The sequence below is a fragment of the Chiloscyllium punctatum genome, chromosome 18, assembly GCF_047496795.1.
Source record: "Chiloscyllium punctatum isolate Juve2018m chromosome 18, sChiPun1.3, whole genome shotgun sequence".
In the NCBI taxonomy this organism is placed as follows: domain Eukaryota; kingdom Metazoa; phylum Chordata; class Chondrichthyes; order Orectolobiformes; family Hemiscylliidae; genus Chiloscyllium; species Chiloscyllium punctatum.
Genome location: NC_092756.1, coordinates 72,989,674 through 73,061,762, shown reverse-complemented (window position 1 = coordinate 73,061,762; position 72,089 = coordinate 72,989,674). Strand labels below are relative to the sequence as shown.

The 72,089-nt window shown below is 45.6% G+C and overlaps 6 non-coding genes across 6 annotated transcripts; all 6 read right to left on the bottom strand.

Annotated features, from left to right (window-relative positions):
• Positions 1-2,408: 2,408 nt before the first annotated feature.
• Positions 2,409-2,481, bottom strand: trnar-ucu (transfer RNA arginine (anticodon UCU)). The gene has a single exon. It is a non-coding gene; the product is annotated as a tRNA-Arg (tRNA).
• Positions 2,482-11,013: 8,532 nt separating this feature from the next.
• Positions 11,014-11,086, bottom strand: trnar-ccu (transfer RNA arginine (anticodon CCU)). The gene has a single exon. It is a non-coding gene; the product is annotated as a tRNA-Arg (tRNA).
• A 21,413-nt stretch (positions 11,087-32,499) lies between these two features.
• trnar-ccu (transfer RNA arginine (anticodon CCU)) lies at positions 32,500-32,572 on the bottom strand. The gene has a single exon. It is a non-coding gene; the product is annotated as a tRNA-Arg (tRNA).
• A 12,186-nt stretch (positions 32,573-44,758) lies between these two features.
• Positions 44,759-44,831, bottom strand: trnar-ccu (transfer RNA arginine (anticodon CCU)). The gene has a single exon. It is a non-coding gene; the product is annotated as a tRNA-Arg (tRNA).
• An 11,674-nt stretch (positions 44,832-56,505) lies between these two features.
• trnar-ucu (transfer RNA arginine (anticodon UCU)) lies at positions 56,506-56,578 on the bottom strand. The gene has a single exon. It is a non-coding gene; the product is annotated as a tRNA-Arg (tRNA).
• Positions 56,579-58,445: 1,867 nt separating this feature from the next.
• trnar-ccu (transfer RNA arginine (anticodon CCU)) lies at positions 58,446-58,518 on the bottom strand. Its single transcript has one exon. It is a non-coding gene; the product is annotated as a tRNA-Arg (tRNA).
• Between the last annotated feature and the right edge of the window lie 13,571 nt (positions 58,519-72,089).

Genomic DNA, 72,089 nt, shown 5'->3' with positions numbered 1-72,089 from the left:
TGCCTTTATTTTTCGTGACACAGAACTTTGAGAAATGTCAAAATTCCAGTGTTTTGTTGGTTCTTTTCTCTCTGCATAGACTGTCCACAACTGATTTAGAACCTTTGTCTGCATTTTTATTTGATTTTTTATGAATAAAGTATATTTTTTAAATAAACAAAAATCTGGAGAGAGAGAAGATCTGCCCGAACTTGCGAGACCAACCCGTTTATCGGGACAGGAAGGAGATTCCAATGGCCCAGCATGGATTGTTCCAGTTAATACCCTCGCCTCCTTGACCACAAAGTGGGGAGGGAAGTGGGAGTTGGCACGGGGCAGGGTGACACTCGGCACACGGACACACAAGATGGCCGCTGAGCCATAAGTTGGCCACTTGGCACACAAGATGGCCGCCGGACCACAATATGGAGAGATACAGCAGAGCAAATACAGACACTGCCTGGGGCCACCAGAATGCCAGCAAAATGCTCTCACAAATGAGTTGATTAGTTTAAGGCGGATGGGAGAGACAATACACATGAAGAACACACACTGCCCGCCAAAGGGTCTGGTCAGACAACACCTTTGATAGAAATGCTAACTGTTAGATACAGCCTCAATACAGAGTGATAATAACCAGGGCTGCAGTAATTGGCCTTCTCAGGAAGAGCGATTAGCGCACATTACTACAGCAACGGACTTCCGCGCAGACGCTGAAACTGACAACAACTGCACTGAAATTCACAAAGGCCACACTGGAACTGACAATAACTGCACTGAAACGATCAAGGATTCTGCAATGTTTACAATAAACAAGCCATGTTACAGAGACAATAACCTCATCACTGACCTATTATATCACAAAATGTATAACAGTATCTTGACCATGTGCTCCGGGTTGAGAGAAGAATCACAGCTGACCACTGTGCTGTTGGTGCTGCTCTCTCCCCGGAGCTCCGGGATTTCCTTGGACAATAAACTCTGTTGGTGAACCCCGACTCTGACTCAGAGCCTGGTGATTTTCAGCAGTTTCCTTCCCACAAATGTTTGTCCAATCTGTGGATGTGGCACTCCAAGTTCTCCAACGATGGCCTAACTACCTCACATCTCCATCATAGCCTCCTTGCAATTGTATTCAATACCTTGACTAAGAAAGGTAAGGGCCCAAATGCATAGCCACAGCCCCATCAGTTCCAACCTTGAACACCCAGATTTCAATCATTTCCATTGACATATTGGACCTTATCATAAATACCAAACATGCAGGTAATCTGGGGTTCAGCTGGTAATGTTGACAGAATATAGCTTAGACTGACACCAACACAACCAAAACAGAAGTTGCTTTGTCCATAGATTGGTAGCTCTATCTGTTGGAGCCCCAGTGACCTCATGGGTACAACACTAACTTCCTAAACCAGAGATTGTGGGCTCAAGTCTTATTTGGGGTTTTGATTTTGTTGAAAACTTCACTGTGCAGCTGATCTCAATCCTGTGTGGTCACGTGACCGTGGCAACAAAATCAGGCATTCTCAATTGATCCTCAGCTGGAGAAACTTGACCTGATAGAAAATTGTCCACACTAAATTAAACAGCAGCTATCAGCTCCAGACAATATTGCAACTAAGATCAAAGAGCGACAAAGATTCAAGAAGAACCAGTTCCAACCAGCCTGAGGGTTGTATATTTGAGAAGTGTCAGCCTGAGACAATCCACTTTATAGCTCCTGGCATGATAACAGTGAAGGGTATTGGTGTGACCCCATTGGATGATGTGAACCCAGCTCATGACCATATTGGCCAAAGCCACAGAAGATTCTGGAAGATCAGGGAAAAGTAGGGTAGGAACCACACCTGGATGCCAGTCCCTTCGCGAAGCCTTGACTGGGCCTTGCAGTGGAACTCTGACCATTTGGTCCAACCTTGTTCAGAGAAGCCCTAGAGTGGGGTGGGAGGAGGCCATTCAGTCCATCACATCCACACAGACCCTCTGAAGAGCATCCCATCCAGGCCCAACCACAATCCTCTCACCCTGCATTCCCCAGAGCCAATCCACCAAACCTGCACATCTTTGGGCTGTGGGAGGAAACCAAAGCACCCGGAGTACCCCATTGAGAAAATGTGCAAACTCGACACAAACAGACACCCAAGGGAGGAATCAAAGCCAGGTCCCTGATGCTGTGAGGCAGTCCAGCGACCCACTGAGCCACCATGCCATCCCCAGGAGGATCTCAGCAGGTTTTCAGTCATTGTGACTGTGCTGTCTCTTTCAGACGATTCACCCCTATATCCTGCATATCCTCAACATTCTGTATTTTTCTGACACAGGGTACCACCAACCCAACACAGACTTGGGGACTTTTCCAGAGGAGATGAGAAATTGACTTGACCTCGGATGAAGATCAGCCATGAAGACAAGCTTTAAAAGTCAGACACCCCAGATGGGACTTGAACCCACAATCCCTGGCATAGAAGGCCAGTGCCTTATCCATTAGGCCCCTGGGGCCACATGTGTGATGTTAAAATGGCAGCTTTTAAGTTTTGTTTTGCAAGAACACACTGACTGTGGCTCAGCCAGCACAGAGTCAGTGCCCTGGACTGAGGGGATTCTAAATCTCCTGGTTATATATGTTTTTCTCTTTACCCCCGCACTGCTGCCTAACTGTGGTAGTGCTTATATTTTCCCCAGCACCCATGTTGTGTGTGTGCAGCTGTGAGACACAGTGAAAGACAACAGATGTACAAATCTTTATTCAATTCCCACCACCAGGAAGAAAGGAAACACCCGAGTGGCCAGTGACAAGCATCAAAGGGCAATGCTGTGTGACCAAACAGTGAGGGGGAGGGCACTCTCTGAACAGCTCAAGGATGTTGGTAGACACTGCGTGCTCCTTCTCCAGGGACACCCGGGCTCGAACGTAACCATGGAAGAGGGTCAGGCAATCGGCCCTAACAACCAGTTTGGCCAGGCCCAGGAGCAGACCCACGAGGAGATCCTCTGACCAACCCTCCCCCCTCGGCACTGGGTGCCCAATGATGGGGAGTGTGGGGTTGAAGTCCAACCAGAAACGGAGGAGAAGGTTTCCCAGAAAGCGAAAAAGGGAGTGCAAGCGCCCTGTTCCATGGACTCCACAGCACCACAGAACAAGCAGTTGGGCTGGGAGTCCGTGAACCACCGCAATCTGCGGACTGTCGCGTGCAATACCCTCTGCCCCAGATCCCCGTGAGAAAGGGGGAGGACTCCCATGTAGAGAGCCCTTCACTGGGGATGGTCCCCACCGCCCGGTGGTAAATGGGCACGCCAGGGTGTGTCCGGGAGGTGGATGAGGGTGTGCAGCAGCAGTCTGTACAGGGCCCTCTGTGATACACCCCTGAAAGAGACAAAACTAAAACTCCAGAGACAGCTCAGGTTGTGGGGCACAGGCTCCCGCAGGAAGTACAGGACCCTGGGGCCAATGTGAAATTCCGTCCGGGCAGGAGTGAGTGCAGATTGGATCCCACCGCACACCTGAGCATCCTCCAACTGGGGCACTACGTGGGGTCTGAGCACCGTCGTTTTAAGGTGTCGGATGGTGGTGGCCACGTACCGGACGTCTACCGCTGCCCTGCTCGCTATATCCTGCGGCAGGGTCCAGCCCAGGCCCCCACCATCCAGCACGTCCCCGACCCTGGTCACCCTCGCAGTCACGGCCCTCCCCTCCGACAGTCACTCGAACCCACGAGTACGGAGGTGCGGATTCCTGAGCAACGTCTCCATGACGACAGCCGTTACTCCAGCCGGAGGGTAGGCGTGACGCGATTCGACCATGTTCCAGACCGTGAGCAGGTCCTGGTAAAAGACAGGCAGTGTCCTGAGAGTGACCTCCAAACCATCACGGTCGCTGAACTGGAACTGAGTGTCGTAGTTGAGGTTACGCACCTGGTGGAAAAAATACGTCGCCAGGGCACCCCGCCGAGGGGGAGGCTCAATGTAAAGGTATCGCTGCAAGGTCTGAAGGTGGAACGTCGCTACCTGGGTGTGAACGCACACCAGCGACTGACCGCCCTCCTCAATATGGAGACTCAGGATCTGCGCAGTGACCCAGTGCATCTTTTTGTCCCAGAAGAAGTGAACCAACATTCTCTGGATGTCAGCGACAAAACCAGGAGGAGGGACCAAAGTGACCAGCCGGTACCACAGCATGGCAGGCACCAGCTGGTTTATGACCAACACTCGACTCCTGTGAGACAGCACTCGGAGCAGTCCTGTCCAGAGGCCTGGGCGAGCCGAGACTTTGGCCTCCAGCTCCTGCCAGTTCCCCGGCCAGGATTCCACAGCTGGGCTAAGGTAGACCCCCAGGTCGAGGAGATGGGTGGTACTCCAGCTGAACCCCAGTAACTCCTCCGGCAGAGACTCCACCCGCCTCGGACTGACCGGTCGTCTGGAATATTGGGCCCAGTTGATCCTGGTGTAAGAGGCCGCTGAGTACAAGGCCTGGCACTCACACATCCTCCCAGGTCAGCAGGGTCGGTGAAAGGGAGGAGCACGTGGTCAGCGTAGGCCGAGATGACCAGCCCTTTGCCCGCACCGCGCAGAACCAGCCCTGACAACCTCCTCCATAAGAGGCACAGGAAAGGCTCCACGCACAGGGAATCCAGCTGGCCGGACAGGGGGCAGCCTTGGCGTACTCCTCTCCCAAAGTGAAGGGGCAGTGTCATGGAGCCGTTAACTTTAAAACTAATTGCAACTGCCTCCACTTGGTCCACATCCACAGAAGCATTTCCTGTCATGTACCTGTCCAAATGTCTTTCTCATAGAATCCATACAATGTGGAAACAGGCCATTTGGCCCAACAAGTCCACCCAGACTCACTCCCCGACATGTCCTCATGCCAAATGTACCCAACCTTCACATCCCTGAACAGTCTGGGCAATTTTGCATGGCTAATTTACTTGTGGGAGGAAACTGGAGCAAATGGAGGAAACCCACACAGACACTGGGAGAAAGTGCAAAATCCACACAAACTGTCACCAGAGGCTGAAATTGAACCTCAGTCCCTGGTGCTATGAGACAGCAGTGCTAACCACGGAGCCAACTTGGAAACTCTACACAAACAGTCACCCAAGGGAGGGATCAAAGCCAGGTCCCTGACACTGTGAGGCAGCAGTGTTACCCACTGAGCCACCATGTCATCCCCAGGAGAATCTCATCAGGTTTTCAGCCATTGTGACTGTGTTGTCTCTTTCAGACGATTCACCCCCCATCCTGCAGATCCCCGAAAATCTTGAGCAAGAACATATTGGGCACCACGTCACATCAGCTGAAAGCAGACAAGGGGGATTTCTCCAAAGTCAATTAGAAATAACATTGACAGTGAACAAGCCAGAAATATTCAGACACCCCAGATGGGACTTAAACCCAAAATCCCTGGGTTAGGAAGCCAGTGTCTTATCCAGTAGGCCACTGGGGCAACCTTTAAATACTGAACCCTGCCCTGTCATATTGTTTTTATCTGAGTTTTCTACTCTTACTGATTGTTTTTTACCCCTTCCATTTCATGCTAAATTGTCGGCTGCTTGATAAATTGACCTTGCCTCCCATTTGGCCCCAGACGGACATTTGAGAAATCACAGCCGGTCAGACAGCGTCCGAGGAGCAGGAGAGTCGACATTTCGAGCATAGGCCTGAAGAGCTTATACTTGAAACATCGACTCCCCTGCTCCTCAGATGCCACCTGACCAGCTGTACTTTTCCAGCACCAAGCAGTTTGACTCTGATCTCTCACATCTGCAGTGCTCACTTTCTCCCAGTCGAGAAATCAACTCAACTCCAACTTTGCAGACCCACAGTTTGAGGCAAATGGAGCAGACAGGAGAAGGAAAAGGGCTCAATGTTATTGTGTGCAGCACTTTCAAGATATTTGCAGTTAGTGGGGAAGGAGGAAGTGGAGATGTTGCAAAAAGCTGCATTGAGGACAAATCAACAGAATCTTAGCAGGAATTCAGCCCATTGCAGCTGTGCTGTCTCTTTCAGACAATTCACCCCAAGATCTCCCAAATCCCGGAATTACCTTGTGCAAGTTTCTATGTCACATCATTTGCCATAATCTCAACGTAGGCACAGTGATTTTTAACAGAGTACTGTCGATGAAAAATTCAGGATTAGTGGTACTGGAAGAGCACAGCAGTTCAGGCAGCATCCAAGGAGCTTCGAAATTGGCATTTCGGCAAAAGCCCTCCATCAGGAATAAAGGCAGTGAGCCTGAAGCGTAGAGAGATAAGCTAGAGGAGGGTGGGGGTGGGGAGAAAGTAGCATAGAGTACAATGGGTGAGTGGGGGAGGGGATGAAGGTGATGGGTCAGGGAGGAGAGGGTGGAGTGGATAGGTGGAAAACGGAGATAGGCAGGTAGGACAAGTCCGGACAAGTCATGGGGACAGTGCTGAGCTGGAAGTTTGGAACTAGGGTGAGGTGGGGGAAGGGGAAATGAGGAAACTGTTGAAGTCCACATTGATGCCCTGGGTTTGAAGTGTTCTGAGGCGGAAGATGAGGCGTTCTTCCTCCAGGCGTCTGGTGGTGAGGGAGTGGCGGTGAAGGAGGCCCAGGACCTCCATGTCCTCGGCAGAGTGGGAGGGGGAGTTGAAATGATTCCAATGGCCCAACATGGATTGTTCCAGTTAATATCCTTTCTCAGATGGATAGAGCTGGAGAGAGAGTAAAGATTGTGGGAATTTGGGAAATGCTGACAATCTGTTTTAATATTTTGTTAATAAAATCAATTTGAACCGCAAACCAATTATGACCCCCTTTGTCTGCATCACCAACAAGAATACTGAAGGAAAGTTGAGTTTAATTCCATTGTGTGACTAATGTTCATCTGGTCGATCAGTGGAAATTAAAAGCCATGTCACACAACAGGCAGAGTCAATCTTTAGCTGAGTAGAAGTTCAGCAGAGAGAAACAGACTTACTTTGTGATATAAAGGTAATTCCTGTCCCATTGATCTATTAACTGCAGGGAACTTTCAGATACGTGGTATCTTTAGAGCAATTAAATATCCTCCCAAGATATATGCTTTCACTCTCAACTGAAGATGTTATAACTTCAATGGCTAAGAGTACTAACCAATAAATCAATGCCAAGCCAGTTGAAGTATTACACTTGACACATCATCATCGCTGTAATTGCAGAATGCAGCATAACCTATTCCGTCTTCTAACTTACTGACAGCCTATTTTCAGAAGTCTCCTTACACGACTCTGAAAACAAATTAAAAGAAACCAATTAAACCAAAACGCACAAATTTAAATGTCCCAGTCATGTGTGACGTAGTTTCTCAGCTCCTGGTAAGTGGGTGGCACAGTGGTTAGCACTGCTGCCTCACAGCGCCGGAGACCCGGGTTCAACTCCCGCCTCAGGCGACTGACTGTGTGGAGTTTGCACGTTCTCCCCGTGTCTGCGTGGGTTTCCTCCGGGTGCTCCGGTTTCCTCCCACAGTCCAAAGATGTGCAGGTCAGGTGAATTGGCCATGCTAAATTGCCCGTAGTGTTAGGTAAGGGGTCGATGCAGATGTAGGGGTATGGGTGGGTATGCTTCGGCTGGGCAGTGTGGACTTGTTGGGCCGAAGGGCCTGTTTCCACACTGTAAGTAATCTAATCTAATCTAAATGTTGATCTAGCCAGCAATGTTCACACCCTGGAAATGAATAAAAACAATCCCACAATGGAATAAACCGCCAGGGGAAAAGTCATAGTGTAATGACTTGAAAACATCAAGCCCCAACTTTGGATGGTTTCTATTGTTATGTTTTACATTATCATCCAAAACGCACCAGTCATTGACATAAAGGTTATGATTTGGAGGAGCCGGTGTTAGACTGGGGCGGACAATGTTACAAATCACACAGCACCAGGTTATAGTCCAACAGGTTTATTGGGAAACACTAGCTTTCGAAGAGCTGCTTCTTCATCAGGTGGTTGTGGAGCAGGATCGTAAAACACTGAAGTTTTAACAACAGGATTGCAGTGTCATGGCATGTAATATTAAAGAAATTGAGCTGAAGTCTTTCATCTTTTAGAATGATCATGTTAGTTTCAGTTCCTTGTTATGTACATCCCAGACCTTTGTTAAAGTTACATTCTCAAGAGAGTTTTAACAATCGGTGCCATCTCAGCTCAGATAATGCATTGAAGATGTGAGGTTAAAATCTGTCTGTGTCCCAATGTTCGGTCAGACTGATTCTATTTCTAAAGTGGCATTTACAGAATCTGACATGGTTTTATGCAGTTTTTGAGTGAAACAAAACATAATTCTGAACGTACAAATTCACCCCACAAATGTATATGTGTGTGCGTGCAGGGGAGACCGAGTGATTGTGTGCATTTGGATGTGTGTGAGAGGGGGCGATGGTGTGAGTGTCTGTGAGAGTGTGTGTATGTGTATGTGTTTGAGTGTAATGGGGTATACATCTGTGAGAAGGTGTGTGTGTGTGTGTGAGTGTGGGAGTGTGTATGTGTATTGTGTGACAGGATGAGTGTGTGTGTGTGTGTGTGTGTGTGTGTGTGTGTGTTTAGTGCAGTGGGGTCAGCTGTAGTGTGACAAGAACCCAAGGTCCCAGTTGAGGCCATCCCCATGGGTACCAAACGTGGTTCTCAGCCTCTGCTCGGCCACTCTTCGTTGCTGCCTGTCCCAAAGTCCACCTTAGAGGATGGTTACCTGAAGGATCGAGGTTGAAAGTCCCTAATCATTGAAGTGATCTCCGACTGGGATGGGACACCTCTGTTTGGTGATTGTAACGCGGTGCCCATTCATCTGTTGCCGTAGCCTCTGCTCGGTCTCGCCAATGTACCATGCATTGGGCATCCTTCCCTGCAGCGTATGAGATGGACAACGTTGGACGAGTCACATGAGTACCTGCCGCGTACATGGTGGGAGATGTCCCCATGTGTCATGGCGGTATCCATGGTGACACTCTCACACGTTTTACAGTGTCTGCTGTGACAGGGTTGTTTGGTGTTGTCCTGAAGGCCGGGCAGTTTGCTGTGAACAATGGTCTGTTTAAGGTTTGGTGGCTGTTTAAAGGTGAGAAGTGGAGGGGTGGGGAAGGTCTTGGCGAGGTGCTCATCCTCATCGATAATGTGTTGCAGGCTGTGGAGAATGTGACGTAGTTTCTCAGCTCCTGGTAAGTACTGGACAATGAAGGGGACCCTGTTGGTTGCAGCTCGTGTCTGTCTCCTGAGGAGGTCATTGCAGTTTCTCCCTGGGGCATGTCAGAACTGGCGATTGATGAGTTAAGCATCGTATCACATTCTTATCAGGGCATCCTTGTGTACTTCCAAGTGCCCGTCACATTCCCCCTCACCTGAACAGATCCTGTGTAAGTGTACGGCTTGTACAGAGGGGACGGCTGTTTTAATATGTTGAGGGTGGGTTTGTGGTTGAGTGAGGTGCTGTGGTGTCCATCCTTGATGGAGATGCATGTGTCCAAGAATGAGACAGATACTAAACATTAGTCCATGGTGAGTTTGATGGTGGGATGAAACTCGTGAAATGTTGGTGAACATAAATGTTGGGAGAGTGCAGCATTGTTCTGACATGAACACAACCAAGGTTGAGGGGATCAATTCTCCTGACATGGCCCCAGAAGCACGTGTTGTCCCAGTGACCTAACAGCTCCATCTCTGATCTTCTAAGCTACTGCCTGTGGTTTACATCCCTTTTGGGGATACTTTCAATTTAAACATTCTCTCCAATTAAAACCCTCTCACTGCATTATCTCCATTCAAATTAAGTTAATCTCTGACCTAATGTCTTTAAAACTCTGCATGGCTGCTTTGTGATCATGGAATTAAAACATTTCCAAGTCAGTTTGATCCATGTGGCAACAAACGTTTGATGAACTGGAGCGAAAGGGAGTGGAATTAATTTCTCAGCTCTCCCAAAGAGACAGCATAGACATGATGGGCTTCAGTATATGCAGTCACATTCGAAGATTCATTGATCTGAAATTAAACAGTTAAATGTCTGTTTCCTCACAGTCGCCTCATCTGTTGTTCCTTTCCTCACTGATGCAGGAATTAGCATTGACCCATTTGTCCTTGTCTTTCTGGGACCATTCCTTCAATGTTGGCTGTACAAACATTGAGCTTGCTTGACTTCTATACTGTCCTGTTGGTATTTAACAGGAAAAAATGCAGGTGAAATAAAGTTATTCCACACTCAAGAATTTATATTTAAATTTGATGAGTTGGACCAAGAAAACAATAATCCTAAAGGTGCAAGATTCATTGAAAATATTTGGTTTGCAAGTAATGATAGACACAGTGAAAAGTTTTGTCTTGTGAGCAATATAGGCAGCTCCCAGAGTTAAGTAGCAAAGATAAATAAATAATAGGGAAACAGCAGCAGGAACAAAAACACAGGTACAGGCGAATATTAAGAGTCTGTGAGACCGTTCAGTATTCTAACAACAGTAGGGTAGAAACTGTTTCAAAACAGGTTGGTGCGTATGTTCAGGCTTCTGTACCTTCTCCCCGATGGTAGAGGTTGTAGAAAAACATTGCCAGGGTGGGATGGGTCTTTGAGAATGCTGGAGACCTTTCCTTGACAGTTGGCCTGGTAGATGGATTCTATAGATGGGAGGTTGGCCTTTGTGATTGTCTGGGCCGAGTTCACCACTCTCTGTAACCGTCTCCGATCTTGAATGGTACAGTTGCCAAACTAGGTCGTGATACATCCAGACAGAATGCTGTCGATGGTGCACCTATAAACGTTGGCAGGGGTATTCTCTGTCAGTAATATCCGATGTTCTGCAGGGATCAGTGTTGAAGAGTTGGTTTGTTGATGAGAGCTGGCTTCCAAAAACAACCTCTCCAACCGCACTCTCAGGAATCTCGTCCACATCGAGAAACAGCAGCCACTTGATGACCACCTTCAACATTCAATCCTGCAGATCCTCGAAAATCTTGTGCAAGATCATGTTGGATACCACTGACCATCACCTGAATGTCGAGATGGGGATTTTTCCAAATTACATTAGAAATAAAGGATAAGCGACAGAGACACCCCAGATGGGACTTGAACCCACTATCCCTGGCTTAGGAGGCCAGTGCCTTATCCATTAGGCCACTGGGGCCCCACATGTGGATTGCTGAACAGCATTTGTGATAATCTCAACACAGGCACAATGATTTTGAACAGAGTGACTAAACAAATCCAGTCAATTTGGATTGAGATGAAGTTGACATGGGATGAAAATCAGCCACTGCAAAGACCAGGCTTAAAAATGAAATCCCTGAAATCCCAGATTTCAGAGGCCAGTGCCATAGCCATTAGGCCATGAGGGTACTATATTGGCAGACCACTGGAAACAGTTGACCCCAAATGAGAGCGACAGCCAAGCACACTCCCAGATCTGTGACAACACACTGAGGGACGCACTAAAGGTTCAGGCAGCTGCTGCCAGGTGTAACAGGGAAACAACACAGTCTCAGGTCTTTCTGACAAATGATCACATCGTCCTTTCAGTTCTCAGACCTTCTTGGTGCCTGACAATGAACAGAGATCGTTTTCTGCCCAAGTACAAAATGCCTTTCTTTCCACAATGATACAGAAGGTTTGAGAAATGTCAATATTCCAACGGTTTGTTGGTTCTTTTCTCTCTGCATAGACTGTACACAACTGATTTAGAACCTTTGTATGCATTTCCAAATGATGTTACAAACTGTTTCAAAACTTTGTTAATAAAATCAAGTTGAAATGCAAATCAAATTTAGTCTCCCTTTGTCCCCATCACCAACAAGAATACTTGAGTAAAGTTGTGAGGAATTCATCAGACCAATGAGACTCCAGGAATTCTTCCAAGATGTCAGCAATGATCCCAATGAGCCAACCAACGAACGGGAACAGTCATCAGAGAGATCCATCGTGGAGCGACCAAAGAAGGAGTCGATTTGTATCCCTGCGGAGGGCCGCTGTCCTGACCTTGAGATGTGTGCTCAACCGTCAGGAGATGGGTGAATGACAGATTTAAAAATCACTCAACACCAGGTTAGAGTCGAACATGTGGAAGCACTAGGTTTCGGAGCACTGCTCCTTCATCAGGTGGTTGTGGAGAATAAGATTGCAGGACACAGAATTTATAGCAAATGTTTACAGTGTGATGCAACTGAAATTGTATCTTGAGAAAGACCTGGATTGTTTGTTAAGTCTCTCATCTTTTAGAATGGCCAGGTTGGTTTTCGTTCTTTCATATGTAAATTGCAAAACTTTTATCAAAAGTTACATTCTCAAGTGAACTTTAACAATTGGTGTCATGTCGGCCCAGATGATGTATTGAAGGTGTGAGCTTCCTTGTGTGAGGCTGTCTGTGCCACAATAGTCAGACTGATTCTAAGCTAATAAACAGATTTAAAGCATCTCACATGAATTCATACAGTTTTTCAGTAAAAAAAATGTAATTCTGTAAGTACAAATTCATCACACAAACTTATATGTGTGTGTATGTATGTGTGTGGGTATGTGTGTTTGTGCGTATGTGTGTGTATATGTGTGTGTGTATATATATGTGTGTGGGTGTGTATGTGTGTGTATATGTGTGTTGGTGTGTATGTGTGTGTATGTGTATGTGTGTGTGTATATGTGTGTGTGTGGGTGCGCGCGCGTGTGTGTGTATGTGTGTATGTGAGTGTATGTGCGTATGTGTGTATATATATGTGTGTGTGTGCGTGTGTATGTGTGTGTATGTGTGTGTGTGGGTGTGTATATATGTGTGTGTATGTGTGTGTATGTTTGTGTTTGTGTATGTTTGTGTTTGTGTGTATGTGTGTGTATATGTGCAGATGTGTGTGTATATGTGTGTGCGTGTATGTGTGTGTTTGTGTGTATGTGTGTGTAGTGTGTGTGTATATGTATGTGTGTGGGTGTGTATGTGTGTGTATGTATGTGTATGTGTGTGTATATGTATGTGTGTGTATGTGTATGTGTGTGTGTATGTGTGTGTATGTGCGTGTGTATGTGTGTGTGTGTGTGTGCATGTGTATGTGTGTATGTCCATGTGTGTGTTTATGTGTATGTGTGTTTGTGTGTGTGTATATGTGTATATGTGTGTGTATACATATGCGAGGTCTTGCACTTTGGCAAAAAGAATAAAAGCACGGACTACTTTCTAAATGGTGAGAAAATTCGTAAAGCCAAAGTACAACGGGATCTGGGAGTGCTAGTCGAGGATTCTCTAAAGGTCAACATGCAGGTTGAGTCTGTGATTAAGAAAGCGAATGCAATGTTGTCACTTATCTCAAAAGGGTTGGAATATAAAAACACCATTGTGCTACTGAGACTTTATAAAGCTCTGGTTAGGCCCCATTTGGAGTACTGTGTCCAGTTTTGGTCCTCACACCTCAGGAAGGACATACTGGCAGTGGAACGTGTCCAGCGGAGATTCACACGGATGATCCCAGGAATGGTAGGTCTAACATATGAGGAACGGCTGAGGATCCTGGGATTGTATTCATCGGAGTTTAGAAGATTAAGGGGAGACTTAATAGAGACGTACAAGATAATACATGGCTTGGAAAGGGTGGATGCGAGGAAATTGTTTCCGTTAGGTGAGGAGGCTCGGACCCATGGACACAGCCTTAGAATTAGAGGGGGTAAATTCAGAACAGAAATGCGGAGACATTTCTTCAGCCAGAGAGTGGTGGGCCTGTGGAATTCATTGCTGCAGAGTGCAGTGGAGGCCGGGACGCTAAACGTCTTCAAGGCAGAGATTGATAGATTCTTGTTGTCTCGAGGAATTAAGGGCTACGGGGAGAATGCGGGTAAGTGGAGTTGAAATGCCCATCAGCCATGATTGAATGGCAGAGTGGACTCGATGGGCCGAATGGCCTTACTACCACTCCTATGTCTTATGGTCTTATGGTATGTGTGTGTATATACGTGTGTGTATGTGCGTGTGCATGTGTGTGTTTGTGTGTGGGTGTGTATGTGTGTGTGCATATGTGTGTGTGGGTGTGTGTGTATATGTGTGTGTGTATGTGCATGGGTGTGTGTATGTGCGTGTGTATGTGTTTGTGTGTATGTGCGTATGTGTGTGTGTTTGTGTGTCTAATCGCGTGTGTATATGTGTGTGTATGTGCGAATATATGTGCGTATGTATGTGTGTATATGTGTGTGTGTGTGTGTGTGTGTGTGTGTTATGTGTATGTGTGTGTATGTGTGTGTGTATGCGAGGTCTTGCACTTTGGCAAAAAGAATAAAACCACAGACTACTTTCTAAATGGTGAGAAAATTCGTAAAGCCAAAGTACAAAGGGATCTGGGAGTGCTAGTCGAGGATTCTCTAAAGGTCAACATGCAGGTTGAGTCTGTGGTTAAGAAAGCGAATGCAATGTTGTCACTTATCTCAAAAGGGTTGGAGTATAAAAACACCATTGTGCTACTGAGACTTTATAAAGCTCTGGTTAGGCCCCATTTGGAGTACTGTGTCCAGTTTTGGTCCCCACACCTCAGGAAGGACATACTGGCAGTGGAACGTGTCCAGCGGAGATTCACACGGATGATCCCAGGAATGGTAGGTCTAACATATGAGGAACGGCTGAGGATCCTGGGATTGTATTCATCGGAGTTTAGAAGATTAAGGGGAGACTTAATAGAGACGTACAAGATAATACATGGCTTGGAAAGGGTGGATGCGAGGAAATTGTTTCCGTTAGGTGAGGAGGCTCGGACCCATGGACACAGCCTTAGAATTAGAGAGGGTAAATTCAGAACAGAAATGCGGAGACATTTCTTCAGCCAGAGAGTGGTGGGCCTGTGGAATTCATTGCCGCAGAGTGCAGTGGAGGCCGGGACGCTAAACGTCTTCAAGGCAGAGATTGATAGATTCTTGTTGTCTCGAGGAATTAAGGGCTACGGGGAGAATGCGGGTAAGTGGAGTTGAAGTGCTCAGCAGCCATGATTGAATGGCGGAGTGGACTCGATGGGCCGAATGGCCTTACTTCCACTCCTATGTCGTATGGTCTTATGGTACGTGTGTGTATATGCGAGTGTGTATGTGCGTGTGCATGTGTGTGTTTGTGTGTGGGTGTGTATGTGTGTGTGCATATGTGTGTGTAGGTGTGTGTGTATATGTGTGTGTGTATGTGTGTGTATGTGTGTGTGTATGTGCATGGGTGTGTGTATGTGCGTGTGTATGTGTGTGTGTTTGTGTGTATATGTGTGTATGTGTGTGTATATGTGTGTGCGTGTATGTGTGTGCGTGCGTGTATGTGTGTGTGTATGTGTGTGTTTGTGTGTATGTGTGTGTAGTGTGTGTGTATATGTATGTGTGTGGGTGTGTATGTCTGTGTATTTGTATGTGTGTGTATATGTATGTGTGTGTGTGTGTGTGTATGTGCGTGTGTATGTGTGTGTGTGTGCATGTGTATGTGTGTATGTGCATGTGTGTGTTTATGTGTATGTGTGTTTGTGTGTTTGTGTGTGTGTATATGTGTATATGTGTGTGTATACATATGCGAGGTCTTGCACTTTGGCAAAAAGAATAAAAGCACGGACTACTTTCTAAATGGTGAGAAAATTCGTAAAGCCAAAGTACAACGGGATCTGGGAGTGCTAGTCGAGGATTCTCTAAAGGTCAACATGCAGGTTGAGTCTGTGATTAAGAAAGCGAATGCAATGTTGTCACTTATCTCAAAAGGGTTGGAGTATAAAAACACCGTTGTGCTACTGAGACTTTATAAAGCTCTGGTTAGGCCCCATTTGGAGTACTGTGTCCAGTTTTGGTCCCCACACCTCAGGAAGGACATACTGGCAGTGGAACGTGTCCAGCGGAGATTCATACGGATGATCCCAGGAATGGTAGGTCTAACATATGAGGAACGGCTGAGGATCCTGGGATTGTATTCATCGGAGTTTAGAAGATTAAGGGGAGACTTAATAGAGACGTACAAGATAATACATGGCTTGGAAAGGGTGGATGCGAGGAAATTGTTTCCGTTAGGTGAGGAGACTAGGACCCGTGGACACAGCCTTAGAATTAGAGAGGGTAAATTCAGAACAGAAATGCGGAGACATTTCTTCAGCCAGAGAGTGGTGGGCCTGTGGAATTCATTGCCGCAGAGTGCAGTGGAGGCCGGGACGCTAAACGTCTTCAAGGCAGAGATTGATAGATTCTTGTTGTCTCGAGGAATTAAGGGCTACGGGGAGAATGCGGCTAAGTGCAGTTGAAATGCCCATCAGCCATGATTGAATGGCGGAGTGGACTCGATGGGCCGAATGGCCTTACTTCCACTCCTATTTCTTATGGTCTTATGGTCTTATGGTATTTGTATGTGTATGTGTGTGTATGTGTATGTATGTGTATGCGTGTGTATGTGTATGTATGTGTATGTGTGTTTATGTGCATGTGTGTATGTGTGTGTATGTGCGTGTGTGTGTATGTGTGTGTGTATATGTGAGTGTGTATGTGTGTGTTTGAGTGTGTGTATATGTGTGTGTTTGGGTGTGTGTGTATGTGTGTGTCTGTTTATGTGTGTGTGTGTGTGTGTGTGTGTGTGTGTGTGTGTAGGTGAATGGGGTCACCTGTAATGTCCCAGTTGAGTCCATCTCCATTGTTACCAAACTTGGTGATCAGCCTCTGCTCGGCCACTTTTCATTGTTGCCTGTCCCGAAGTCCCCCTTGGAGGAAGGTCCGAGGTCGAATGTCCCGAATTGCTGAAGTGTTCTCTGACTGGGAGGGAACACTCCTGTCTGTTGACACTCATAACAGCCCCAACCCCACCACCCCATATACACACACACACACACGCGCACACACACATGCACACACACACTCACACGTGCACACACATGCACATGCACACACACGCACACACACGCACATGCACACACGCACACACGAACACACAGACACGCGCACACACATACGCACGCGCACACACGCACACGCACACATACACACATACACACACACGCACACACACGCGCGCACACACACACACACGCACACACACACACACACACACACGCGCACACACACATGCACACACACACTCACATGCGCACACACACAAGCACTTATATGTGTGTGCATATGTGTGTGTGTATATGTGTGGGTGTGTACATGTGTTTGTGGGTGTGTATGTGTGTGTATATGTGTGTGTGTGTATGTGCATGTGTATATGTGTGTGTGTATGTGTGTGTATATGTGTGTGTGGGTGTGTATGTATGTGTATTTGTGTGTATGTGTGTTGTGTGTATATGTGTGTGTGTATGTGCGTGTGTGTATATGTGTTTGTGGGTGTGTTTGTGTGTGTATATGTGTGTGGGTGTGCATGTGTGTATGTATATGTGTGTGTGTATGTGTATGTGTGTGTATATGTGTGTGGGTGTGTACGTGTGTGTATATGTGTGGGTGGTCGTGTGTGTGTTTGTGTGTGTAAGTGTATGTATGTGTGTGTGTGTATGTGTGTGTATATGTGTGTGTGTTAATATGTTGATGAGTGTGTGTGGGTGTGGGTGTGTGGGTGTGTATGTGTGTGTATGTATGTGTGGGTGTGTGTGTATGTGTATATGTGTGTATGTATGTGTGTGTATGTGTGTGTATGTGGGTGTGTATGGGCATATGTGTATGTGTGTGTGTTTATGTATATGTGTGTATGTGTGTGTATGTCTATGGTGTGTTTCTGTGTGTGTATGTGTGTGTGTAAATGTGTGTGTATGTGTATATATATATGTGTATGTGTGTGTATGTATGTGTTTGTGTGTGTGTGTGTATGTGTGTGTATGTGTGTGTGTATATGTGTGTGTATGGGTGTGTGTATGTGTGTGTATGTGTACATGTTGTGCATGTGTATGTGTGTATGTGCAAGTGTGTGGGCGGCACGGTGGCACAGTAGTTAGCACTGCTGCCTCACAGCGCCTGAGACCCGGGTTCAATTCCCGCCTCAGGCGACTGACTGTGTGGAGTTTGCACGTTCTCCCCGTGTCTGCGTGGGTTTCCTCCCACAGTCCAAAATGTGCAGGCCAGATGAATTGGCCATGCTAAATTGCCCATAGTGTTAGGTAAGGGGTAAATGTAGATGTAGGGGTGTGGGTGGGTTACGCTTCAGCGGGGCGGTGTGGACTTGTTGGGCCAAAGGGCCTGTTTCCACACTGTAAGTAATCTAATCTAATCTAAGCATTTGAAACTACAGCAGAATGACTTTGATCGGGTTTACTTCACATCATTTAATACCAGAAGTAGGGGAGTGGCTGTATTGGTGAGGAGGAATCTCCCATTTAAGTTACAAGAGTGTGTTAAAGACACACACAGAGGAGGTTTGTAATTCTTATAGCCTTGATAAATGGGGAAGAATATGGTGTTTAAATGTTTATTGCCCTCCAGCTCAGCCCCTCAACTTTTTGCGAGATACGTTTTCTAAATTGATAAATCAGGAGTTCTGGCATATCATTATAGGGGGAGATTTTAACTGTCTCATGGACCCCACCGTACAGAGGTTGCCCAAAGCCCCCCCCCACCACCACGATCCCCTCTGTACAAACTAAACAATTAATGGATCTGTGTGTGGAGTGAGGGTTGGTGGACATCTGGAGGTGTCTCCACCCTACAGGCAGGGATTTTACGTTTTTTTCCAATCCACACAGATGTCAAACCAGGATTGATATTTTTCCAATCCCCGTGGCAACTCTGGACTTGGTGGCATCTTGTACGATCGGTAATATTACCATCTCTGATCACACTCCAGTGTCCCTGTTGGTTAAGATTAAGGACGTTACAGTGGGTCCAAGGCACCGGCAAATGGATCCCTTTATCCTCAGGGATAATACATTTGTGGAGCATTTGTCTCAGGAATTTTGGTCTTTCCTAGACATTAACTCACGCTCGGTTAGTAGCCAATCCTTCCTTTCGGAAATTGCAAAAGCCTATGCCAGTGGGTCAGTTATTTCCTACTCTGCCAGTAGGAGGCGGAAGAAGGGTGAGCAGCAATGTCTCCTCGAAACACAGTTGAATGCAGCTGAGAAGGCCTACTTTGACAGGCCCTCGTTGGTCAAGTTACAGAGGATTACGGCGCTGCGGTCTGCATTGAATTCCGTGCTCACGCAGACAGCAAAGAACGAACTTACTTTTGCAAAGCAAAGGTTATATGATCATGGTGACAGGTCTGGCAAATACTTAGCATATCTCGTCAGGAAAAGGAGAGCCCCTCAAGCCATTATGGTGATTAGGGAAGGGTCTGGGAACCGAACATGTGACTCCAAAAAGATTAATGTGTCATTCCAGAGATTTTACTCTAAATTATATCAATCTGAGGTTTGTGAGGAGGGGTGGGCCAAAATGGAGGCTTTCTTCAAAGATCTGGAGCTCCTGGGTGTGACCCCCGAACAAGAGTCTTTTCTCAATGTCCCCTTATCAGAGCAAGAGGTGCAGGAGGCTGTGAAGCAGCTTCAGGGTGGAAAGGCACCCGGTCCTGATGGACTTCCCAGCGAATTCTAGAAGGAATTTATAAACATATTGTCAGGCCCAATGTTCAATATGTTTAATGACTCATATAGCCATGTTTGTCTCCCGCCATCTCTGAGAGAGGCCAATATTTCGCTTATTCGTAAAAAAGGGAAGATCCGGGGGACTGTGCTTTGTACAGGCCCATTTCACTCTAAAATGTGAACTTTAAAATCCTCTCTAATACTCTTGTGTTCAGGCTGGAGACTGTGTTACCTTCTATTGTTAAAGAGGACCAGACGGGCTTCATAAAGGGCCACAGATCCTCCAATAATGTTAGGAGGCTGCTTAATGTAATTCAAGTGTGTCAACAACAGTCAATATAGGGATTGGTGATTTCTCTAGATACAGAGAAGGCCCTTGACCGAGTTGAGAGGCCGTACCTTTTCTATACTCTGGAGCGGTCTGTTTTGGGCGAAGTTTTTATAAGATGGGTAACGGTTCTCCACAATGACCCTCTCACTGCAATCATCACCAACAGGGTGTGATCAAGCAATTTTAACATTTTTGGGGTCAGCCGGCAGGTCTGTTCCCTTTCGCCACTGCTTTTTACAGTGAGGATTGAATCATTGGTGGAGGGCATTCATAGGGATCCCAATATATCAGCTCCAGACGTGGGGTCAAATTTACATCAGAGTTTATTGTATGTGGACGATGTCCTCATTCTTTCGTCAAATCCAGCAGTTTCAGTACCTCGCCTGTTAGCATGCATCTGTGTGTTTGGCACCTTTTTGGGGGACAAGATTAATCTTGCAAAATCAGAGTCTATGCCTATGGGTGGTGTTATGAAAGTGTTAAGTCTTGAGGGTGAATATCGATTCCCATTTAAATGGTCACAGGGGGGTTTTGTGTATTTGAGCGTGTTCATTACTCCAGTTCTGAATCGGCTGTTCAAAGACAATTTTGTTCAATTATTTGACAAAATCAAACAAGACCTTCAAAGATGGAGGCGCTTCTGGTCTCGTGGTTGGGTCGGATAGCGCTTATTAAGATGAATATTCTCCCTTGTTTACTATACCCTATATGGATGCTCCCACTGATTTTCGATAAGCAAACATTCAGGAGACTGAACGGCTGGTTCAGCCCCTTTATTTGGCATCGTCAGTGGCCCCTCATTAAATGAGCTAAACTGTGATTGTCTCACAGACTGGGGGGAGTGGATCACCCAGACATTAAAAGTGACCAACGAAGCTCACTTTTATCCTACATGAGTGATTGGGCTTGTGGGGACCCTCTTTCAATATGGTTAGATATTGAAACCTCCCAGACTAAGGTGACCCCTTACTCACTTGCTGTGTTTGGACAAAATGAGGACAGTTAGGGAATATTGCCATAACCCAGGAGTTATCGATACTGTTAAAGCACGGAGGGCAATTCGGCAGAGGGAAGGCAATATTGGCAAGTCATCTTCTCTTACACCGGGTATGCCGGGTTTTCAACCGGGGATGATTGATTCAGGATTCAAACATTGGGCAGTTAGGGGTGTGTCTTGCGTGGGTGATTTGTTTGAGGGAGACACAAGGATGTCCTTCGATCAGTTATCACGGAAACACAAGCTACCGAACAGGGACCTCTTTCGTTTATTTCAAGTTAGAGATTTTATTAAAAAAAAGACGACTTTTGACAGATGCCTCCAAGTCCGCCATAGAGAGAGGGGTGATTTAGCCCCATATCCTGCAGACCCCACAAAGTTCTGTATTTTTCTGACACAACATCCCACCAAACCCAACACAGACCTGGGGACGTTTCCAGTGGAGATGAGAAATCGACTTGACATCAGACAAAGAAGATCAGTCGTGAAGACAAAGCTTAAAAGCTATCCATCCCCGAGGGGACTTGAACCTACAATCACAGGCTGAGGAAGCCAGTGCCTTATCCATTAGACCACTGGGACCACATCTACAAAACTGAAATGGCAGCCTGTAAATACTGCACCCTGAACCTCTCGTATTGTGTTCTTCTCTGAGTTTTAAACTCACACTGATTGGTTGTTCCCCTTCCATCTCACACTAAATCATTGGCTGCATGATAAAATTGATCTTACCTCCCATTTCTCCCCAAACGGACAGACAAGAAATCCACCAAAATCCAACTTTGCACAACTCAAGTCAGAGGAAAATGGAGCAGACATGAAAATAGCAAAGGGCTGAATGTTATTTTGTGCAGCACATTCAAGATATTTCCAGTTATTTGGGAAGGAGGAAGTGGAGATTTTGCAAAAAGCTGCATTGAGGACAATTCAACAGGATCTTGGCGGGCATTCAGCCCATTGTGGCTGTGCTGTCTCTTTCAGACAATTCACCCCAAGATCTCCCAAACCCTGGAATTACCTTGTGCAAGTTTCTACTAAAGAGCATTTTCCATAATCTCGAAGCAGGCAAGTGATTTTTAACGGAGTAGTTGAAAAATCCAGTCAATTTGGATTGAGATGGAGTTGATATGGGATGAAAATCAGCCACCACAAAGACCAGGCTTAAAACGTCAACACCCCAAAAGGGATTTGAACCTCCAATCCACTACATCAGAAGCTACAGTCTTAACCATTAAGCCACAAAAACTCAATGACAATACTCTACTGGGAATAGTTGATCTTAAATGAGTGCTACAGCCGAGCGTATTCCAAGATCTGTCACGACACACTGAGGGAAACACTAAAGTTTCGGGCAGCTGCTGCCAACGTGTAACAGGGAAAGTACACATTCTCAGGTCTTTCACAAATTATCACATCGTCCTTTCAGTTCTCAGACCCTCTTGGTGCCTGACAATGAACAGAGATCATTTCCTGCCCAAGAACAAAATGCCTTCATTTTTTGTGACACAGAACTTTGAGAAATTTTAAAATTCCAATGTTTTGTTGGTTCTTTTCTCTCTGCATAGACTGTCCACAACTGATTTAGAACCTTTGTCTGCATTGTTATTTGATTTTTTATGAATAAAGTATATTTTTTAAATAAACAAAATCTGGAGAGAGAGAAGATCTGCCCGAACTTGCGAGACCCCCCTTTGTGGAAGAGAGCCAACCCTATATCGGGACAGGAAGGATATTCCAATGGCCCAGCATGGATTGTTTCGGATAATACACTCGCCTCCTTGACCACAAAGTGGGGAGTGAAGTGGGAGTTGGCACGGGGCAGGGTGACACTAGGCAGACGGATGCACAAGATGGCCGCTCAGCCATAAGTTGGCCACTTGGCACACAAGATGGCCGCCGGACCACAATATGGAGAGAGACAGCAGAGCAAACACAGACACTGCCTGGGGCCACCAGAATGCCAGAACAATGCACTCACAACCGAGTTGATTATTTTAAGGCGGATGGGAGAGACAATACACATGAATAACATACACTGCCCGCCGAAGGGTCTGGGTCAGACAACACCTTTGATAGAAATGCTAACTGTTAGATACAGCCTCAATACAGAGGGATAATAGTCAGGGCTGCAGTAATTGGCCTTCTCAGGAAGAGCGATTAGCGCCCATTACTACAGCAATGGACTTCCGCGCAGACGCTGAAACTGACAACAACTGCACTGAAATTAACAAAGGCCACGCTGGAACTGACAATAACTGCACCAAAACGATCAAGGATTCTGCAATGTTTACAATAAACAAGCCATGTTACAGAGACAATAACCTCATCCCTGACCTATTATATCACAAAATGTATAACAGTATCTTGACCATGTGCTCCAGGTTGAGAGAAGAATTACAGCTGACCACTGTGCTGTTGGTGCTGCTCTCTCCCTGGAGCTCCGGGATTTCCTTGGACAATAAACTCTGTTGGTGAACCCCGACTCTGACTCAGAGGCTGGTGATTTTCAGCAGTTGCCTTCCCACAAATGTTTGTCCAATCTGTGGATGTGGCACTCCAAGTACTCCAACGATGGCCTAACTACTTCACATCTCCATCATAGCCTCCTTGCAATTGTGTTCAATACCTTGACTAAGAAAGGTAAGGACCCAAATGCATAGCCACAGCCCCATCAGTTCCAACCTTGAACACCCAGATTTCAATCATTTCCATTGACATATTGGACATCATCATAAATACCAAACATGCAGGTAATCTGGGGTTCAGCTGGTAATGTTGACAGAATATAGCTTAGACTGACACCAACACAACCAAAACAGAAGCTGCTTTGTCCATAGACTGGTAGGTCTATCTGTTGGAGCCCCAGTGATCTCATGGACAAGGCACTAACTTCCTAAACCAGAGATTGTGGGCTCAAATCTTATTTGGGTTTTGATTTTGTTGAAACCTTCATTGAGCAGCTGATCTTAATCCTGTGTGGTCACGTGACCATGGCAACAAAATCAGGCATTCTCAATTGATCCTCAGCTGGAGAAATTTGCGCTGATAGAAAATTGGGCACGGTGGCACAGTGGTTAGCACTGCTGCCTCACAGCACCAGAGACCTGGGTTCAATTCCCACCGCAGGCAACTGTCTGTGTGGAGTTTGCACATTCTCCCCGTGTCTGCGTGGGTTTCCTCCGGGTGCTCCGGTTTCCTCCCACAGTCCAAAGATGTGCAGGTCAGGTGAATTGGCCAATCTAAATTGCCCGTAGTGTTAGGTTAGGGGTATGGGTGGGTTGCGCTTCGGCGGGGTGGTGTGGACTTGTTGGGCCGAAGGGCCTGTTTCCACACTGTAAGTAATCTAATCTAAATTAAACAGCAGCTGTCAGTTCCAGAAAACAGTGCAACTAAGATCAAAGAGCTACAAAGATTCAAGGAAAACCAGTTCCAACCAGACTGAGGGTTGTATATTGGAGAAGTGTCAGCCTGAGTCAATCCACTTTATTGCTCCTGGCATGACAACAGTGAAGGGTATTGGTGTGACCCCATTGGATGATGTGAACCCAGCTCATGACCGTATTGGCCAAAGCCACAGAAGATTCTGGAAGATCAGGGACAGCAGAAGAGGAAAACACACCTGAACGCCAAACGCTTAGCGAAGCCTTGACTGGGTCCTGCAGTGGAGCTCTGACCATCTGCTCCAAACCTGTTCATAAAAGTCCTCGCATGAGTAGTGCAGGCCATTCAGCCCATCACATCCACACTGACCCTCTGAAGAGCATCCCATCCAGGCCCAACTCCTATCCTCTCACCCTGCATTCCCCAAAGCCAATCCACAGGACCTGCACATCTTTGGACTGTGGGAGGAAACCAAAGCACCCAGAGTACCCCATGGAGAGAATGTGCAAACTCGACACAAACAGACACCCAAGGGAGGAATCAAAGCCTGGTCCCTGACACTGTGAGGCAGCAGTGCTACCCACTGAGCCACCATGCCATCCCCAGGAGAATCTCAGCAGGTTTTCAGCCATTGTGACTGTGCTTTCTCATTCAGACAATTCACCTCAATCCTGCAAAACTTGTGCAAGAAGATATTAGGCACCACTTCCCATCCACTGAATGCAGACATGGAGATTTTCCCAAAGTAGATTAGAAATCAAGTTGACAAAGTACAAGGGACTGACACCCCAAACGGGACTCGAACCCACAATCCCTGACTTAGAAGACCAATGCCATATCCATTAGGCCACTGGGGCCACACAGCAGTTGGAAAATCACAGCCTTTATGTACTGCACCCGACCTCTCATACTGTGTGTTTCTGAGTGTTATCCTCTCACTGATTGTTTTTTACCCCGACCATCTCATGATAAATTGTTGGCTGCTTGATTAATCAATCTCACGTCCCATTTGTCCCCAAACGGACAGTTGAGAAATTAACCAAACTCCAATGTTGCACAACTCAAGTCTAAGGAATATGGAGCAGACGAGAAAATAGCAAAGGGCTCAATGTTATTTTGTGCAGCACCTTGAAGATATTTGCAGTTAGTGCGGAAGGAGTAAGTGGAGATGTTGCAAACAGCTGCATTGAGGACAAATCAACAGAATCATAGCAGGCATTCAGCCCATTATGGCTGTGCTGTCTCTTTCAGACAATTCACACCAAGATCTCCCAAATCCTGGAATTACCTTGTGCAAGCTTCTAATAATCATCGTTAAAAATCAGACAACACCAGGTTGTAGTCCAACAGGTTTATCTCAAAGTACTAGCTTTCGTAGCACTGCTGCTTCGTCAGGTGGTTGTGGAGTATAAGATTGTAAGACACAGAATTTATGGCAAAAGTTTACAGTGTGATGTCACTGAAATTATACATTGAAAAAAATCTGGATTGTGTGTGAAGTCTCCCATCATTTAGAATGACCAGGTTGGTTTCAGTTCTTTCATGTGTAAATCACAAATCATAGAACATAGAAAAATACAGCACAGTACAGGCCCTTCAGCCCTCGATGTTGCGCCGACCGAAGCCTACCTAACCTACACTAGCCCAATAACCTCCATATGCTTATCCAATGCCCGCTTGAATGACCATAAAGAGGGAGAGTCCACCACTGATTCTGGCAGGGCATTCCATGAACTCACAAATCACAAAATGTTTTTCATTGCGAAGTGAAATGGCAAGCTGTCCAATAAAAGCTAAATGCTGTGAATGCTGGAAATCTGAAACAGAGAAAATGCTGGAGAAATCATGACTCAAAAACATGATTGAGTTTTCTGAAAAAGTCACAAAGAGGATTGATGAGGGCAGAGCGGTGGATGTGATCTATATGGACTTCAGTAAGGCGTTCGACAAGGTTCCCCATGGGAGACTGATCAGCAAGGTTAGATCTCATGGAATACAGGGAGAACTAGCTATTTGGATACAGAACTGGCTCAAAGGTAGGAGACAGAGGATGGTGGTGGAGGGTTGTTTTTCAGACTGGAGCCCTGTGACCAATGGAGTGCCACAAGAATCAGTGCTGGGTCCACTACTTTCCGTCATTTATATATATGTTAGTATCATTATGAGGTATCATTAATAAGTTTGCAGATGACACCAAAATTGGAGGTGTAGTGGACAGCAAAGAAGGTTCCCTCAGATTACAACGGGATCTTGATTAGAAGGGCCGATGAGCTGTGGAGTGATGGGTGGAGTTTAATTTAGATCAATGTGAGGTGCTGCATTTTGGGAAAGCAAATCTTAGCTGGGCTTATAGACTTAATGGGAATGTCCCAGGGAGTGTTGGTGAACAAAGAGACCTTAGAGTGCAGGTTCATAGCTCCTTGAAAGTAGAGTCGCAGATCGATAGGATAGTGAAGAAGGCGTTTGGTATGCTTTCCTTGATTCTAAATCAGATCTGTACAGTCTATGCAGAGAGATAAGAACCAACAAAACATTGGAATGTTGACATTTCTCAAAGCTTCTGTATCGTTGTGAACAAAAAGGCATTTGTACTTGGGCAGGAACTGATCTCTGTTCATTGTCAGGCACCAAGAGGATCTGAGAATTGATAGAATGATGTGACAATTTGTCAGAAAGACCTGAGACTGTGTTGTTTCCCTGTTACACCTTGGCAGCAGTTGCCCAAAACCTTAGTGCATCCCTGAAAATGTCATCTGAGATGTTGGAACATGCTGGGCTGTAACACTCATTGCTGCCAAGACTTTACACTGGCAAATGGCTATGTGTGCCCTAGTAGCACATTGGGTAAACCACTGTCCTCCTCAGTGTGGGATTGTGGGTTTAATTTCCCTCTGGGCTGCTTACGTTTTAAGCTTGGTCTTTGTAGGTGACTTTCGTCCCATGCCAACTTCATCACGATCCAAATTGACTGCATTTTTCAAACTACTCAGTTCAAAATAACTGTGCCTGTGTTGAGATTATGGCGAATGATGTGTAACAGAAACTTGCACAAGGCAATTCCTGAATTTGGGAGATCTTGAGGAGAATTGTCTGAAAGAGACAGCGCAGCTACAATGGCCTGAACGCCCGCTAAGATTCTGTAGATTTAGAACATACGACATAGAACACAGAACAGTACAGCACCGAACAGGCCCTTCAGCCCACGTTGTTGTGCCGACCATTGATCCTCATGTATGCACCCTCAAATGTCTGTGACCACATGCATGTCCAGCAGTTTCTTAAATGTCCCCATTGACCTTGCTTCCAGAACTGCTGCTGGCAACGCATTCCATGCTCTCAAAACTCTCTGTGTAAAGAACCCGGCTCTGACATCCCCTCTATCCTTTCCTCCAACCAGCTTAAAATTATGACCCCTGGTGTTAGCCATTTCTGCCCTGGGAAATAGTCTCTGGCTATCGACTCTATCCATGCCTCTCATTATCTTGTATACCTCAATTCGGTCCCCTCTCCTCCTCCTTTTCTCCAATGAGAAAAGTCTGAGCTCAGTCAACCTCTCTCCATAAGATAAGCCCTCCAGTCCAGGCAGCATCCTGGTAAACCTCCTCTGAACCCTCTCCAAAGCATCCACATCTTTCCTCTAATAGGGCGACCAGAACTGGACACAGTATTCCAAGTGCAGTCTAACCAAAGAAAGCATTTGTCCTCAATGCAACTTTTTCCAACATCTCCACCTACTTCCTCCCCACTAACTGCAAATATCTTGAAAGCGTTGCACAAAATAACATTGAACCCTTTGCTATTTTCCTGTCTGCTCCATTTTCCTCAGATGTGAGTTGTGCAATATTGGAGTTTGGTTGGTTTCTTGTCTGTCCGTTTGGGGACAAATGGGAAGCGAGATTGATTTATCAAGCAGCCAATTTTTTAGCATGAGGTGGAAGTTGGAAAAAACAATTAGTGAGAGTATAAAACTGAGAAAAACACAATATGAGCCATCAGGGTGCAGTATTTAAAGGCTGCCAGTTTAACAGCAGTCATGTCACCCCGGTGACCTAATGAATAAAATATTGGGCTTCCTCAGCCAGGGATTGTGGGTTCAAATCCCCTCCTGAGTAGATTAATTTTATAGGTTGCCCTCTTTGAACTTTACTTCTAATCGACATTATAAACATCCCCATGTCTGCAGTCAGTTGATGGGAAGTGCTGTCCAACATGAACTTGCACAAAGTTGTCGGGGATCTGCTGGATTCGGTCGAAACTATCTGAAAGAGACAGCAGAGCCACAATGGGGAAAGAACTGCTGAGATTCTCCTGGGGTTGGCATGGTGACTCACAGTGTCAGGGACCTGGCTTTGATTCCTCCCTTGGGTGTCTGTTTGTGTCGAGTTTGCACATTCTCTCCATGGGGTACTCGGAGTGCATTGTGTTCCTCCCACAGCCCAAAGATGTGCAGGTTCGGTGGATTGGTTTTGGGGAATGCAGGGTGAGAGGATAGGGGTTGGGCCTGGATGGGATGCTCTTCAGAGGTTGAGTGTGGACTTGATGGGCTGAATGGCTTGTCCCCTCACTCTAGGGCTTTTATGAACATGTTTGGAGCAGATGGTCAGAGCTCTGCTGCAGATCCCAGTCAAGGCTTTGCCAAGGGACTGGCATCCAGGTGTGTGTTCATTTCCTTCTTTTCCCTGATCTTCCAGAATGTTCTGTAGCTTTGGTCAACAGGGTCATGAGCTGGGTTCACATCATCCAATGGGGTCACATTGCCAGGAGCTAGACAACGGATTTACTCAGACTGACACTTCCAGTCATCGAGTCATAGAGATGTACAGCACAGAAACACACCCTCGGTCCAACCCGTCCATGCTGAACAGATATCCCAACCCAATCTAGTCCCACCTTCCAGCACCCGGCCCATCCCCCTCCAAACTCTTCCTATTCATATACCCATCCAGATGCCTTTTAAACGATGTAATTGTACCAGCCTCCACCACTTCCTCTGGCAGCTCATTCCACACACACACACCACCCTCTGCCTGAAAATGTTGCCCCTTAGGTCTCCTTTATATCTTTTCTCTCTCACTCTAAACCTAAACCCTCTAGTTCTGGAGTCCCCCACCCCAGGGAAAAGACCTTGGCAGTTTACCCTATTCATGCTCCTCATGATTTTATAAACCTCTGTAAGGTCACCCCTCAGCCTCTGACACCTGGATCCTATCCTTAGAGGCACTGGTATCAGCTTCCACCGCTGTGACTGTGTGTTCAACCTCATCCATCCTCTTTTCCAGGTCTCCCAGCTGCTGTTCATGCTTCTGCAGCATGATAGAGATCGGGGCCAGATTCACCTCTATCTGCTTCCCCAACATCTCGTGAGATTTCGCGAGCTCCTTCCCCAGGGCCTGGTAGGTAATCGAGTCCGAGGATCCTGCAGGCTGGGCCGGGGGCCTGGCCCCGGACACTGCTCCTCCCTTCTCCAACATCTCTGGACGATGAAAACGCAGGTAAGTTGATTTTTCACAATGTCCTGGGACTCCACAACCTTTTCAGAGTCCCAGGATATTGCTATGGTCCGGATTGGGCGGGATAGAAATTCTTCCCCCTGGTGCTGTGGTGCGAAACTCTGCAACATGATCGTCTGAGATCACCCCCATCTTGGATCCCCAGAGTGCAGTGAGAGAATAAAACTCAGAAAAACACACAACGAGAGGTCAGGGTGCAGTATTTAAAGGCTGCTATTTTTGCATTGACTGTGCAGCCCTAGTGGCCTAATGGATAAGGCATTGGCCTCCTAGGCCAGGGATGGTGGGTTCAAGTCCCATCTGGGTTGTCGGACTCTTCCTTACGTGTCATTAATCTTTAATCCACTTTGCAAACATCCCCATGTCTGCATTCAGTTGATGGGAAGTGGTGTCCCATGTGACCTTACACAAGTCATTTGGGGATCTGCAGGATTCAGGCTAAATTCCCTGAAAAAGACAGGACAGTCACAATGGCTGAAAACCTGCTGAGATTCTCCTGGGGATGGCATGGTGGCTCAGTGGGTAGCACTGCTGCCTCACAGTGTCAGGGACCTGGCTTTGATTCCTCCCTTGGGTGTCTGTTTGTGTCGAGTTTGCACATTCTCTCCATGGGGTACTCCGGGTGCTTTGGTTTCCTCCCACAGCCCAAAAATGTGCAGGTTCGGTGGATTGGCTTTGGGGAATGCAGGGTGAGAGGATAGGGGTTAGGCCTGGCTGGGATGCTCTTCAGAGGGTCAGTGTGGATGTGATGGTCTGAATGGCCTCCTCCCACCCCACTCTCGGGCTTCTCTGAACATATTTGGAGCAGATGGTCAAAGGCCCAGTCAAGGCTTCGTGAAGGGACTGCCATCCAGATGTGTGTCCCACTGCTCCTTTTCCCTGATCTTCCTGAATGTTCAAATCAACATCATCACATTAAAGATATTTTATTTCTTATCTCAATGAAAAGGGATTTGCCTTCAAGAGCACAAAGGTTTTGGATGTTGTCTCTTGAGGTTTGCTGATGAAACCGTTGATGTGCAGGGCCAACTGCAGATAATGGCAGAGACACTCTCCAGTGGTGACTGTCAGCGTTACCAGTCGTGAAGACTTCATCCAAGAAACTGACGGTGATCTTGACCGCAGTCTCACCGTGGCCTGCAAATCACAATTGGCTTAACCAGACTCAAGAACTAAAGAGAAACCAAGAACATCTCACCGATATTACCAAGAAGGTTGGTCCCAGCAAAGGATCAACAGCGAGACCGCAAAAACACATTTCATATCTCTCTGTGCTGGAACTTTCTGCTGTCTTTCTCCATTGAAATAATATCCAGTTGCTTTATTCTTCCTACCAAAGTGTATGACCTCACACATTCCCACATTGTCTTTCATTTGCTGAGTTTTTGGTCACTCCCTTGACCCATTCACCTCCCTCTGTAAACTCTGTGAGTCAGCCTCAGCAGTTGCCTTCCCACAAATGTTTGTCCAATCTGTGGATGTGGCACTCCAAGTTCTCCAACGATGGCCTAACTACCTCACATCTCCATCATAGCCTCCTTGCAATTGTATTCAATACCTTGACTAAGAAAGGTAAGGACCCAAATGCATAGCCACAGCCCCATCAGTTCCAACCTTGAACACCCAGATTTCAATCATTTCCATTGACATATTGGACCTTATCATAAATACCAAACATGCAGGTCATCTGGGGTTCAACTGGTAATATTGACTGAATAGAGCTTAGACTGACACCAACACAACCAAAACAGAAGCTGCTTTGTCCATAGATTGGTAGCTCTATCTGTTGGAGCCCCAGTGACCTCATGGGTAAGACACTAACTTCTTAAACCAGAGATTGTGTGCTCAAGTCTTATTTGGGGTTTTGATTTTGTTTAACCCTTCTCTGTGCAGCTGATCTTAATCCTGTGTGGTCACGTGTCCATGGCAACAAAATCAGGCATTCTCAATTGATCCTCAGCTGGAGAAATTTGACCTGATAGAAAATTGGCCAAACTAAATTAAACAGCAGCTATCAGCTCCAGAGAACAGTGCAGCTAAGATCAAAGAGTTACAAAGATTCAAGAAGAACCAGTTCCAACCAGACTGAGGGTTGTATATTGGAGAAGTGTCAGCCTGAGACAATCCACTTGAAAGGTCCTGGCATGACAACAGTTAAGTGTATTGGTGTGACCCCAGTGGATGTTGTGAACCCAGCTCATGATCGTACTGGCCAAAGCCACAGAAGATTCTGGAAGATAAGAGAAATGTAGGGGAGGAACAGACACCTGGATGCCAGTCCGTTCGCGAAGACTTGACTGGGCCTTGCAGTGGAGCTCTGACCATCTGCTCCAAACTTGTTCAGAGAAGCCCTAGAGTGGGGTGGGAGGAGGCCATTCAGCCCATCACATCCACACTGACCCTCTGAAGAGCATCCAATCCAGTCCCAACCCCTATCCTCTCACCCTGCATTCCCCAAAGCCAATCCACCGAACCTGCACATCTTTGGGCTGTGGGAGGAAACCAAAGCACCCGGAGTACCCCATGGAGAGAATGTGCAAACTCAACACAAACAGACACCCAAGGGAGGGTTCAATGCCAGGTCCCTGACGCTGTGAGGCAGCAGTGCTACCCACTGAGCTGCCATGACATCCCCAGGAGAATCTCAGCAGGTTTTCAGCCATTGTGTCTGTGCTGTCTCTTTCAGACGATTCACCCCTATATCCTGCATATCCTCAACATTCTGTATTTTTCTGACACAAGGTCCCACCAACCCAACACAGACCTGGGGACTTATCCAGATGAGATGAAAAATCGACTTGACCTCAGACAAAGATCAGCCATGAAGACAAGGGTTAAAATGCCAGACACCCCAGATGGGACTTGAGCCCACAATCCCTGGCTTAGGAGGCCAGTGCCTTATCCATTAGGCCACTGGGGCCACATGTGTGATGTTAAATTTGCAGCTTTTAAGTTTTGTTTTGCAAGAACACACTGACTGTGGCTCAGCCAGCACAGAGTCAGTGCCCTGGACTGAGGGGATTCTAAATCTCCTGGTTATATATGTTTTTCTCTTTACCCCCGCACTGCTGCCTCACTGTGGTCGTGCTTATATTTTCCCCAGCCCCCATGTTGTGTGTGTGCAGGTGTGAGACACAGTGAAAGACAACAGATGGACAAATCTTTATTCAATTCCCACCACCAGGAAGAAAGGAAACACCCGAGTGGCCAGTGACAAGCATCAAAGGGCAATGCTGTGTGACCAAACAGTGAGGGGGAGGGCACTCTCTGAACAGCTCAAGGATGTTGGTAGACACTGCGTGCTCCTTCTCCAGGGACACCCGGGCTCGAACGTAACCGCGGAAGAGGGTCAGGCAATCGGCCCTAACAACCAGTTTGGCCAGGCCCAGGAGTAGACCCACGAGGAGATCCTCTGACCAACCCTCCCCCCTCGGCACTGGGTGCCCAATGATGGGGAGTGTGGGGTTGAAGTCTAACCAGAAACGGAGGAGAAGGTTTCCCAGAAAGCTAAAAAGGGAGTGCAAGTGCTCTGTTCCATGGACTCCACAGCACCACAGAACAAGCAGTTGGGCTGGGAGTCCGTGAACCACCGCAATCTGCGGACTGCCGCGTGCAATACCCTCCACCCCAGATCCCCGTGAGAAAGGGGGAGGACTCCCATGTAGAGAGCCCTTCACTGGGGATGGTCCCCACCGCCCGGTGGTAAATGGGCATGCCAGGGTGTGTCCGGGAGGTGGATGAGGGTGTGCAGCAGCAGTCTGTACAGGGCCCTCTGTGATACACCCCTGAAAGGGACAAAACTAAAACTCCGGAGACAGCTCAGGTTGTGGGGCACAGGCTCCCGCAGGAAGTACAGGACCCGTGGGGCCAATGTGAAATTCCGTCCGGGCAGGAGTGAGTGCAGATGGGATCCCACCGCACACCTGAGCATCCTCCAACTGGGGCACTACGTGGGGTCTGAGCACCGTCGTTTTAAGGCGTCGGATGGTGGTGGCCACGTACCGGACGTCTACCGCTGCCCTGCTCGCTATATCCTGCGGCAGCGTCCAGCCCAGGCCCCCACCATCCAGCACGTCCCCGACCCTGGTCACCCTCACAGTCACGGCCCTCCCCTCCGACAGTCACTCGAACCCACGAGTACGGAGGTGCGGATTCCTGAGCAACGTCTCCCTGACGACAGTCGCTACTCCTGCCGGAGGGTAGGCGTGACGCGATTCGACCATGTTCCAGACCGTGAGCAGGTCCTGGTAAAAGACAGGCAGTGTCCTGAGAGTGACCTCCAAACCATCACGGTCCCTGAACAGGAGCTGAGTCTCGTAGTTGAGGTTACGCACCTGGTGGAAAAAATACGTCGCCAGGGCACCCCGCCGAGGGGGAGGCTCAATGTAAAGGTATCGCTGCAAGGTCTGAAGGTGGAACGTCGCTACCTGGGTGTGAACGCACACCAGCGACTGACCGCCCCCCTCAATATGGAGACTCAGGACCTGCGCAGTGACCCAGTGCATCTTTTTGTCCCAGAAGAAGTGAACCAACATTCTCTGGATGTCAGTGACAAAACCAGGAGGAGGGACCAAAGTGACCAGCCGGTACCACAGCATGGCAGGCACCAGCTGGTTTATGACCAACACTCGACTCCTGTGAGACAGCACTCGGAGCAGTCCTGTCCAGAGGCCTGGGCGAGGTGAGACTTTGGCCTCCAGCTCCTGCCAGTTCCCCGGCCAGGATTCCTCAGCCGGGCTGAGGTAGACCCCCAGGTCGAGGAGATGGTGGTACTCCAGCTGAACCCCCGTAACTCCTCCGGCAGAGACTCCACCCGCCACAGACTGACCAGTCGTCTGGAATATTGGGCCCAGTTGATCCTGGTGGAAGAGGCCGCTGAGTACAAGGCCTGGCACTCACACATCCTCCCCAGGTCAGCAGGGTCGGTGAAAGGGAGGAGCACGTGGTCAGCGTAGGCCGAGATGACCACCCCCGTGCCCGCACCGCGCAGAACCAGCCCCGACAACCTCCTCCACAAGAGGCACAGGAAAGGCTCCACGCACAGGGAATCCAGCTGGCCGGACAGGGGGCATCCTTGGCATACTCCTCTCCCAGAGCGAAGGAGCAGTGTCATGGAGCCGTTAACTTTAAAACTAATTGCACCTGCCTCCACTTGGTCCACATCCACACAAGCATTTCCTGTCATGTACCTGTCCAAATGTCTTTCTCATAGATTCCATACAGTGTGGAAACAGGCCATTTGGCCCAACAGGTCCACCCAGACTCACTCCCCAACATGTCCTCCTGACAAATGTACCCAACCTTCACATCCCTGAACAGTCTGGGCAATTTTGCATGGCTAATTTACTTGTGGGAGGAAACTGGAGCACCTGGAGGAAACCCACACAGACACGGGGAGAAAGTGCAAAATCCACACAAACTGTCACCAGAGGCTGAAATTGAACCTTGGTCCCTGGTGCTATGAGACAGCAGTGCTAACCACGGAGCCAACTTGGAAACTCTTCACAAATAATCACCCAAAGGAGGAATCAAAGCCAGGTCCCTGACGCTGTGAGGCAGCAGTGCTACCCACTGAGCCACCATGGCATCCCCAGGAGAATCTCAGTAGGTTTTCAGCCATTGTGACTGTGCTGTCTCTTTCAGACATTTCACCCCCCATCCTGCAGATCCCCGAAAATCTTGAGCAAGAACATGTTGGGCACCACTTCCCATCAGCTGAAAGCAGACAAAGGGGATTTCTCCAAAGTCAATTAGAAATAACGTTGACAGTGAACAAGCCGTAAATAATCAGATACCCCAGATGGGACTTGAACTCAAAAACCCCAGCTTTTGGAGGTCAGTGCCTTATCCATTTGGCTATGGGGGCTCTACCTGTCAAGGGTCAATGGCAACCTATAAATACTGAACCCTGCCCTGTCATATTGTTTTTTCTGCGTTTTCTACTCTTACTGATTGTTTTTTACCCCTTCCATTTCATGCTAAATTGTCGGCTGCTTGATAAATTGATCTCGCCTCCCATTTGGCCCCAGACGGACATTTGAGAAATCACAGCCAGTCAGACAGCGTCCGAGGAGCAGGAGAGTCGACATTTCGAGCATAGGCCTGAAGAGCTTATACTCGAAACATCGACTCCCCTGCTCCTCGGATGCCACCTGACCAGCTGTACTTTTCCAGCACCACACAGTTTGACTCTGATCTCTCACATCTGCAGTGTTCACTTTCTCCCAGTCGAGAAATCAACTCAACTCCAACTTTGCAGACCCTCAGTTTGAGGCAAATGGAGCAGAAGGAAAAGGGCTCAATGTTATTGTGTGCAGCACTTTCAAGATATTTGCAGTTAGTGGGGAAGGAGGAAGTGGAGATGTTGCAAAAAGCTGCATTGAGGACAAATCAACAGAATCATAGCGGGCATTCAGCCCATTGGGGCTGTGCTGTCTCTTTCAGAGAATTCACCCCAAGATCTCACAAATCCTGGAATTACCTTGTGCAAGTTTCTATGTCACCTCATTTGCCATAATCTCAACGTAGGCACAGTGATTTTTAACTGAGTACTGTCGATGAAAATTCAGTCAATGTGGATTGAGATGAAATTGACATGGAATGAAAATCAGCCACAAATCCCAGGCTTAAAACCCAAGCCCCCCGAGATGGGACTTGAACCCACAATTACCAGTTTAGGGAAGGCAGTGCCTTATCCATTAGCACCCATGGGCTCCCACTGTATGCTCTCTCTGGAAAGTGTTGACCTCAAACGAGTGCTCCAGCTAAACATGTTCCAAGATCGAGGATTATATGTTGAGGGACACACTAAAGTATGGAACAGCTGCTGTCAAGGTGTAACAGTTAAAGAACACTGTCTAAGGCCTTTCTGACCAGCTATGACATTGTCCCTTCATTTCTCAGTCCCTCTTGGTGCCTCAGAATGAAGAGAAATCGTTTCCTGCCTCAGTAGAAAGATCTGCCCGAACTTGCGAGACCCCTTTTGTGGAAGAGAGCCAGCCCTATATCGGGACAGGAAGGAGATTCCAATGGCCCAACATGGATTGTTCCAGTTAATATCCTTTCTCAGATGGATAGAGCTATAGATTGAGTAAAATTTGTGGGAATTTGGGAAATGCTGACAATCTGTTTTAATATTTTGTGAATAAAATCAAGTTGAACCGCAAACCAAATTTTGTCCCCCTTTGTCTTCATCACCAACAAGAATACTGAAGGAAAGTTGAGTTTAATTAGATTATGTTCCTAATGTTCATCTGGTTGATCAGTGGAAATTAAAAGCCATGTCACGCAACAGGCAGAGTCAATCTTTAGCTGAGTAGATGTGATGGTCTGATTGGCCTCCTCCCACTCCACTCGAGGGCATGGACAGTTATTAACCAATAAATCAATGCCAAGCCAGTTGAAGTATTACACTTGGCACATCATCATCGCAGTATTTGCAGAATGCAGCATAACCTATTCCGTCTTCTAACCTACTGAGAGCCTACTTTTCAGAAGTCTCCTTACACAACTCTGAAAACAAATTAAAAGAAACCAATTCAACCAAATAAGCACAAATTAAAATGTCCCAGTCATTTAAAAAGGCTCTGTAACAAAAGTCAAAATCTCCCAAGAAAGCTTACACTTACAGAGTCACAGAGTTGTACAGATCCTTCGCTCCAACTCGTCCATGCCAACCAGATATCCGAAAGTTATCTAGTCCCACAAACCAGCATTTGGTCCATATCCCTCTGAAGCCTTCTTATTCATGTCCCCATCCAGCTGCCTTTTAAATGTTACAGAGTCTTAGAGTAAAACAGTACGGAAACAGACCCTTTGGACCAACTCGTCTATGCCGACCTGATATCCTGAATTAATCTAGTCTGACTTGCCAGCATTTGGCCCATATCCCTCTAAACCCACCCTGTTCATATACCCCCATCCAGATGCCTTTTAAATGTTTTGGAGGAGCCGGTGTTAGACTGGGGTGGACAAAGTTAAAAATCACACAACACCAGGTTATAGTCCAGTGGGTTATTATTCTTCTCACTGTAAACCTATGCCCTCTGTTTTTGTACTCCCCCATCCTGGGGAAAAGACTGAAGCTATTCACCCTATCCATGTCCCTCATGATTTTATAAACCTCTATAAGGCCACCCTTCAGCCTCCGACACTCCAGAGAAAATAGCCTCAGTCGATTCATCCTCTCGCGATAGCACAAACCCTGTAACCCTTGCAACACCCTTGTAAATCTTTTCTGAATGCTTGCAAGTTTTACAACATCTTTCTATAGCAGGGAAACCAGAATTGAACGCAGTATTCCAAAAGGTGGCCTCACCAATATCCTGTACAGCCACAACCTAACATCCCAATTCCTATACTCAATGCACTGACTCATAAAGGCAAGTCAATCAAATGCCTTCTTCACTGTGCTATCTACCTGCAACTCCTTCTCTTCCTAATCTGTGTGTATGTGAGTTACAATAATCGTTTTGCATTCTGATCTGAATAGATTCACTCTTTTGTTAATTCAACATATCCAGGTTTAATTGGCTACTTTTAAACACCAATTCAATTGGTTTGGGAGGAAGACATCCACAAGAAAGGGTCCCTTTTCAAATTAACCTGTTAGTGACCAACCAAGGATCCAGGTAAATGAAGAAAGGAAACCATTTCATCCCTGCTCACCTGGGAGCTTAACAATTTGGGGTATCTGTCTGGAACTGTAATAACGTGGGGAACAATTCTCACACCAGCCTCTCTTTGTAAGTGCTCCATGTATTTACAAAACAATGCCCTTCACCAGAACATCTCAGTGATATATTTAACATTCCATTCACATTAATCACTCCAAGGGCATGATCTACATTAAGAATATAAACAGGAAGTGTTGAAACTCTCAGGTTCGGAAGCATCTGCTGAAAAAAACAAAATGAATATTGCAAATTGATAATTGTATTTCTCTCCACAGATGCTGCCTGACCTGCATTTCAATATTTCCTGATTTTATTGCAGATTTCCAGCACTTGTGGTATTTAACTTGTGTATAATTTTTTTAAGTAAGGAGAATGGAGACTTGAAAACATTGAATGGGACTTTTGCTCATTAACCTCTTGGGAATTGTCTGCTATTGAATGATTTGATTCAGACTTTAGATAAGGTGCAATCATGACAAAGTCTGTGGGATTATACTTATTATATATCAAGGAACAGCTCATCAAATAAGGCAATCCTCTGAAACATATGAATTCTCACCTCAAGTTTGGGGAGAAAGGTATAAAGGATAAGTATTAGATGGGGTGAGATCTGATCAACTTCAGAAAAACTTTGATCTTAAAACTACAATTCTACAGTGAAAGTGAAATATTGTGAAGTGTATGGTTAATTGTCGATGATATTTGTTCCTCCTTATTTAATTTCTATAAGTATCTGTAGAGTAATTTATAAACATATATTTACGAACCATTGTTATGCATAATTTTGGTAATTTTATAATTTGCCATGACTTTCTCTTCACCTTATTCAAGGAGAGTGTTTATTACAGTGAGTGATACCACACAGTATTTCAATTGCACTGAATTGGTTTTGAAAGATAACTCAATAAATACAGGTTGATGCTGTCGATGGTTCCTGTCGATATATTTCGTTGACCTGTTCAGACGTGTTATGATGTTAAGTCTCAGGCAGAAAGAGGAAGAAGGTATAAGTAAGGTTCAAGAAACTGAAGACAGACAGAGCCCTGGAGATAACAGGAATGAACTCAAACTAGGAAATAGAGAATTTGAAGGGACCATGCAATGTTTATGGGAAACAGGATTAAGGAACCTTCAAGGCATTTTACAGAGGGATAACAAGCAACAGGTCGCCAGGGAAAAAGTATGTCTTCTCAGAGCAAAGGAGGGAATTTACACTTGGAGCCGGAGGAAGTGGGTGAGGTTCTTAATGAATAAACTGCATTGGTATTTCCAAAGGATTCTGGGTAGTCCAAGATGGAGGACGGGAAAAAGTTGTGACTGTAAGAGCTGCCCCTTTTTTGAGGCATTTTAGGTGTTGGGGGTGATTTCCTCAAATTCCAGGAGCAGCAATTACTGTTTTATTATGCAACTTTGGAGAAAAAAATCTCAAAACAACGGCACTTTTAAAAGGAAGAAAGGCAGACAAAGAAAGCGTGTACTTGGTCAGGAGGGTGGGAGGGAAGAAACCTACACTGCTCACTGATATGGATAGGAAGGGTCGAGAGGGATATGGGCCCAGTGTGGGCGAATGGGACGAGATTAGATTAGGATATGTGGGCGGCATGGACGAGTTGGATCGAAGGGTCTGTTCCCATGCTATACATCTCTATCACTCTCTGACATGGTGGATGGTGAGTCTTGTATATTGATATTCTAGAGCATGTCAATATTAAAAGGGAGGTGTTGGGTGTTTTGAAAAGCATTAAGGTAGACAAGTCCCCAAGACCTGATGGAATCTATCATAGAATCCTGAGAGAGGCAGGTGTGGAAATTGCTCCGGATTTGTGCAAAATATTTGTATCCTTTACAGTCACAGGAGAATTCCCAGAGGACTGGAGAATACCCAATGTTGTTTCTTTCTTTCAGAATGGCAAAAAGAATAATCCAGGAAATTAAAGGCCAGATTGGCTTCCTGTTATTCATTGCTTGGACATCACTGTCTGTGCCTGGATGGTACCCTCTGGAAGTCACTCTGTAAAGATCTCCACCCCTCTACCTTGGGGTCTCAGGATCTCAAGGTGTTCCTCTCTTTGGCCAAGGTTTTGGTCCATGTGTAATGGTTTCCTGAATGTGGTTCCTGTGAAGTGCCTTGTGCCATGAAAAGGGATCCCTACATGCAGGCTGTAGTTGGGTTGAAGTGTTATGGAGAGCAGGCAGGAAAGTGGAGTTGAGGCCGAGATGAGATCAGCCATGATCGTGTGGAATGATAAAGCAGGCTCGAGGAGCTGAATTGCCGATTGTTTAAGATCTTCGGAACACAACCAAAGACAGAGCTATCAATTGCCGTGGGTGTCTAACATGGTATCTCACCTCAGATGCATCATGAAGAGGGTGTCCATGTTCAAAGCCAGGAGTTGTGAGTTCATATCCCATTTGGGCTGTTATGTTTTTAAACATGAACTCTGATCAGCACCCTGTGTCTGTTTGATCTCAATTCCAGTTAATAAGGGGAGATGGTGGTGCAGTGCTAGACCTGGAGTAGGAATCCAGAACACCAAGTTCATGGTGTGGGGGAGATGGACTGTAATCCCACCATACAAGGTGGTGAAATCTCAGCTCAGGAGGAGCTTTGTCTGATGGGAACCATATATTGCTATTGAGGTTTGTTAGGAAGCTAACTGGTTCCATATTCTCCTTTCAGGAAGAAAACCTGGTGAGACTACAGACCCACAGCAATGTGGTTGACTCACCCTCTGGGCAATAAACACTGGCCTAGTCAGAAACATATCGCATTCCTTCCCTGTAGCTCGGTCACAATCCTGGAACACCCTCCATTGATTCATTGTAGGTTTACCTCCAACAAATGGTCAAAAATCTCACCACACCAGGTTTTAGTCCAACGGGTCTATTTGAAACCACGAGCTTTTGGAGCATTGCTCCTTCATCAGGTGTAATGAGAGAGGAGGCATCAGACACAGAATGTATAAGTAAAATATCAAAGGGTCATACAAGTGATGTGAATGTATTGAACAAATCCAAAATGGCCGACTCCCTCCTGTTAAATCTTCAATCAGTTCGAAAGGAGATACAAGCAGCACATGGATTGCAGTGGTTCAAAAAGATAGCTCCCCATCACCTTTCAGGGGAAACTAGGGAGAGGCAATAAATGTTGATCTAGCCAGCAATGTTCACGCCCAGGAAATGAATTAAAACAATCCCACAATGGAATAAACCGCCAGGGGAAAAGTCATAGTGTCATGACTTGAAAACATCAAGCCCCAACTTTGGATGGTTTCTATTGTTATGTTTTACATTATCATCCAAAATGCACCAGTCATTGACATAAAGGTTATGATTTGGAGGAGCCGGTGTTAGATTGGGGTGGACAACAGGTTTATGTGTGTATATATGTGTGTGTGTGTGCAGGGGAGACCGAGTGAGTGTGTGCGTTTGTGTGTGCGTGTGAGGGGGCGATGGTGTGAGTGTCAGTGAGAGTGTGTGTATGTGTATGTGTTTGAGTGTAATGGGGTATACATCTGTGAGAAGGTGTGTTTGTGGGTGTGAGTGTGGGAGTGTGTATGTGTATTGTGTGACAGGATGTGTGTGTGGGTGTGTGTGTGTGTATGTGTGTGTAAGTGTGGGTGTGGGTGTGTGTGTGTGTGTGTATAGTGCCGTGGGGTCGGCTGTAGTGTGACATGAACCCAAGGTCCCAGTTGAGGCCATCCCCATGGGTACCAAACGTGGTTATCAGCCTCTGCTCAGCCACTTTTCGTTGTTGCCTGTCCCAAAGTCCACCTTGGAGGATGGTTACCTGAAGGATCGAGGTTGAAAGTCCCTGATCGTTGAAGTGATCTCCGACTGGGAGGGAACACCTCTGTTTGGTGATTGTTACGCGGTGCCCATTCATCTGTTGCCGTAGCCTCTGCTCGGTCTCGCCAATGGACCATGCATTGGGCATCCTTCCCTGCAGCGTATGAGATAGACAACATTGGCCGAGTCACATGAGTACCTGCCGCGTACATGGTGGGAGATGTCCCCATGTGTAATGGCGGTATCCATGGCGACACTCTGACACGTTTTACAGTGTCTGCTGTGACAGGGATGTTTGGTGTTGTCCTGAAGGCCGGGCAGTTTGCTGTGAACAATGGTCTGTTTAAGGTTTGGTGGCAGTTTAAAGGTGAGAAGTGGAGGGGTGGGGAAGGTCTTGGCGAGGTGCTCATCCTCATCGATAATGTGTTGCAGGCTGTGGAGAATGTGACGTAGTTTCTCAGCTCCTGGTAAGTACTGGACAATGAAGGGTACCCTGTTGGTTACAGCTCGTGTCTGTCTCCTGAGGAGGTCATTGCAGTTTCCCACTGGGGCATGTCAGACCTGGCGATTGATGAGTTAAGCATCGTATCACATTCTTATCAGGGCATCCTTGTGTACTTCCAAGTGCCCCTCACATTCCCCCTCACCTGAACAGATCCTGTGTAAGTGTACGGCTTGTACAGAGGGGACGTCTGTTTTAATATGTTGAGGATGGGTTTGTGGTTGAGTGAGGTGCTGTGGTGCCCATCCTTGATGGAGATGCATGTGTCCAAGAATGAGACAGATACTAAACAGGAGTCCATGGTGAGTTTGATGGTGGGATGAAACTAGTGAAAGTGGGCGGCACAGTGGCACAGTGGTTAGCCCTGCTGCCTCACAGTGCCAGAGACCCGGGTTCAATTCCAGCCTCAGGCAACTGACTGTGTGGAGCTTGCACATTCTCCCCGTGTCGGCGTTGGTTTCCTCTGGGTGCTCTGGTTTCCTCCCACAGTCCAAAGATGTGCAGGTCAGGTGAATTGGCCACGCTACATTGCCCGTAGTGTTGGGGTAGGGGTAGGTTGCGCTTCGGCGGGGCGGTGTGGACTTGCTGTCCCGAAGGGCCTGTTTCCACACTGTAAGTAATCTAAATGTTGGGAGATTGCAGCATTGTAGCATTGTTCTGACATGAACACAACCAAGGTTGAGGGGATCAATTCTCCTGACATGGCCCCAGAAGCACGTGTTGTCCCAGTGACCTAACAGCTCCATCTCTGATCTTCTAAGCTACTGCCTGTGGTTTACATCCCTTCTGGGGATACTTTCAATTTAAACATTCTCTCCAATTAAAACCCTCTCACTGCATTATCTCCATTCAAATTAAGTTAATCTCTGACCTAATGTCTTTAAAACTCTGCATGGCTGCTTTGAGATCATGGAATTAAAACATTACCAAGTCAGTTTGATACATGTGGCAACAAACGTTTGATGAACTGGAGCGAAAGGGAGTGGAATTAATTTCTCAGCTCTCCCAAAGAGACAGCATTGACATGATGGGCTTCAGTATATACAGTCACATTCGAAGATTCATTGATCTGAAATTAAACAATCAAATGTCTGTTTCACCACAGTCACCTCATCTGTTGTTCGTTTCCTCACTGATGCAGGAATTAGCATTGACCCATTTGTTCTTGTCTTTCTGGGACCATTCCTTCAATGTTCGCTGTACAAACATTGAGCTTGCTTGACCCCTATACTGTCCTGTTGGTATTTAACAGGAAAACATGCAGGTGAAATAAAGGTATTCCACACTCAATAATTTATATTTACATTCAATGAGTTGGACCAAGATAACAGTGACCCTAAGGGTGGAAGATTCATTGAAAATATTTGATTTGCAAGTAATGATAGGCACAGTGAAAAGTTTTGTCTTGTGAGCAATATAGGCAGCTCACAGAGTTCAGTAACATAGATAAGGAAATAATAGGGAAACAGCAGCAGGAACAAAAACACAGGTACAGGCGAATATTGAGAGTCTGTGAGACCGTTCAGTATTCTAACAACAGTAGGGTAGAAACTGTTTCAAAACCGGTTGGTGCGTGTGTTCAGGCTTCTGTACCTTCTCCCCGATGGTAGAGGTTGTAGAAAAACATTGCCAGGGTGGGATGGATCTTTGAGAATGCTGGAGACCTTTCCTTGACAGTGGGCGTGGTAGATGGTTTCTATAGATGGGAGGTTGGCCTTTGTGATTGTCTGGGCCGAGTTCACCACTCTCTGTAACTGTCTCCGATCTTGAATGGTACAGTTGCCATACCAGGTAGTGAGACATCCAGACAGAATGCTGTCGATGGTGCACCTATAAACGTTGGAAAGGGTATTCTCTGTCAGTAATATCCGATGTTCTGGCGGGATCAGTGTTGAAGGGTTGGTTTGTTGATGAGAGTGTGATGAGAGCTGGCTTCCAAAAGCAAACTCTCCAACCGCACTCTTAGGAATCTCGTCCCCATCCAGAAACAGCAGCCACTTGATCACCACCTTCAACATTCAATCCTGCAGATCCTCGAAAATCTTGTGCAAGATATTGTTGGATACCACTGACCATCAACTGAATGCAGAGATGGGGATTTTTCCAAAATAGATTGCAAATAAAGGATAAGCCGCAGAGACACCCCCGATGGGGCTTGAACCCACAACCCCTGGCTTAGGAGGCCAGTGCCTTATCCATTAGGCCACTGGGGCCCCACATGCTGTTTGCCAATGGCAGTCGTTAAATACTGCACCCTGACCTCACATAGTGTGTATTTCTGTATGTTGTACTCTCACTAATTGGTTCTTAACCCTTCCATCTCATGCCAAATTGTTGGCTGCTTGATAAATTGATCCCACCTCCCATTTCTTCCCAAACAGACAGATGAGACATCAACCAAACTCCAACTTTGCACAACTCAAGTCTGAGGAAAATGGAGGAGACAGGAAAATAGCAAAGGGCTCAATGTTATTTTGTGCAGCACCTTGAAGATATTTGCAGTTACTGGGGAAGGTGAAAGTGGAGATGTTGCAAAAAGCTGCATTGAGGACAAATCAATACAATCTTAGCAGGCATTCAGCCCATTGTGGCTGTGCTGTCTCTTTCAGACAATTCTCCCCAGGATCTCCCAAATCCTGGAATTATCTTGTATAAGTTTCTACTAAACAGCATTTGCCATAATCTCAACACAGGCACAATGATTTTTAACAGAGTAGTTAAAAAATCCAGTCAATTTGGATTGAGATGAAGTTGACATGGGATGAAAATCAGCCACTGCAAAGACCAGGCTTAAAAATGAAATCCCTGAAATCCCAGATTTCAGAGGCCAGTGCCATAGCCATTAGTCCACGAGGGCACTATATTGGCAGACCACTGGAAACAGTTGACCTCAAATGAGTGTGACAGCCAAGCACACTCCCAGATCTGTGACAACACACTGAGGGACGCACTAAAGGTTCAGGCAGCTGCTGCCAAGGTGTAACAGGGAAACAACACAGTCTCAGGTCTTTCTGACAAATGATCACATCATTCTTTCAGTTCTCAGACCCTCTTGGTGCCTGACAATGAACAGAGATCGTTTTCTGTCCAAGTACAAAATGCCTTTCTTTCCACAACGAGACAGAAGGTTTGAGAAATGTCAATATTTCAATGGTTTGTTGATTCTTTTCTCTCTGCATAGACTGTACACAACTGATATAGAACCTTTGTATGCATTTCCAAATGATGTTACAAACTGTTTCAATACTTTGTTAATAAAATCAAATTGAAACGCAAATCAAATTTAGTCTCCCTTTGTCCACATCACCAACAAGAATAATTGAGTAAAGTTGTGAGGAATTCATCAGATCAATGAGACTCCAGGAATTCTTCCAAGATGTCAGCAATGATCCCAATGAGCCAACCAACGAACGGGAACAGTCATCAGAGAGATCCATCGTGGAGCGACCAAAGAAGGAGTCGATTTGTATCCCTGCGGAGGGCCGCTGTCCTGACCTTGAGATGTATGCTCAACCGTCAGGAGATGGGTGAATGCCAGATTTAAAAATCACACAACACCAGGTTAGAGTCAAACATGTGGAAGCACTAGGTTTCGGAGCACTGCTCCTTCATCAGGTGGTTGTGGAGAATAAGATTGCAAAACACAGAATTTATAGCAAATGTTTACAGTGTGATGCAACTGAAATTGTATCTTGAGAAAGACCTGGATTGTTTGTTAAGTCTCTCATCTTTTAGAATGGCCAGGTTGGTTTTCGTTCTTTCATATGTAAATTGCAAAACTTTTATCAAAAGTTACATTCTCAAGTGAACTTTAACAATTGGTGTCATGTCGGCCCAGATGATGTATTGAAGGTGTAAGCTCCCCTGTGTGAGGCTGTCTGTGCCCCAATGGTCAGACTGATTCTAATCTAATAAACAGATTTACAGCATCTTACATGAATTCATACAGTTTTTGAGCAAAGTGAAATGTAATTCTGGAAGTACAAGTTCATCACACAAACTTATATGTGTGTGTGTGTATATGTATGTATGTGTATGTGCGTGTATTTGTATGTGTTTGTGTGTCTATGTGTATATTTGTGTGTGTGTATGTGTGTGTATATGTATGTATGTGTGTATATGTTTGTGTGTATGTGTGTGTATATGTATGTATGTGTGTATATGTGTGTGTATGTAAGTTGTGTGTGGGTGTGGGTGTTTTTGTGTATGTTTGTATGTGTATGTGTGTGTATATGTGTGTGTATGTGTGTGTATGTGTATGTGTATGTTGTGTGTATATGTGTGTGTATGGGTGTGTGTATGTGTGTGTGCATGTGTGTGTTTGTTGTGCATGTGTATGTGTGAATGTGTAAGTGTGTGTGTATATGTGTGTGTGTATATGTGTGTATGTGCGTTTGTTAATGTGTATGTGTATGTGTGTGTGTGAATGTGTGTGTTTGTGTTTGCGTGCGTGTATATGTGTGTGTGTGTATGTGTGTGGGTGTGTGTATGTGTGTGTGTGTGTATGTGTTTGTGTGTGTGTGTGTGTGTGTGTGTATGTGTGTGTGTGTGTGTGTGTATGTGTGTGTGTGTGTGTGTGTGTGTGTGTGTGTGTATGTAGTTGAATGGGGTCACCTGTAATGTCCCAGTTGATTGCTGAAGTGTTCTCCGACTGGGAGGGAACACTCCTGTCTGTTGACACTCATAACAGCCCCACCCCCCCCAACCGATATACACACACACACACACACACACGCACACGCACACATATAGATTTCTGGGGTGAATTTGTATTTGCAGAACTACATTTTACTTTGCTCAAAAACTGCATGAACGACAGAGCGAAGGAGAGAATTGTGGCAGCTACCAGAATCAGGTGGCTCAGTGGTTAGCACTGCTGCCTCACAATACCAGGGTCCTAGGTTCAATTCCAGCCTTAGGTAACTGCCTGTGTGGAGTTTGCACATTGCTCTGGTCTCCTCCCACAGTACAAAGGTGAATTGGCCATGTTAAATTACCCATAGTGTTACCTGTTTCCACACTGTAGGTAGTCTAATCCAGGGGAAGGATCTGAAGGCCCTAATTTACGAGGGCTCTAAGCCCATGCCTTTCCAGGACTTCTCAGCGGTGGTAAACCAGAAAAGAAAACCTTACGATGATGAGCCTAAGATATAGGAATGGAAGTCAGGCCATTCAGCCCATCGGGTCCACCCTGCCATTCAATTGTGAATGATGGGCATTTCAACGCCACTTTGTGGCACTCTCATCGTTCACCCTTAATTCCTTGCGTGATCAAGAATTTATCAATCTCTGCCCTGAAGACAATTAACGTCCTGCCCTCTGCTGCGCTCCACGGCAATGAATTCCACAGGCCCACCACTCTCTGCCTGAAGAAATGTCTCCTCATTTCCGTTCTAAATTGACCCCACTCTAATTCTCAGGCTGACCCCTTGGGACCTGATGGAAACACATTCCCAGCATCCACCCTTTCTAAGCCATGCATTATCGAGTAAATTTGTATTAGATCTCCCCTCAACCTTCTAAACTCTAATCAATACAATCCCAGGATCCTCAGCTGTTCATTGTATGTTAAGCCTCCCTTTCCAGGGATCATCTGTGTGTATCTCCGCTGGACATGCTCCAGTGCCAGTATGTCCTTCCTGAGGTGTGGAACCCAAAATTGGATACAGTATTTCAAATGGGGCCTAACCAGAGCTTTATAAAGTCTCAGAAGGACATCGCTGCTTTTACATTCCAACCCTCTTGAGACAAATGGCAACATTACATTTGTTTTCTTAACCACGGACTCAACCTGCAAGTCAACCTTTAGAGATTCCTGGACTATCATTCCCAGATCCCTTTGTACTTTGGCCTTATGAATTTTCTCCTGTTTAAAAAATAGTCCATGCCTGTATTCCTTTTTCCAAAGTGCAAGTCCGAGCATTTGCTCAGGTTGAATTTCATCAGCCATTTCCTGGACCACTCTCCTAAACTGTCTAAATCTTTCTGCAGCCTCCCACCTCCTCAGAACGACCTGCTTGTCTGCCTAACTTTGCATCATCGGTGAACTTCACCAGAATGTCCCCCAGTCCCTTCATCCAGATCATTAATATATAAAGTGAACAGCTGCGGCCCCAACACTGAACCCTCCGGGACACCACTTGTCACCAGCTGCCATTCCAAGAAAGAACCTTTTATCCCAACTCTCTGCCTGCTGTCAGACAGCCAATTCCCAATCCATGCCAGTAGCTCACCTCGAACACCATGGACCCTCACCTATCTCAGCAGTCTCCCGTGAGGCACCTTATCATAGGCCTTTTAGAAATCTAGGTAGATAACATCCACTGGGTTTCCCTGGTCTAACCTACTTGTTACCTCTTCAAAGAATTCTAACAGGTTTGACAGGGATGACCTCCCCTTACTAAATCCATGCTGACTTGTTCTAATCCAACCCTGCACTTCCAAGAATTTAGAAATCTCATCCTTAATGATGGATCCTAGAATTTAACCTACAACCGTGGTTAGGCTAACCGGCCTATAATTTTCCATCTTTTATCTTGATCTTTTCTTGAACAAGGTGTTTACAACAGTGATTTTCCAATTATCTGGGAATTTCCCTGACTCCATTGATTTTTGAAAGATTGAAAATAGCCTCTACTATTTCCTCAGCCACCTCCCTCAGAACTCTAGGATGTAGACCATCGGGGCCGGGAGATTTTTCAATTTTTACACCTTTTAGCTTTTCTAGCACTTCCTCTTTTGTAATGGCTACCATACTCAAATCTGCCCCCTGACTGTCCTTAATTGTTAGGATAATGCTCATGTCTTCCACTGTGAAGAATGAAACAAAGTATTTACCAAGTTCTTCAGCCATTTCCTTATGTCCCTTCACGAGCCTTCCTGCATCAATTTGGAACGGCCTAATTTCTACTTTTGCCTCTCGTTTGTTTCTTATGTATTGAAAGAAACTTTACCAATCATTTCTAATATTACTGGCTAACTTACCTTCATATTTGACCCTCTCCTTCCTAGTTCTATGTCTTTGTTATCCTCTGTTTGTTTTTGTCGTCTTCCCAATCTTCTGATTTCCCAGTGCTCTTGGCCACTTTGTAGACTCTCTCTTTCCCTATGAAACATTTCCTGACTTCCTTTGTCAGCCCTGGCTGTTTAATTCCCGCCCCCTGACGGATAATGTTTCTGCCAAGAGATGACTGAGGGAGTTTGGGATCCAGTACTCTCTGAGGTATCCGGCGGTGCTCCGATAACCTGACATGGATCCGTACATCTCTTTGATACATCGGAGAAGGCAAGAGACTTTGTGGACAAATTAACCGAATCTGAACAATTTAGTATCTACAAATAGTGTTGTTTGGTTATGTCTTTGTTGTTTTTTTAAAAAATCGAGGAAGTCCAGTTGGAGCTTTCTTTTCCTTGTTTTCCCTCTTGGTAATAATCCGGTTTAAACTGTGTTTGGTGGCGGTTGAGATGTGTACTTTCAATTTCTAAGTGGAGTTATACCAGAGGATGGGTGGGGCATTTACCCCATCGAGCTGAAATGGTTTTTTACATATTCTTATAGCCTTGATAAATGGGGAAGAATATGATGTTTAAATGTTTATTGCCCTCCAGCTCATCCCTCAACATTTTCCTAGATGTGTTTTCTAAATTGATCAGTCAGGAGTCCTGGCATATCATTGAAAGGGGAGATTTTAACAGTCTCATGGATTCCACAGGACAGGGGTGGCCCAAAGGCACCCCTCCCCCCACCACGATACCCTCTGGACAAACTAAACAATGAGTGGATCTGTGTGTGGAGTGAGGGTTGGTGGACATCTGGAGGTGTCTCCACCCTACAGGCAGGGATTTTACGGTTTCCTTTTCCAATCCACACAGATGTCACACCCGGATTGATTTTTTTCCAATCCCCATGGCAACCCTGGACTTGGTGGCACCTTGTACGATCGGTAATATTACCATCTCTGATCACACTCCAGTGTACCTGTTGGTTAAGATTAAGGACGTTACAGTGGGCCCAAGGCACTGGCAAATGGATCCCTTTATCCTCAAGGATAATACATTTGTGGAGTATTTCTCTCGGGAATTTTGGGCATTCTAGACATTAACTCACGCTCGATTAGTAGCCAATCCTTCCTTTCGGAAATTACCAAAGCCTATGCCAGTGGGTCAGTTATTTCCTACTCTGTCAGTCGGAGGTGGAAGAAGGGTGAGCAGCAACATCTCCTCGAAGCACTGTTGAAGGCAGCTGAGAAGGCCTACTTTGACAGGCCCTCGTTGGTCAAGTTACAGAGGATTACGGCGCTGCGGTCTGCATTGAATTCTTGCTCACGCAGACAGCAAAGAACAAGCTTAGTTTTGCAAATCAAAGGTTATATGATCATGGAGACAGGTCTGGTAAATACTTAGCATATCTCACTAGGAAAAGGAGAGCCCCTCAAGCCATTACGGTGATTAGGGAAGGGCCTGGGAACCGAACGTGTGACTCCAAAAAGATTAATGTGTCATTCCAGAGATTTTACTCTAAGTTATACCAATCTGAGGTTTGTGAGGAGGGGAGGGCCAAAATGGAGGCTTTATTCAAGGATCTGGAGCTCCCGGGTGTGACCCCCGAACAAGAGTCTTTTCTCAATGTCCCCTTATCAGAGCAAGAGGTGCAGGAGGCTGTGAAGCAGCTTCAGAGTGGAAAGGCACCCGGTCCTGATGGACTTCCCAGTGAATTCTAGAAGGAATTTATAAACATATTGTCAGGCCCGATGTTCAACATGTTTAATGACTCATACAGCCATGATTGTCTCCCGCCATCTCTGAGAGAGGCCAATATTTCGCTTATTCTTAAAAAAGGGAAGGTCCCAAGGGACGGTGCTTCTTACAGGCCCATTTCACTCTTAAATGTGAACTTTAAAATCCTCTCTAATACTCTTGTGTTAAGGCTGGAGACTGTGTTACCTTCTATTGTTAAAGAGGACCAGACGGGCTTCATAAAGGGCCGCAGATCCTCCAATAATGTTAGGAGGCTGCTTAATGTAATTCAAGTGTGTCAACAACAGTCAATATAGGGATTGGTGATTTCTCTAGATACAGAGAAGGCGCTTGACCGAGTTGAGAGGGCGTACCTTTTCTATACTCTGGAGCGGTTTGTTTTGGGCGAAGTTTTTATAAGATGGGTAAAGGTTCTCCACAATGACCCTCTCACTGCAATCATCACCAACAGGGTGTGATCAAGCAATTTTAACATTTTTGGGGTCAGCCGACAGGTCTGTTCCCTTTCGCCACTGCTTTTTACAGTGGGGATTGAATCATTGGGGGAGGCCATTCATAGGGATCCCAATATATCAGCTCCAGATGTGGGGTCAAATTTACATCAGAGTTTATTGTATGTGGACAATGTCAGAATTCTTTCATCAAATCCAGCAGTTTCAGTCCCTCGCCTGTTCGCATGTATCTGTGTGTTTGGCACCTTTTTGGGGGACAAGATTAATCTTTCAAAATCAGAGGCTATGCCTATGGGTGGTCTTATGAAAGTGTTAAGTCTTGAGGGTGAATATCGATTCCCACTTAAATGGTCACAGGGGGGTGTTGTGTATTTGAGCATGTTCATTACTCCAGTTCTGAATCGGCTGTTCAAAGCCAAGTTTGTTCAATTATTTAACAAAATCAAACAAGACCTTCAAAGATGGAGGCGCTTCTGGTCTCGTGGTTGGGTCGGATAGTGTTTATTAAGATGAATATTCTCCCTCGTTTACTATCCCCTATATGGATGCTCCCCCTGATTTTCGATAAGCAAACATTCAGGAGACTGAACGGCTGGTTCAGCCCCTTTATTTGACATCATCAGTGGCCCCTCATTAAATGAGCTAAACTGCGATTGTCTCACAGACTGGGGGGAGTGGATCTCCCAGACATTAATAGCTACCAACTAAGCTCACTTTTATCCCACATGAGTGATTGGGCTTGTGGGGACCCTCTTTCAATATGGTTCGATATTGAAACCTCCCAGGCTAAGGTGACCCCTTACTCACTTGCTGTGTTTGGACAAAATGAGGACAGTTAGGGAATATTGCCATAACCCAATAGTTATCGATACTGTTAAAGCACGGTGGGCAATTCGGCAGAGGGAAGGCAATATTGGCAAGACATCTTCTCTTACACCGGGTATGCCAGGTTTTCAACAGGGGATAATAGATTTAGGATCCAAACATTGGGCAGTTAGGGGTGTGTCTTGTGTGGGTGTTTTGTTTGTGGGAGACACAATGATGTCCTTCGATCAGTTAGCACGGAAACACAAGCTACCGAACAGGGACTTCTTTTGTTTATTTCAAGTTAGAGATTTTATTCAAACAAAGACGATACTTTTGACTGATCCCTCCAAGTCCGACATAGAGAGAGGGGTGATTTAGCCCCATATCCTGCAGACCCCACAAATTTCTGTATTTTTCTGACACAACATCCCACCAAACCCAAAACAGACCTGGGGACGTTTCCAGGGGAGATGAGAATTCGATTTGACATCAGACAAAGAAGATCAGTCATGAAGACAAAGCTTAAAAGTTAGCCATCCCAGATGGGACTTGAACCACAATTCCAGGCTGAGGAGGCCAGTGCCTTATCCATTAGACCACTGGGGCCACATGTGCATAGTTAAAATGGCAGCCTATAAGTACTGCACCATGAAGCTCTCATATTGTGTTCTTCTCTGAGTTTTATACTCACACTGATTGGTTGTTCCCCTTGCATCTCATTCTAAATCATTGGCTGCTTGATAAAATTGATCTTACCTCCCAAATCTCCCCAAATGGACAGACAAGAAATCCACCAAACTCCAACGTTGCACAACTCAAGTCTGAGGAAAATGGAGCAGACAGGAAAATAGCAAAGAGCTCAATGTTATTGTGTGCACCAGTTTCAAGATATTTGCAGTCAGTGGGGAAGGAGGAAGTGGAGATTTTGCAAAAAGCTGCATTGAGGACAATTCAACAGGATCTTAGCGGGCATTCAGCCCATTGGGGATGTGCTGTCTCTTTCAGACAATTCACCCCAAGATCTCCCAAACCCTGGAATTTCCTTGTGCAAGTTTCTACGAAAGAGCATTTTCCATAATCTCGAAGCAGGCAAGTGATTTTTAACGGAGTAGTTGAAAAATCCAGTCAATTTGGATTGAGATGGAGTTGATATGGGTTGAAAATCAGCCACCACAAAGACCAGGCTTAAAAAGTCAACACCCCAAAAGGGTTTTGAACCTCCAATCCACTACATCAGAAGCTACAGTCTTACCCATTAAGCCACAGAAACTCAGTGCCAATACTCCACTGGGAATAGTTGATCTTAAACGAGCGCTGCAGCCGAGCATATTCCAAGATCTGTAGCGACACACTGAGGGACACACTAAAGTTTCCGGCAGCTGCTGCCAAGGTGTAACAGGGAAACAACACAGTCTCAGGTCTTTCTGACAAATGATCACATCGTCCTTTCAGTTCTCAGACCCTCTTGGTGCCTGACAATGAACAGAGATCGGTTCCTGCCCATGTACAAAATGCTGTTTTTTTCACGACACAGAACTTTGAGAAATGTCAAAATTCCAGTATTTTGTTGGTTCTTTTCTCTCTGCATAGACTGTACACAACTGGTTTAGAACCTGTGTATGCATTTCTATTTGCTTTTTTATGAATAAAGTCTATTTTTTAAAAAAACAAATTTTGGAGAGAGAGAAGATCTGCCCGAACTTGCGAGACCCCCCTTTGTGGAAGAGAGCCAGCCCTATATCGGGACAGGAAGGAGATTCCAATGGCCCAGCATGGATTGTTCCAGTTAATACCCTCGCCTCCTTGACCACAAAGTGGGGAGGGAAGTGGGAGATGGCACAGTGCAGGGTGACACGAGGCAGACGGATGCACAAGATGGCCGCTGAGCCATAAGTCGGCCATTTGACACACAAGATGACCGCCAGACCACAATATGGAGAGAGACAGCAGAGCAAACACAGACACTGCCTGGGGGCACCAGAATGCCAGCACAATGCACTCACAACCGAGTTGATTAGTTTAAGGCGGATGGGAGAGACAATACACATGAAGAACATACACTGCCCGCCAAAGGGTCTGGGTCAGACAACACCTTTGATAGAAATGCTAACTGTTAGATACAGACTCAATACAGAGGGATAATAGCCAGGGCTGCAGTAATCGGCCTTCTCAGGAAGAGCGATGAGCGCCCATTACTACAGCAACGGACTTCCGCGCAGACGCTGAAACTGACAACTGCACTGAACTTAACAAAGGCCACGCTGGAACTGACAATAACTGCACCGAAACGATCAAGGATTCTGCAATGTTTACAATAAACAAGCCATGTTACAGAGACAATAACCTCATCACTGACCTATTATATCACAAAATGTATAACAGTATCTTGACCATGCGCTCCGGGTTGAGAGAAGAATCACAGCTGACCACTGTGCTGTTGGTGCTGCTCTCTCCCCGGAGCTCCGGGATTTCCTTGGACAATAAACTCTGTTGGTGAACCCCGACTCTGACTCAGAGCCTGGTGGTTTTCAGCAGTTGCCTTCCAACAAATGTTTGTCCAATCTGTGTTCTCCAACGATGGCCGAACTACCTCACATCTCCATCATAGCCTCCTTGCAATTGTATTCAATACCTTGACTAAGAAAGGTAAGGACCCAAATGCATAGCCACAACCCCATCAGTTCCAACCTTGAACACCCAGATTTCAATTATTTCCATTGACAGATTGGACATCATCATAAATACCAAACATGCAGGTAATCTGGGGTTCAGTTGATAATGTTGACAGAATATAGCTTACTCTGACACCAACACAACCAAACCAGAAGGTCATTTGTCCATAGATAGGTAGGCCCATCTGTTGGAGCCCCAGTGATCTCTTGGGAAAGGCACCAAATTCCTAAACCAGAGATTGTGAGCTCAAATCTTATTTGGGTTTTTGAGTTTGTTGAAACCTTCACTGTGCAGCTGATCTCAATCCTGTGTGGTCACGTGACCATGGCAACAAAATCAGGCATTCTCAATTGATCCTCACCTGGAGAAATTTGACCAGATAGAAAATTGGCCAAACTAAATTAAACAGCAGCTATCAGCTCCAGAGAACAGTGCAACGAAGATCAAAGAGCTACAAAGATTCAAGAAGAACCAGTTCCAACCAGACTGAGGGTTGTATATTGGAGAAGTGTCAGCCTGAGTCAATCCACTTTGTAGCTCCTGGCATGACAAGAGTCAAGGGTATTGGTATGACCCCATTGGATGATGTGAACCCAGCTCATGACCGTATTGGCCAAAGCCACAGAAGATTCTGGAAGACCAGGGACAGGAGAAGAGGAAAACACACCTGAACGCCAAACCCTTAGCAAAGCCTTGACTGGGTCCTGCAGTGGAGCTCTGACTATCTGCTCCAAACCTGTTCATAAAAACCCTCGCGTGAGAAGGGCAGACCATTCAGCCCATCACATCCACACTGACCCTCTGAAGAGCATCCCATCCAGGCCCAACCCCGATCCTCTCACGCTGCATTCCCCAAAGCCAATCCACCGAACCTGTACATCTTTCGGATGTGGGAGGAAACCAAAGCACCCGGAGTACCCCATGGAGAGAATGTGCAAACTCTACACAAACAGACACCCAAGGGAGGAATCAAAGCCAGGTCCCTGACACTGTGAGGCAGCAGTGCTACCCACTGAGCCACCATGCCATCCCCAGGAGAATCTCAGCAGGTTTTCAGCCATTGTGACAGTGCTTTCTCTTTCAGAAAATTCACCTCAATCCTGCAAATCTTGTGCAAGAAGATGTTGGGCACCACTTTCCATCTAGAGATTTTCCCAAAGTTGATTAGAAATCAAGTTGACAAAGGGCAACTGACTGACACCCCAGATGGGACTCGAACTCACAAGCCCTGGCTTAGAAGGCCAGTGCCATATCCATTAGGCCACTGGGGCCACACACCTGGGCAAAAATCACAGCCTTTATGTACTGCACCCGACCTCTCTTACTGTGTGTGTTTTAGAGTGTTATACTCTCACTGATTGTTTTTTACCCCTACCATCTCATGCTAAATTGTTGGCTGCTTGATAAATCAATCTCGCTTCCCATTTGTCTCCAAACGGACAGATGAGAAATTAACCAAACTCCAATGTTGCACAACTCAAGTCTGAGGAATATGGAGCAGACAAGAAAATAGCAAAGGGCTCAATGTTATTTTGTGCAGCACCTTGAAGATATTTGCAGTTAGTGGGGAAGGAGTAAGTGGAGATGTTGCAAACAGCTGCATTGAGGACAAATCAACAGAATCATAGCAGGCATTCAGCCCATTGTGGCTGTGCTGTCTCTTTCAGACAATTCACCCCAAGATCTCCCAAATCCTGGAATTACCTTGTGCAAGCTTCGAATAATCATTGTTAAAAATCAGACAACACCAGGTTGTAGTCCAACAGGTTTATCTCAAAGTACTAGCTTTCGGAGCACTGCTGCTTCGTCAGGTGGTTGTGGAGTATAAGATTGTAAGACACAGAATTTATGGCAAAAGTTTACAGTGTGATGTCACTGAAATTATATGTTGAAAAACATCTGGATTGTGTGTGAAGTCTCTCATCTTTTAGAATGACCAGGTTGGTTTCAGTTCTTTCATGTGTAAATCACAAAACGTTTTTCATTGCCAAGTGAAATGGCAAGCTGTCCAATAAAAGCTAAATGCTGTGAATGCTGGAAATCTGAAAGAGAGAAAATGCTGGAGAAATCATGACTCAAAAACATGATTGAGTTTTCTGAAAAAGTCACAAAGAGGATTGATGAGGGCAGAGCGGGGGATGTGATCTATATGGACTTCAGTTAGGCGTTCGACAAGGTTCCCCATGGGATGCTGATCAGCAAGGTTAGATCTCATGGAATACAGGGAGAACTAGCTCTTTAGATACAGAAATGGCTCAAAGGTAGGAGACAGAGGATGGTGGTGGAGGGTTGTTTTTCAGACTGGAGCCCTGTGGCCAATGGAGTGCCACAAGAATCAGTGCTGGGTCCACTACTTTCCGTCATTTATATATATGTTAGCATCATTGTGAGGTATCATTAGTAAGTTTTCAGATGACACCAAAATTGAAGGTGTAGTGGACAGCAAAGAAGGTTCCCTCAGATTACAACGGGATCTTGATTAGAAGGGCCGATGAGCTGAGGAGTGATGGGTGGAGTTTAATTTAGATCAATGTGAGGTGCTGCATTTTGGGAAAGCAAATCTTAGCTGGGCTTATAGACTTAATGGGAATGTCCCAGGGAGTGTTGCTGAACAAAGAGGCCTTAGAGTGTAGGTTCATAGCTCCTTGAAAGTAGAGTCACAGATCAATAGGATAGTGAAGACGGAGATGGATTCTATAGATGGGAGGTTGGCCTTTGTGATTGTCCGGGCCGAGTTCACCACTCTCTGTAACCGTCTCCGATCTTGAATGGTGCAGTTGCCAAACCAGGTAGTGATACATCCAGACAGAATGCTGTCGATGGTGCACCTATAAACGTTGGCAAGGGTATTCTCTGTCAGTAATATCCGATGTTCTGGAGGGATCAGTGTTGAAGGGTTGGTTTGTTGATGAGAGTGTGATGAGAGCTGGCTTCCAAAAGCAACCCCTCTAACCACACTCTCAGGAATATTGTCCCGATCCAGAGACAGCAGCCACTTGATCACCAACTTCAACATTCAATCCTGCAGATCCCCGAAAATCTTGTGCAAGATCATGTTGGATACCACTGACCATCAACTGAATGCAGAGATAGGGATTTTTCCAAAATAGATTAGAAATGGAGGATAAGCCACAGAGACACCCCAGATGAGACTTGAACCCACAATCCCTGGCTTAGGAGGCCAGTGCCTTATCCATTAGGCCACTGGGGCCCCACATGCAGGTTGCCAATGGCAGCCTTTAAATACTGCACCCTGACCTCTCATAGTGTGTGTTTCTGAGTGTCAGATGCTCACTGATTGTTTTTTACCCCTTCCATCTCATGCTAAATTGTTGGCTGCTTGATAAATTGATCCCGCCTCCCATTTCTCCCCAAATGGACCGATGAGAAATCAACCAAACTCCAACTTTCTGGATTAGTGATGCTGGAAGAACACAGCAGTTCGGGCTTTTGCCCGAAATGTCGATTTCGAAGCTACTTGGATGCTGTCTGAACTGCTGTGCTCTTCCAGCACCACTAATCCAGAATCTGGTTTCCAGCATCTGCAGTCACTGTTTTTACCACCTTCAAACTCCAAATTTGCACATCTCAAGTCTGAGGAAAATGGAGCAGACAGGAAAATAGCAAAGGGCTCAATGTTATTTTGTGCAGCACTTTCAAGATATTTGCAGTTACTGGGGAAGGAGGAAGTGGAGATGTTGCAAAAAGCTGCATTGAGGACAAATCAACACAATCTTAGCGGGCATTCAGCCCATTGTGGCTGTGCTGTCTCTTTCAGACAATTAACCCCAAGATCTCCCAATTCCCGGAATTACCTTGTGAAAGTTTCTATTAAACAGCATTTGCCATGATCTCAACACAGGCACAATGATTTTTAACAGAGTAGTTAAAAAATCCAGTCAATTTGGATTGAGATGGAGTTGACATGGGATGAAAATCAGCCACTGCAAAGATCAGGCTTAAAAATGAAATCCCTGAAATCCCAGATTTCAGAGGCCAGTGCCATAGCCATTAGGCCACGAGGGCACTATATTGGCAGACCACTGGAAACAGTTGACCACAAATGAGTGCGACAGCCAAGCACACTCCCAGATCTGTGACAACACACTGAGGGACGCACTAAAGGTTCAGGCAGCTGCTGCCAAGGTGTAACAGGGAAACAACACAGTCTCAGGTCTTTCTGACAAATGATCACATCGTCCTTTCAGTTCTCAGACCCTCTTGGTGCCTGACACTGAACAGAGATCGATTCCTGCCCAAGTACAAAATGCCTTTCTTTCCACAACGATACAGAAGGTTTGAGAAATGTCAATATTCCAATGGTTTGTTGGTTCTTTTCTCTCTGCATAGACTGTGCACAACTGATTTAGAACCTTTGTATGCATTTCCAAATGATGTTACAAACTGTTTCAATACTTTGTTCACAAAATCAAGTTGAAACGCAAATCAAATTTAGTCTCCCTTTGTCCCCATCACCAACAAGAATACTTGAGTAAAGTTGTGAGGAATTCATCAGAACAATGAGACTCCAGGAATTCTTCCAAGATGTCAGTAATGATCCCAATGAGCCAACCAACGAACGGGAACAGTCATCAGAGAGATCCATCGTGGAGCGACCAAAGAAGGAGTTGATTTGTATCCCTGCGGAGAGCCGCTGTCCTGACCTTGAGATGTATGCTCAACCGTCAGGAGATGGGTGACTGACAGATTTAAAAATCTCACAACACCAGGTTAGAGTCGAACATGTGGAAGCACTAGGTATCGGAGCACTGCTCCTTCATCAGGTGGTTGTGGAGAATAAGATTGCAGGACACAGAATTTATAGCAAATGTTTACAGTGTGATGCAACTGAAATTGTATCTTGAGAAAGACCTGGATTGTTTGTTAAGTCTCTCATCTTTTAGAATGGCCAGGTTGGTTTTCGTTCTTTCATATGTAAATTGCAAAACTTTTATCAAAATTTACATTCTCAAGTGAACTTTAACAATTGGTGTCATGTCAGCCCAGATGATGTATTGAAGGTGTGAGCTCCCCTGTGTGAGGCTGTCTGTGCCGCAATGGTCAGACTGATATTAATCTAATAAACAGATTTACAGCATCTTAGATGATTCATACAGTTTTTGAGCAAAGTAAAATATAATTCTGTAAGTACAAGTTCATCACAAAAACTTATATGTGCGTGTGTATATGTGTGTGTGAATGTATGTATGTGTGTGTATATGTGTGCGTGTGTATGAGTGTGTATACGTGTGTGCATATGTGTGTGTGGGTGTGTGTGTGTGCATTTATATGTGTGTGTATATGTGTGTTGGTGTGTATATGTTTGTGTGTATGTGTATGTGTGTGTATGTGTGCGGCTGTGTATGTGCGTGGCTGTGTATGTGCGTGTGGGTGCATATGTGTGTGTATGTGTGTCTATGTGTGTGTGCGTATGTGTGTGTACGTGTGTGTGTATATGTGTATGTGTGTGTGGGTGTGTTTGTGTGTGTATGTGTGAGTGTGGGTGTTTATGTATGTGTGTATGTGTCTGTGTATGTGTATGTGTGTGTATGTATGTGTGTGTATGTGCATGTGTGTGTATGTGGGAGTGCATGTGTATATGTGTAGGTGTGTGTTTATGTATGTGTTTATGTGTGTGCATGTGCGTGTGTTTGTATGTGTGTGCGTGTCTGTGTCTATGTGTATGTTTGTGTGTGTGTATGTGTGTGTATATGTGTGTATATGTGTGTGTGTATGTGTGTGTTTGTGTGTGTATGTGTGTGTATACGTATGTGTGTGGATGTGTGTGTGGGTGTGTGTGTGTATGTATGTTTGAGTGTGTATATATGAGTTTGTATGTGTATAAGAGTGTGCGTGTATGTGTATGTATGTGTGTGTATGTGCATGTGTTAATGTGTATGTATATGTGTGTGTTTGTGTGTGTATGTGTGTGTGGGTGTGTATGTGTGTGTATGTGTATGTGTGTGTGTATCTGTATGTGTGTGTATGTGGGTGTGTGTGTGTATGTGTGTGTGTTTATGTGTGTTTGTGTGTGTGTTTATGTGTATGTGTTTATGTGTGTGTGTATATGTGTGTTTGTGTATGTGTTTATGTGTATGTGTTTTTGTGTGTGTGTATATATATACGTGTTTGTGTGTGTGTGTATGTGCGTGTATATGTGTGTTTGTGTGTGTATATGTGTGTATTTGTGTGTGTATGTGTGTGTATGTGTATGTATGTGTGTGCACGTGTGTGTGTGTGTGCGTGTAGGTATGCTTATGTGTGCATATATATGTGTGTATGCGTATGTGTGTGTGCGTGTATGTGTGTGTATGTGTGCGTATGTGTAAGTGTGTATATGTGTATGTGTGTGTATGTGTGTATGTGTATGTGTGTGTATGGGTGTGTGTACATGTGTGCATGTATATGTGTGTATATGTATGTGCATATGTGTGTTTATGTGTATGCGTGTTTGTGTGTGTATGTGCATGTGTGTTTGTGTGTGTATGTGTGTGTGTATATCTGTTTATGTGCACGCGTGTGTATGTGTATGTGTGTGTTTGTGTGTGTGTATATGTGTGTATGTGTGTGTATATGTGTGTGTATATGTGTGCATGTGGGTGTGTGTGCGGGTGTGTATGTGTGTGTGTATGTGTAGGGGTGTGTGTATGTGGGTGTGCATGTGTATGTGTGTGTGTGTTTATGTGTATGTGTATATGTGTGTGTATGTGCATGTGTGTATGTGTGTGTGTATATGTGTGTGTATGTATATGTGTGTATGTGTATGTGTGTGTATGCAAGTGTGTGTGCGTATGTGTGTGTGTTTATGTGTATGTGTATATGTGTGTGTATGTGCATGTGTGTGTATGTGTGAATGTGTGTGTGTATGTGTGTGTGTGCATGTGTGTGTATGTAAGTGTGTGTGTATGTGTATGTGTATGTGTATGTGTGTGTGTCTGTGTTTCTGAGTGTGTGTGTGTATGTGTGTGCGTGTATGTGTATGCGTGTGTGTCTGTGTTTCTGAGTGTGTGTATGTAAGTGTGTGTGCGTATGTCTGTGTGTGTATGTGTATGTGTGTATGTGTATGTGTGTGTGTCTGTGTTTCTGAGTGTGTGTGTGTATGTGTGTGTGTGTGTGTGTGTGTGTGTGTGTGTGTGTGTGTGTGTTTGTGTAGTTGAATGGGGTCACCTGTAATGTCCCAGTTGAGGCCATCTCCATTGTTCCCAAACTTGGTGATCAGCCTCTGCTCGGCCACTTTTCATTGTTGCCTGTCCCGAAGTCCCCCTTGGAGGAAGGTCCGAGGTCGAATGTCCCGAATTGCTGAAGTGTTCTCTGACTGGGAGGGAACACTCCTGTCTGTTGACACTCATAACAGCCCCACCCCCCACCCCATATACACACATGCACGCGCGCGCGCACACACACGCACATACGCATGCACAAACACACGCACACATGCACGCACGCACACACACACGCGCACACACACACGCACACATACACGCACGCGCACACACACGCACACACACAGACGCGCACACACACATATATACACTCACACACACACACGCACGCACGCGTGCACATCACGCACCCGCGCGCGCACACACACACACACACACACACAAGCACATATAAATTTGTGGGGTGAATGTGTATTTGCAGAACTACATTTTACTTTGCTCAAAAACTGCATGAACTACAGAGCTAAGGAGAGAATTGTGGCAGCTCCCAGAATCAGGTGACTCAGTGGTTAGCACTGCTGCCTCACACTACGAGGGTCCCAGGTTCAATTCCAGCCTTAGATAACTGCCTGTGTGGAGTTTGCACATTGCTCTGGTTTCCTCCCACAGTACAAAGGTGAATTGGCCATGTTAAATTGCCCATAGTGTTACCTGTTTCCACACTGTAGGTAGTCTAATCCAGGGGAAGGATCTGAAGGCCCTAATTTACGAGGGCTCTAAGCTCATGCCTTTCCAGGACTTCTCAGCGGTGGTAAACCAGAAAAGAAAACTTTACGACGATGAGCCTAAGACATAGGAATGGAAGTAAGGCCATTCAGCCCATCGGGTCCACCCCCCGATTCAATCGTGAATGATGGGCATTTCAACGCCACTTCGTGGCACTCTCATCGTTCACCCTTAATTCCTTGCGTGATCAAGAATTTATCAATCTCTGCCCTGAAGACAATTAACGTCCTGGCCTCTGCTGCGCTCCACGGCAATGAATTCCACAGGCCCACCACTCTCTGCCTGAAGAAATGTCTCCTCATTTCCGTTCTAAATTGACCCCCCTCTAATTCTCAGGCTGTGCCAATGGGTCCTGATGGAAACACATTCCCAGCATCCACCCTTTCTAAGCCATGCATTATCTAGTAAATTTGCATTAGATCTCCCCTCAACCTTCTAAACTCTAATCAATACAATCCAGGATCCTCAGCTGTTCATTGTATGTTAAGCCTCCCATTCCAGGGATCATCTGTGTGAATCTCCGCTGGACATGCTCCAGTGCCAGTATGTCCCTCCTGAGGTGTGGAGCCCAAAATTGGATACAGTATTTCAAATGGGGCCTAACCAGAGCTTTATAAAGTCTCAGAAGGACATCGCTGCTTTTACATTCCAACCCTCTTGAGATAAATTGTAACATTACATTTGTTTTCTTAACCATGGACTCAACCTTCAAGTCAACCTTTAGAGATTCCTGGACTATCATTCCCAGATCCCTTTGTACTTTGGCTTTATGAATTTTCTCCTGTTTAAAAAATAGTCCATGCCTGTATTCCTTTTTCCAAAGTGCAAGTCCGAGCATTTGCTCAGGTTGAATTTCATCAGCCATTTCCTGGACCACTCTCCTAAACTGTCTAAATCTTTCTGCAGCCTCCCCACCTCCTCAGAACGACCTGCTTGTCTGCTGAACTTTGCATCATCGGTGAACTTCGCCAGAATGTCCCCCAGTCCCTTCATCCAGATCATTAATATATAAAGTGAACAGCTGTTGCCCCAACACTGAACCCTACGGGACACCACTTGTCACCAGCTGCCATTCCAAGAAAGAACCCTTTATCCCAACTCTCTGCCTTCTGTCAGATAGCCAATTCCCAATCCATGCCTGTAGCTCACATCGAACACCATGGACCGTCACCTTACTCAGCAGTCTCCCGTGAGGCACCTTATCAAATGCCATTTGGAAATCTAGGTAGATAACATCCACTGGGTTTCCCTGGTCTAACCTACTTGTTACCTCTTCAAACAATTCTAACAGGTTTGTCAGGCATGACCTCCCCTTACTAAATCCATGCTGACTTGTTCTAATCCAACCCTGCACTTCCAAGTATTTAGAAATCTCATCCTTAATGATGGATCCTAGAATATAACCTACAACCGAGGTTAGGCTAACCGGCCCATAATTTTTCATCATTTATCTTGATCTTTTCTTGAACAAGGGGTTTACAACAGTGATTTTCCAATTATCTGGGAATTTCCCTGACTACAGTGATTTTTGAAAGATTAAAAATAGCCTCTACTATTTCCTCAGCCACCTCCCTCAGAACTCTAGGATGGAGACCATCGGGGCCGGGAGATTTATCAATTTTTAGACCTTTTAACTTTTCTAGCACTTCCTCTTTTGTCATGGCTACCATATTCAAATCTGCCCCCTGATGCTCCTTAATTGTTAGGATAATGCTCATGTCTTCCACTGTGAAGACTGACACAAAGTATTTACCAAGTTCTTCAGCCATTTCCTTATCTCCCTTCACGAACCGTCCTGCATCAATTTGGAATGGCCCAATTTCTACTTTTGCCTCTCATTTGTTTCTTATGTATTGAAAGAAACTTTAACAATCATTTCTAATATTACTGGCTAGCTTACCTTCATATTTGATCCTCTCCTTCCTATTTCTATGTCTTTGTTATCCTCTGTTTGTTTTTGTCGTCTTCCCAATCTTCTGATTTCCCAGTGCTCTTGGCCACTTTGTAGGCTCTCTCTTTCCCTATGATACATTTCCTGACTTCCTTTGTCAGCCCTGGCTGTTTACTTCCCACCCCCTGACGGATAATGTTTCTGCCAAGAGAAGACTGAGGGAGTTTGGGATCCAGTACTCTCTGAGGTATCCGGCGGTGCTCCGATAACCTTACATGGATCCGTACATCTCTTTGATACATCGGAGAAGGCAAGAGACTTTGTGGACAAATTAACCGAATCTGAACAATTTAGTATCTACAAATAGTGTTGTTTGGTTATGTCTTTGTTTTTTTTAAAAAAACCGAGGAAGTCCAGTTGGAGCTTTCTTTTCCTTGTTTTCCCGATTGGTAATAATCCGGTTTAAACTGTGTTTTGTGGCGGTTGAGATGTGTACTTTCAATTTCTAAGTGAAGTGAGAGCAGTAACAAATTAAAAATTCTATATATGAATGCACGAAGCATTAGACACAAGGTGGATGAGCTTGAGGCTCTTTTGGAGAGTGGCAGATACGATATTGTGGGGATAACTGAGACGTGGCTTCATGGGGACAGGGCCTGGGAAATGAATATTCAAGGCTACACGTGTTATCGTAAGGATAGACTGACGGGCAGAGGGGGTGGGGTGGCCTTGTTGGTAAGGGATGATATTCAGTCCCTTGCGTGGGCGGACCTAGAGTCAGGGGATGTAGAGTCAGTGTGGATAGAGCTTCGAAACACTAAGGGTAAAAAGACCCTCATGGGAGTCATCTACAGGCCCCCAAAAATGTAGTCTGGATGTTGGAGGTAAGTTGAATCAGGAGCTGAAATTGGCTTGTCGCAAAGATGTTACTACAGTTGTTATGGGGGACTTTAACATGCAGGTAGACTGGGTAAATCAGGATGGTATCGGGCCTCAAGAAAGAGACTTTGTGGAGTGCCTCAGAGATGGATTTTTAGAGCAGCTGGTGCTGGAGTCGACCAGGGATAAGGCGATTCTGGATCTGGTATTGTGTAACGAACCAGAATTGGTAGTGACCTCGAAGTGAAGGAGCCATTGGGAAGTAGTGACCATAATACAATAAGCTTCAATCTGCAATTTGAGAGGGAGTGGGTACAATCTGAAGTGACAATATTTCAGTTGAATAAAGGGAAATATGGAGCTATGAGGGAACAACTGGCCAAAGTTCAATGGTTTAATACCTTAACAGGGAAGACCGTGGAGGAACAATGGCGGATATTTCTGTGTATAATGCAGAAGATGCAGGATCGGTTCATTCCTAAAAGGAAGAAAGATCCCAGGAGGAGACATGGGCGGCCGTGGCTGACAAGGGAAGTAAAGAAACATATAAGGTTAAAAGAGAAAAAGTATAACTTAGCAAAGATAAGCGGGAAAACGGAGGACTGGGAAGTTTTTAAAGAACAACAGAGGATTAGTAAGAAGGAAATACGCAGAGAAAAAATGAGGTACGAAGGTAAACTGGCCAAGAATATAAAGGAGGATAGTAAAAGCTTTTTTAGGTATGTCCAAGGCAAAAAAATGGTTAGGACAAAAATTGGGCCCTTGAAGACAGAAGCAGGGGAATATATTACTGGGAACGAAGAAATGGCAGGGGAATTAAATGGGTACTTCAGATCTGTGTTCACTGGGGAAGACACAAGCAATCTCCCTGAGGTAACAGTGGCTGAAGGACCTGAACTTAAGGGAATTTCTATTTGCCAGGATTTGGTGTTGGAGAGACTGTTAGGTCTGAAGGTTGAAAAGTCTCCGGGACCTGATGGCCTGCATCCCAGTGTACTGAAGGAGGTGGCTCGGGAAATCGTGGATGCGCTGGTGATTATTTTCCAGAGTTCAATAGAATCGGGGTTGGTTCCTGAGGATTGGAGGGCGGCTAATGTTGTGCCACTTTTTAAGAAGGATGGGCGGGAGAAAGCAGGAAATTATAGACCAGTTAGTCTGACCTCAGTGGTGGGAAAGATGCTGGAGTCTATTATAAAGGATGAAATTACGGCACATCTGGATAATAGTAACAGGATAGGACAGAGTCAGCATGGATTTATGAAGGGGAAATCATGCTTGACTAATCTTCTTGAATTTTTTGAGGATGTAACTCAGAAGATGGACGAGGGAGATGCAGTGGATGTACTGTACCTGGACTTTCAGAAAGCTTTTGATAAAGTCCCACACAAGAGGTTAGTGAGTAAAATTAGGGCGCACGGGATTGGGGGCAAAGTACTAGATTGGATAGAGAATTGGTTGGCTAATAGGAAACAAAGGGTAGTGATTAACGGCTCCATTTCGAAATGGCAGGCAGTGACCAGTGGGGTACCGCAGGGATCCGTGCTGGGACCGCAGCTTTTTACAATATATGTAAATGATATAGAAGATGGTATCAGCAATAACATTAGCAAATTTGCTGATGACACAAAGCTAGGTGGTAGGGTGAAATGTGATGAGGATGTTAGGGGATTACAGGGTGACCTGGACAAGTTAGGTGAGTGGGCAGATGCATGGCAGATGCAGTTTAATGTGGATAAATGTCTGGTTATCCACTTTGGTGGCAAGAACAGGAAGGCAGATTACTACCTCAATGGTATCAAATTAGGTAAAGGGGCTGTTCAGAGAGATCTGGGTGTTCTTGTCCACCAGTCAATGAAGGCAAGCATGCAGGTACAGCAGGTCGTGAAGAAGGCTAATAGCATGCTGGCCTTCATAACAAGAGGGATTGAGTATAGAAGCAAAGAGGTGCTTCTGCAGCTGTACAGGGCCCTGGTGAGACCACACCTGGAGTACTGTGTACAGTTCTGGTCTCCAAATTTGAGGAAAGACATTCTGGCTATTGAGGGAGTGCAGCGTAGGTTCACGAGGTCAATTCCTGGAATGGCAGGATTGCCTTACACGGAAAGACTGAAGCGACTGGGCTTGTATACCCTTGAGTTTAGAAGACTGAGAGGGGATCTGATTGAAACGTATAGGCTTATGAAAGGACTGGACACTCTGGCAGGAGGGAACATATTTCCGTTGATGGGGGAGTGCCGAACCAGAGGACACAACTTAAAAATACGGGGTAGACCATTTAGGACAGAGATGAGGAGAAACTACTTCACCCAGAGAGTGGTGGCTGTGTGGAATGCTCTGCCCCAGAGGGCAGTGGAGGCCCAGTCTCTGGATTCTTTTAAGAAAGAATTGGATAGAGCTCTTAAAGATAGTGGAGTCAAGGGTTATGGAGATAAGGCTGGAACAGGATACTGATTAGGAATGATCAGCCATGATCATATTGAATGGCGGTGCAGGCTCGAAGGGCAGAATGGCCTACTCCTGCATCTATTGTCTATTGTCTATTGTCTAAGTTATACCAGAGGATGGGTGGGGTATTTACCCCATCGATCTTAAATGTTTTTTTTCTTTATTCATTTTGCTATTCTATGGTATATTTACTTTCTATTCTGCTTGTGTTTGTGGTACGGCTCTAGCGAGAAGGAGAGAAAATGGTTGGGATGGCTAGATGCCCACTTATGGGCTGTTTGGGATGGGTAGTTACCCCCTTTGGGCAGGAGGTGAGTTCCCCAATTCAGCGCCATTGGCACTTTATATGGTGGTTTGTATTGCTTTTATTCTTTGATAGTTTTGTAGGTTTGTTAAATGTCGTGGTTTCAGTTTATGTAGTTTTTATATTTGATGGATCATATGACACTAAGGCTCAGTGATTTGTGGTTCGAGTTCCTCCTCTCTGGAATTTAAATTTTACTGCAGAATGTAATGACTTGATTAAATGGTGAACGTGGAATATGAAGGGAAGTCACTCACCAATTAAGAGGAAGAAGGTACTTTTGAGTCTTAGAAAGGAGAATGTGGATAATCCTTTGTTAAAGGAGACGCACTTGGATGACAGGGAGCATTTGAAACTACAGAAGAATGGCTTTGGTCAGGTTTACTTCACATCACTGAATACCAGAAGTAGGGAAGTGGCTGTATTGGTGAGGAGTAATCTTACATTTAAGTTACGAGAGTGTGTTAAAGACACACGCACAGGAGGTTTGTAACTCTAATAGCATTGATAAATGGGGAAGAATATGGTGTTATAAATGTTTCTTGCCCTCAAGCTCATCCCCTCAACATTTTGCTAGATGCGTTTTCAAATTGATCAGTCTTGTGTCCTGGCATATCACTAAAGGGGGAGATTTTAACTGTCTCATGGATCCCACAGTGCAGATGTTGCCAAAAGGCCCCCAACTCCCTCTGTACAAACTAAACAATTAGTGGATCTGTGTGTGGAGTGAGGGTTGGTGGACATCTGGAGGTGTCTCCACCCTACAGGCAGGGATTTTACGGTTTTCTTTTCCAATCCACACAGATGTCACACCAAGATTGATTTTTTTCCAATCCCCGTGGCAACCCTGGACTTGGTGGCACCTTGTACGATCGGTAATATTACCATCTCTGATCACACTCCAGTGTACCTGTTGGCTAAGATTAAGGATGTTACAGTGGGTCCAAGTCACTGGCAAATGGATCCCTTTATCCTCAAGGATAATACATTTGTGGAGCAGTTCTCTCAGAAGCTTTGGGCATTCCTAGGCATTAACTCACGCTCGGTTAGTAGCCAATCCTTCCTTTCTGAAATTGCCAAATCCTATGCCAGTGGGTTAGTTATTTCCTACTCTGCCAGTAAGAGGCGGCAGAAGTGTGAGCAGCAACGTCTCCTCAAAGCACGGTTGAAGGCAGCTGAGAAGGCCTACTTTGACAGGCCCTCGTTGTTCAAGTTACAGAGGATTATGGTGTTGCGGTCTGCATTGAATTCCGTGCTCACGCAGACAGCAAAGAACGAGCTTACTTTTGCAAAGCAAAGGTTATATGATCATGGTGACAGGTCTGGTAAATACTGAGCATATCTCGCGAGGAAAAGGAGAGTCCCTCAAGCCATTACGTGTTACTGTGAGACTGTGTTACCTTCTATTGTTAAAGAGGACCAGACGGGCTTCATAAAGGGCCGCAGATCCTCCAATAATGTTAGGAGGCTGCTTAATGTAATTCAAGTGTGTCAACAACAGTCAATATAGGGATTGGTGATTTCTCTAGATACAGAGAAGGCCCTTGACCGAGTTGAGAGGGTGTACCTTTTCTATACTCTGGAGCGGTTTGTTTTGGGCGAAGTTTTTATAAGATGGGTAAAGGTTCTCCACAATGACCCTCTCACTGCAACCATCACCAACAGGGTGTGATCAAGCAATTTTAACATTTTTTGGGTCAGCCGACAGGTCTGTTCCCTTTCCCCACTGCTTTTTACAGTGAGGATTGAATCATTGGTGGAGGCCATTCATAGGGATCCCAATATATCAGCTCCAGACGTGGGGTCAAATTTACATCAGAGTTTATTGAATGTGGACGATGTCCTCATTCTTTCATCAAATCCAGCAGTTTCAGTCCCTCGCCTGTTAGCATGCATCTGTGTGTTTGGCACCTTTTTGGGGGACAAGATTAATCTTTCAAAATCAGAGGCTATGCCTATGGGTGGTCTTATGAAAGTGTTAAGTCTTGAGGGTGAATATCGATTCCCATTTAAATGGTCACAGGGGGGTTTTGTGTATTTGAGCATGTCCATTACTCCAGTTCTGAATCGGCTGTTCAAAGCCAATTTTGTTCAATTATTTGACAAAATCAAACAAGACCTTCAAAGATGGAGGCGCTTCTGGTCTCGTGGTTGGGTCGGATAGTGCTTATTAAGATGAATATTCTCCCTTGTTTACTATACCCTCTATGGATGCTCCCCCCGATTTTCGAGAAGCAAACATTCAGGAGACTGAACGTCTGTTTCAGCCCCTTTATTTGACATCGTCAGTGGCCCCTCATTAAATGAGCTAAACTGCGATTGTCTCACAGACTGGGGGGAGTGGATCTCCCAGACATTAAAAGCTACCAACGAAGCTCACTTTTATCCTACATGAGTGATTGGGCTTGTGGGGACCCTCTTTCAATATTGTTAGATATTGAAACCTCCCAGGCTAAGGTGACCCCTTACTCGCTTGCTGTGTTTGGACAAAATGAGGACAGTAAGTGAATATTGCCATAACCCAATAGTTATCGATACTGTTAAAGCATGGAGAGCAATTCGGCAGAGGGAAGGCAATATTGGCAAGACATCTTCTCGAACAATGGGTATGCCGGGTTTTCAACCGGGGATGATAGATTCAGGATCCAAACATTGGGCAGTTAGGGGTGTGTCTTGCGTGGGTGATTTGTTTGAGGGAGACACAATGATGTCCTTCGATCAGTTAGCACAGAAACACAAGCTACCGAACAGGGACCTCTTTCGTTTATTTCAAGTTAGAGATTTTATTCAAAAAAAGACGACACTTTTGACTGATCCGTCCAAATGCGACATAGAGAGAGGGGGGATTTAGCATCATATTCTGCAGTCCCCACAAAGTTCTGTATTTTTCTGACACAACATCCCACCAAACCCAACACAGACCTGGGGATGATTCCAGGGGAGATGAGAAATCGAATTGACATCAGACAAAGAAGATCAGCCGTGAAGACCAGGCTTAAAAGTTAGCCATCCCAGATGGGACTTGAACCCACACTTCCAGGATGAAGAGGCCAGTCCCTTATCCAGTCCCTTAGCCTGTAAATACTGCACCCTGAACCTCTCATATTGTGTTCTTCTCTGAGTTTTATACTCACACTGATTGGTTGTTCCCCCTTCCATCTCACGCTAAATCATTGGCTGCTTGATAAAATTGATCTTACCTCCCATTTCTCCCCAAACGGACAGACAAGAAATTAACCAAACTCCAACTTTGCACAACTCAAGTCTGAGGAATATGGAGCAGAGAGGAAAAGGGCTCAATGTTATTTTGTGCA